Source organism: Dromiciops gliroides, chromosome 4 (genome assembly GCF_019393635.1).
Source record: "Dromiciops gliroides isolate mDroGli1 chromosome 4, mDroGli1.pri, whole genome shotgun sequence".
Taxonomy (NCBI): Eukaryota; Metazoa; Chordata; class Mammalia; order Microbiotheria; family Microbiotheriidae; genus Dromiciops; species Dromiciops gliroides.
The window spans coordinates 348995926-349061133 of NC_057864.1; the positions used below are offsets into that span (position 1 = coordinate 348995926).

Here is a 65208-nt window from a genome sequence, read left to right on the forward strand (position 1 = left end):
ATGTTTCCCTTCTCTGGTACATACCACCAATTAATCAACAAGCATTTATTCAGGGCCTATTGTACTGAAAATGAAATAGTACCTATTCACAATGAATTCACAGTATATAAAGGAAGAAAATATGTCTGCATATAAGCAGATACCAAAAATAATAAAAATAAATACTCTTTTTGGGAGGCACTAGCAGCTGGGGGTTTAGAAAAGTCCTCCTGTAAGTTATTATCTGAGCTGAACTGTGAAGGAAATTAGGGATTCTAATTCTAAATTAGGCAGCTGAGTGGGGGGGGGGAGTGGATAGTGTCAGAATCTGAAGTCAGGAAGACCTACTATTGAATCCTGCCTCAAAAACAATGGGGGGGGGAGGCACATGTGTGGCACACTGGATAAAGCACTGGCCCTGGAGTCAGGAGGACCTGAGTTCAAATCCTGCCTCACACTTGACACTTACTAGCTGTGTGACCCTGGGCAAGTCACTTGACCCTCATTGCCCTGCCCCCCCAACCCAAAAACTTAATAGGTATGACCCTGGGTTAGTTACTTTGTCTCCTCATCTATAAAATGGGGATAATAATAAGCACCCACCTTAGAGAGTTTTTGTGAAGATCAAACGAGTTAACACATGTGACATGCTTTACCAGCCTTAAAGTGCATTGTTATCATCATTGTTAATAGGTAGAGAGCTCAGGAAGGAGTCCAGTCCCGGCCTCTGAGATTTACTAGTTGAGTGACCCTGTCACTTAAACTCTCTAAACTCGTTTCCTTATTGTGATAGAAAATAACACTCACCTCCCAGTGTAATGAGGTTCAAATAAGATAAAATATGTAAAACATTTTTAAAACTGGAAATCAGCTATATAAATGTCAGCAATTTTGAATATCATGAGAGAATCAGAAGATTCTTATTCAGGACTCCTAATAAGATACTAGGATTGGGTTAAAGGTTTGGTTATGGAAAAAAAGAATGCCCTTAAGTAAGAGTTTCAGCCACAATACCCTTAAAAATCCCAGGAGTTAAAAAGATGAAGTCTTGTACAGGCTTCATACTTAATTATTGTTGGCATCTCTAACTCTTCTCTGAGAGGTGCTCATCATGCTAAAAGAAGGGTATTTATGCTGCTGACAGGATGGGCTATATTGACTGAATGAGGGAAGAGTACAAGATTCTGATTAGATCATTCAATAAAGATTAAATGAAAATGGAGATTTGTGTGCTCAGTCCTTAGTCATTTACTTCTATTACAGCTACTATATTCTTGCCTTAAGTGTTTCCTAACTTCCTCTAAAATTGGTTTAAGAGCTAAAAGGCTAATTCATAGACTCTCCCAGAAGATTGTTAAAGGTGTTGAAGCTTTTGTTGGCTGCATAAAGGTATTTATAGCAAAATGGAATTCTGAGGTCACTTTATTAAGCAGAACTGAGTTCTTTTCTTAATGTAAGCTTCACAAACTAATAACATCAGTCATACCATAAGACTGTATAGCATTCCAGTCTTTGCTTTGGGAGGGATCTCAGTGCCTATCAATCTAGTCTGAGCCTTACCCGAACAAGAATCTCCTCTATATTATTCTCAACAAGTGGACATGCAATCTTTACTTGAAGATGTTCAGTAAAAGGTAACTTATCACATCGTGAGGCAGCCAATTCTACTTTTGGAACTCTAATTATTTGAAAGATTTTCCATATAGTAAGTACAAATTTGTTCATTTTTCAACCACGACACTTTCACCCTGTTGTTCCTAGTCTGCCCTCTGTGGCAAAGTAGAAGAAATCTATTATCTCTTCCATGTGACAATTCTGCGATTATTTAAGGGTGCCTACTGTGGCCCCTCCTAAATCTTTTCTCTTTGGGTTCTATATTTTTGGTTCCTTCAAAGAACCTTCACATGGCATGAATTCCAAGGCTTTAACCATCCTGGTTGTCCTATTCCTAAAATGGAGTGCCCAGAACTGAGTATGTATGGACTGACCAGTGGAATTGTTGCTTTCCCAGTCATGGCCACTGTGCCACTCTTTTTTTTTTTTTTTTTGCTGCGGGGCAGTGAGGGTTAAGTGACTTGCTGAGGGTCATACAGCCAGTGTGTCTGAGGTCGGATTTGAACTCAGGTGCTCCTGAATCCAAGGCCGGTGTTTTATCCACTGCACCACTTAATTGCCCCCACTATACCACTCTATTTTGTTTGTTTTGTTTTGTTTTTTTGCAGGGCAATGAGGGTTAAGTGACTTGCTCAGGGTCACACAGCTAGTAAGTGTCAAGTGTCTGAGGCCAGATTTGAACTCAGGTCCTCCTGATTCCAGGGCCAGTGCTTTATCCACTGCGCCACCCAGCTACCTCTCTTAAAGCAATGATGTATAAGTGGATAGACTGCAGAAGCTAGCTAGTCCAATCTCCTCATTTATCAATGAGGAAACTGAGGCATAGGGAGGTTACACAGACAGTAATCATAAGAGGTAGGATTTGAAAGCACATCCCCTAATTCAAGGGTCAATGCTATTTCTTTTTTCTTTCACAATCTATTTTAATTTTCTTATTTAGAATATTATTTTTTCCCAAATTACATATAAAAACAATTTTTAATGTTGATTTTTAGAACTTTGTGTTCCAAATTTTGGAATTTTGTTTGAATCCATTTATAACTTCACCAACAGTGCATTAATATCTCATTTTCCCTGTATCCCCTATAACATTTGTTATTTCCCTCTGCTGTCCTATTATTCAATCCAATAGATATGAGGTAGTACCCCAGAATTGTTTTGACCTGCATCTCTCCAATCAGTAGTGAGTTAGAGCATTTTTTTCATAAGACTATAGGTACTCCCCTTCACCTCTCCCATCTTCCCCTCCATTGTATATGCTTTTTCTATTTTCTTTTATATGAGGTATTTCACCCCATTCCACTTCTCTCTTCCCCTTTCTCCAAGTGCATTCCTCTCACCCCTTAATTTTATTTTTTAGAGCTATCATCCCTTCAAATTCAACTCACACCTGTGCCATCTGTCTAAATATACTCCATCCAGCTGCCCTAATAATGAGAAAGTTCTTATGAATTACAAGTATCAACTTCCCATGTAGGAATGTATGAGAATTGGAATGACACCCCTGCTGGAGAGATACTGTAGGGAAGCTCCACCATGAGGAGAAAGCATGTGATTTAGAGACCATGTAACTTTAGCATCTGGAAGTTACATCTATAGAACCACCTGTGGGACTTGTCAATCAGAGCTACCAGCCAATTAGCTTGGAGCTGTGTGTGTGTGTGGACAGCCCTGCTTCCTGTTTCACAGATGGCTTCTGGGAGAAGCCATTGAGAATCAGCCTCTTTTTGTCCTGGAAATGAGTGTGGCGGCAGATGGAGAACGGGGAGGGGGGGTCGTGGAGGGCGGGGCAGCTCTTAGTCATTCAGACACCAGCTTGGTGGTGTCGAGAGATTTCATATGGGCTGCTAAGAAAGGAAATTGCTTTCTTTCTCTCTGGCTATACTGAATTAAATCTGAGCTAAGATTTCCATGCTATAAGGAATCTGTTCTCAATCTCTCTCTTCACTAACTTATAATATATATATTTTAATAAATCTTTAAAAGTCTAAAATCTTGCTGAATTTATCAGTGATTTTTAGCCAGCTTTCTCCCAAGACTGGGGGTCGGGGCAGACTAGGACCCACAATTTAGATTTTAGACAACACAGTGGTAAACAGTTTAACTTTTTAACATCTCTAATAATTTCTTTTTCCTGTTTACCTTTTTATACTTCTCTAGGGTCTTGTATTCAAAAGTCAAATTTTCTGTTCAGCTCAGGTCTTTTCATTAAGAATACCTGAATGTTCTCTCTTTCATTGAGTTCCCATTTTTTTTACCTTGAAGGATTATAATCAATTTTTCTGGGTAGGTGATTCTTGGCCGTAATCCCAGTTCCTTTACCCTCTGGAATATCATATTCCAAGCCCTCTGATCCTTTAAAGTGGAAACTGCTGGATCTTGTGTTATCCTGATTATGGCTCCACAATACTTGAATTGTTATTTTCTGGCTGCTTGCAATGTTTTCTCCTTGACTTGGGAGCTCTGGAATTTGGCTATGATATTCCAGGGAGTTTTCATTTTGGGATCTCTTTCAGGAGGTGATCAATGGATTCTTTCAATTTCTATTTTACCTTCTGATTCTAGACTATCAGGGCAATTTTCGCTGACAGTTTTTGGGAAGATGATGTCTAGGCTCTTTTTTTATCATGGTTTTCAGGTAGTCCAATAATCTTCAAATTATCTCTCCTGGATCTATTTTCTAGGTTAGTTGTTTTTCCAAAGAGATATTTCACATTGCCTTCTATTTTTTCATTCTTTTTGGTTTTGCTTTATTGTATCTCGATTTCTCATAAAGTCATTAGCTTCCATTTGCTTAATTCTAATTTTTAAGGAGTTATTTTCTTCAGAGATCTTTTGTACCTCCTTTTCCATTTAGCCAATTTGGCTTATCAAGCTGTTGACTTTTTCCCCATGTTTTTCTTGCATCACTCTCATTTCTCTTTCCATTTTTTCCTCTACCTCTCTTACTTTATTTTCAAAGTCCTTTTTTGAGCACTTCTGTGGACTGAGACCAATTCATATTTTTCTTGGAAGCTTGGATGTAGGAACTTTGACTTTGTTATTTTCTTCTGAAGGTGTATTTTGATCTTCCTTGTCACCATAAAAACTTTCTAGAGTCAGTATTTTTTTCCTGTTTGCTCATTTTCCCAGCCCATTTCTTGACTTTTAACTCTTTGTTAAAGTGAAACATTGCTTCCAGGGTGGAGGGTGCACTGTCCCAAGCTTCCAGGGGGTTTGTGCAGTTGTTCTCTGGGATACTTCTAGGAATTTGTAAGTCCTTAGTTCTTCCAAGGTGTTACTATTCAAGGAGAGGTATGTTTACTACTCTCCTGGCCTATGATCTGTTCTTCAAGCAACCACAGGCCTGCTTTTCTTCCCTGGAGCTTTGAAGCCTACTTTACTATGGCTGCAAGCTCTTGTGTGCTTGTGTTCCTCCCCCACCTGGGACCACCACCCAAGACTGTGACTTGGGTTGGAGTATGGGCAAAGCAACAGAGTCCTGCCCCAGTGCCAGCAAAGAGACCCCTGTAATCTCCTTCTGGCCAACTGTTCAACCCCTTACTGTCTGTGGGCTGAGTTCCAGAAGCAGTTATTGCGCCCCTGATTTGAAGGCTCCAGAGGTCTGGTTCACTGTGGCTGGAGCTGGGTCAGTGCTTGGGCTGGATCTGTGCTGGCATGGCTTGTGCTGGGCTGTGCTCCACTCTCACCGTGGTACAACAGACCTTTCCTGCCAACCTTCTAAATTGTCTTTGTTTTGTTTTTGTTTTTGTTTTTTTGAGGGGCAATTGGGGTTAAGTGACTTGCCCAGGGTCACACAGCTAGTAAGTGTTAAGTGTCTGAGGCCGGATTTGAACTCAGGTACTCCTGAATCCAGGGCCGGTGCTCTATCCACTTCGCCATCTAGCTGCCCCCTAAATTGTCTTTGGCAGAATTTCACCCTGATCTTTTGTGGGTTCTGCTGCTTCAGGAATTTTCTTATGGCATTATTTGAAGGTATTTGGAGGGGTCTTTGAGAGAGCTCAGGCAAGTCACTGCCTTTCCTGAGCCATCTTGGCTCTGCTAGTCAATACTATTTCTACTTGTTCATACTGCCTCTATAGCTTAAGAGAATTCACTTTTTTGTCTACCATTGCACACTCTTCCTCCCCAAATACTTTTTGAACCTTTAATACTGACTTTGTAGTTTCATAAATAAGACACTCCATTTCTCAGTCCTGGGCATTTTCTCTGGCTGTCTCTGATGCCTAGATCTTTCCTTCCTAATCTTTGCTTTCTAGCTTCCCTGACTTCCTTCAAGGCCAAACTAAAATCCCACCTTCTAAAGGAAGCCTTTCCCAATCCCTCTAAATTCTACTGCCTTCCTTCTGTTCATTATTTCATATTTATCCTGCATATAATTTGTATATATTTACTTGTTGTTTCCTTCAATAGAGTTCCTTTAGGCCAGGGACTAACTTTTGCCTCTCTTTGAAACTTTTGAATCCTTAGCACAGTGCCTAACATATAGTAAATACTTAATATATGTTAATTGATATTACTTAGTTTTCCCCTTTATGTCTAATATTTTGTATGCAGTAGGTACTATAAAAATGATTGGTAAATGAATATATTGAATGAATAAATAGGTACTTATAAAGTTGTATTAGAATTCCAAGGAGGGAGAGCTCACTATTTTTTTTTTTTGCAGGGCAATGAGGGTTAAGTGACTTGCCCAGGATCACACAGCTAGTAAGTGTCAAGTGTCTGAGGCCAGATTTGAACTCAGGTCCTCCTGAATCAAGGGCTGGTGCTTTATCCACTCCACTACCTAGCTGTCCCCAAGAGCTCACTCTTGATTGATGGTGGGGGTTTGGGGTGTTGAAATTTGAAATTAGGGAGAGCTTTTCATAGAAAGTAGTAATTGAGTTATGTCTTGAATGCTGGCTTGCATTTCAGTAAAAGGGAAGGGGAGGATGGAAGGGAATTCCAGTTGTAGAGAATGGTGTGAGCAAAATCCAAAAAGAGATGAACAAGTTTAATTGAACCATTAGGTATGGGAAAGGGAGATATGAAGGGAAGCTAGAAGGGTAGAAAGTTTGGAATTGTGTTATTTAGCCTTGGATTCCAGATTAAGGATTTTTGACTTAATTCAATAAGCAATGGGAACTAGTAAACATTTTTGAAAAGAAGAATGACATAATTGCCACTCTGCATTGGGAAGCTTAATCTGATGGTGGTGGTTAGTTTGGACTAAAGGAGAAAGATAGGAATTAGGGAGACTTCATTGTAGGCTATAGATAGTTTAATTTGTAGAGAGTATAAAGGATAACTTTATTTTCTCTTGAATTAAGTGTTTCTAATTAATTACTAAAAATTGGACGGGAATATAATGATGATGATGGTGGTGGTGATGATAACTAGCATTTATGGTTGCTAAATTCTTTACATGTGTTTGATCCTCACAACCTAGAATGTAGGTGCTATTATTACCCCATTTTACAGATGAGGAAATTGAAGCATATATAGTTTAAATGACTTTCCCAGGGTCACAGAATCAGGCAGTTTCTCAGGCAGATTTCAAATTCATGTCTTCCTGACTCCAAGAATTATGTTCTATCCACTGTACCACCTAGCTGATAGTTGATATGTTCCTGTTAGCTGGCTGAGAAAATGAAGGTCAGGGAATTATAACTTCCCTGATTCCTTGTAGCCCCCTTCAAAGTCTCTCATGATTTGAATAAGTACAGTTGTAGACTAGGCAGATTCTGGAATGTAGCTGATACCAAGTATGGCATTGGTTAGTGTCATCCAAATACATTGGTTCACTGGACTTGAAGGTGGTCTCCTGTTGAGTTCAATGTCCTTAGCTTCTGAGAAAAATACCTCCTTAAGGGCCAGCCAGGTGTGGTTATCTAATTAACTTTAAGTAGGCTAATCAGCAAAGTCAATCACTCTCACTTAATTCAATCAGTTTAGATTAATCTCCAGGTGGGGCCCTTGAGTATCTGCCAAATCCCATTATTTTCTCACAATCAGGAGGAATTGGGAAAGCATGGGAACTTTTGAGGTAAGTGTTTGTTCTATTTTAGAGTTTTTAATAGGATATGGAGAAGAAAGTTGGGTGTAATCTGGTCTGTATCCTAGATTTGGGGAGAATAAATTTCAGAGTGTTCAGTGAAGGTTAAGTAGCATATTATGCACTCAAATTCTATAAGGGAAGAGCTATAAGGAAGAGCTGGCAAGAACTCAAGATTGAATTTCTAAAGACCAAAAAAAAAAGAATTCTAATCAAAAATAAAAAGGGAAAGTTGTTTAAAGAAAGTAATGTAGATATACAAGGAACTCACCAATGAATTTAGAATTTTCAAAGACATGCTGAAGATGGAAGCAAAGACAGATAACAGATAAGAATATTATTGTCAGGAGTATCAAAGATAAAAATTTCCTAAGGTTGATGAGGAAAACTAAGGACAAAAACAACAACAAAAAGTTTTTACAGCTATACTGGGAAAAGAGAATTATGAAATAAAAGTTAGGACCACCATTTGGGGTAGATGGAATAATGACAAATGACAGCAGAGAGAAGGTCAAGTTGTTCAGCTTTTATTTTGTCTGACAAGGACAATGATCTTTGGACTGGAAAAGGACAGACTAGCCAAGATAAGTAAGGAAATTGTAAGAGATAACCTAGCTCCTTTTGATGAGGTCAAGTCAACTGGTTTAGATAAATTATATCCTATAGCGCTTAAAAAGTGGGTAGATATTATTGATGAACCACTGTCAATAATCTTTGAAAGAGCATGGAAAATGTGAGAAATAGCACAGGACTGGAGGAGGGTAAATACTTAAATTTTCATAAAAAAGGACAAATAATTTAATCTATAAACTATAGACCTATGAGCCTGATAGATTTCTGGCAAAATTCCAGAATATGTTATTAAAGACTGAATATCTAGAAATTGTTATTCCAGAATGTATTATTAAAGACAATACAATTAAAGAAAATGGTGATTACAAAGATTAGCATGGATTAAGATTGGGCAAGTGTGACTAATATTATTTCCTTTTTCAATGGGATTACTAGGCTCATAGATCAGGGGAGTACTATCAATATAATTCCTCTAGATTAAAAAAAACCCAGATTATTGGTCAAGGCCTGAAATGTTATTCTCCTGGTAAAAATGAAGAAAGGTAGACTTGACAATAATATAATTAGGTAGATTTGGAACTGGTTGACTGGCTAGACCCAAAGAGTAGTCATTAATGGTTTGATGGAAACTTAAAAAGAGATATTTAGTCAAGTCAGCCAGAGATATATGCTTGACTCTGTACTATTTAACATTTTGGACAATTGCTTGAATAAAGACCTATATGTAATTCTTATCAAATTTATAGATGACAGAAATTAGAAATGGTAACTAACATACTAAATGACATTGTAAGTATTCAAAAAGATCATGACAAGGTAGAACATTAGGTTTAATTTAATAAGATGAAGTTTAATAGGCTGAGGGACCTTTCTCTAAGAATCAATGTTTTTCCAGTGCTTTGAAGTGAAGGCAGAGAAAGAGGGTCTCAAACTATATCTCCAGCAAAAATGTTCACAGAATCCACAAAATGGTGATTCTTATCCACATAAAATGGTTTAGAAAGTAGATGATGGTGAAATGTAGGTTTTATGTAGGATAACCATCCTGGTTGGAATGCAGAAAGGAGGAAAAGAGAGATAGGAAGAAATGGAAGTCTTGTTACTTCATAAGACTGGTGAGCATGAATGGTGAGATATGAAGTAATTAGAGCACTGGGCAGATAGATGACCCAGTGGATAGAGAACTGGGCCTAGTGTCAGAAAAACTCACGTTCAAATTTGGCCTCAGACACTTACTGGCTGTGTGACCTTGGGCAAGTCACTTAATCTCAGTTTGCCTGGGAGGCAGGTAGGTGGCTCAGTAGATAGAGCCCTGTGTCTCAAGTTAGGAAGATTTAAGTTCAAATTTGGCCTCAGACAATGACTGTGTGACTCTGGGCAAATCACCTAACCTTTGTTTGCCTTAATCCACAGAAGGAAATGTCAAACCACTCCAGTAACTTTGCTAAGAAAACCCCATGAACAGCATGGTCCATGAGGTCACAAAGAGTTGGACATAACTGAATAACAACAATAACAGAGCACTAGGACACTAGAACTAGAGTTCCTAAACTACAGAGTCTACTAGTAGCTAGGACCTATGATTGGAGAGGCACCAATAGCCAAGTGTGAGTGTGTGTGTGAGGCAATGGGGGTTAAGTGACTTGCCCAGGGTCACACAGCTAGTAAGTGTTAAGTGTCTGAGGCTGCATTTGAACTCAGGTCCTCCTGATTCCAGGGCCAGTGCTCTATCCACTGTGCCACCTAGCTGCCCCCAAGTATAAGATTTTATATTTATATAGACAAGCAAAGACTGGATGACCATTTATTGAGTCTGTTGCAGAAATATAGATTGAACTCTGACATCTCTTCTAACTCTGGGTTTCTGTGATTCTATGAACTGCAACACTTCTCCAGCATACATTTGAATACCTCTAGAGAGAGGGAACCCACTACTTCCCAATGCAATGTACTCCACTTTTTAGATAGCTCTAATTGTTGGGAAAAACTTCCCAATATGAAACTGAAATCTGTTTCGCTGCAACTTCCATCTACTGCTCCTCATGTGTAAATCTAATTTCTGTACTTTACGAGAACATTTCAAATACTTGAAGACACGATTATATCTGTTCCACATCCCCCTTTCCTCCCAAGACTTCTTTTTTTTCAAGGTTAAAAATTTCCGCTTTCTTCAACCCACCCTCATATAATTTGATTTCTTTTCTCTTTAACAGCTTGACTGCCCTTCACCAGGCAAGTCCAGTTTATCAATGTCTTTTAAAAAATGTGGCACCCATTACCAAACACGGTACTTCAGATGAGGGAAGAGTAAAACAGAACTGTTAACCTCCCTGGTCCTGGACAGTCCATATTATTGCTAAACCTAAGTTATCATGGATGGTTTTATTAGCATCTTTGGTCATAAATTCTGATTTTTAGATAGTCATTGAAAAGTTAAACTATAATTCACCACTAGATGGCAGTGGCACCCTCAGAATGTTCTGAAAAGTAGTTAAATTAGCAGTTTACCTTGAGTCAGACACAAGATAGCTTTGGCATGTCAAAATCAGTGTGATCATAATCCTTGAGGCTCCAAGTGTACTTTGACCCTTCACCCCTTCTTTTAAAATAACAATTCTCTCAGTGCCTTGAAAAAGCCAGAGCTGGTATTTTACCTATGCAGAAACTCATTGCACAATGGGTTTATACCTTTTTTTAATTAGAGTAACAGAACTCAAGGAGTTAATTGAGGACTGCTTTGTCATCATAAAAGAGTCTTTGATACCCTTTCTAGTAAAATTGTATATGATATCAAGAATAGGATATTTCATTTTTTCTTCCTGTAAGGAGAGACGAGCCATGTAATTAATTTATCAATTAATTATATTATAGAATAGACCATGATAATAAATGTGTAGGAGATCAATCAGTAAGGAATTATTAAGCATCTATTTTTTGTCAGGCATGAAAGGTGCTAGAAATATAAAGACAAAAATGAGATAGTACTTGTCCTGATAGCATTAATATTATAGTCAAAGAAATAACATATACATTCATAAACACATATACATATACCTGCATATATAACAATACAGACAATATGAAATACACACATGCTTGAATATCTATATATGCACACATGAGCAGATACAATGTAATTTTCGTTTGTTTTTGTGGGGGCAATTAGGGTTAAGTGACTTGACCAGGGTCACACAGCTAGTTAGGTGTCAGGTGTCTGAGGCTGGAATTGAACTCAGGTCCTCCTGAATCCAGGGCCGGTGCTTTATCCACTGGGCCACCTAGCTGTCCTCAATACGATGCAATTTTGTAAGGAAGGTATTCGCAATTGAAGAGGTAGAGAGTCAGAAATGGCTTCATGGAGAAAATGTCATTTAAGCTAGACCTTGAAAAAAAGTAGTTATTATAATAAACAGAGGTAAAGAAGGAATGCCTTCCAGACATGAGGGAAAGGATAAAATATAAAGTATACAGTATGAAGAGACAGAATGTTGTGTGTAAGTAACGGTAAGAAGGCCAGTTTGGCTGAATTATAATGCATGTAAAGGGGCATAATGTATGACAGTAAGGTATAATACAAGGCTGGAAAGATAGGATGGGAACAGACTATAAAGGAGTTTAAATACTAAATAGAGGAGGCAATAGGGGGCAATAGGGAATCACTGGAATAAATTAGTAAGGAAATGACAGGATCAGACATGAGCTTTAGAAAGATTGCTTTGGCAGCTATGTGGATGAAAGTGGCAGTTAAGAGGCTATTATAATAGACTAGGTAACAGGTGATGATAGTCTGAATTGGAGTGATGACTGAGTGGAATGAATGGGAGAAATATTATGGGGATAGAAATGACCAGATATGACAACTGATTAAATATATAGGAAAAGAAAGAGGAGTTAAAGATGACACATTTCAATGGCATTTGAGGTGTCTTTCAATGCAGAGATTAGGATCGCAAAGAAGGCTATTTGGGTAGACTTTTTGGAATATAAAGTAAGAAAATAAGAGATCTGATTAGACAATCCGAAGTTTTTCTACAAAGGAGCTTAGATATATTTGAACATGCAGGCAGTCCTTAATAATAAAAATAGCTAACATGTATATAATGCCTAATATGTACCAGACAATAATAATCTCATCTGATCCTCACATCAACCCTGCAAAGTAGGTGCTATTATTATCTCCATTTTTTTTTAGTGAGGTAATGGGGGTTAAGTGACTTGCCCAGGATCACACAGCTAGTAAGTGTTAAGTGTCTGAGGCCGGATTTGAACTCAGGTACTCCTGACTCCAGGGCCGGTGCTCTATCCACTGTGCCACCTAGCTTCCCCCATTATCTCCATTTTATAGATGAGGAAATTGAGGCAAACACAGGTTAAGTGACATACTCAGGGTCACATAAATAGTAAGTATCTGAGGTCTTCCTGATTCCAAGTCTAGTGCTCTATAGACTATATCACCTAGCTGCTCAGACAACTTTTCAAATTCACACTTATACTGACTGGCATTTTAGGAGTTCGGCCAATACCACACACTTCTAGTACCCAAAGCAGCTACATTGCCCATAAACAATTTACATCAGTAGGCATCCCAATGTATTAAAAAAAAACTGTAGGAGATATTGTGGGAAGATGGCAATATATTAGGACCTAGAGGAGCCCAGAGAATTGACCACAAACATCCCAGCAAAACTCTAAAAATATACCTAAAGGAAAGAAAACCAGAGAATAATCTTTAATTCCCCCATTCTGTCCAGGACTACACAAAAAGACTTTCAGAATCCTGTAGAAAGAAGCACTGTATCTTTCCAGCCTTGTACTACATTATTCCACTTTACATACATTATAATTCTGCCGAACTGGCTGCCTTACTGTTCTTTACCCACAACACCATCTCCAATCTTTTTGCCTTTGTACCGGCCACCCCCATGCCTAGAAGCATTCCCTCTTCACTTTTGCTTGTTAGAATAACTCTTTCAAGTCTAGTTCAAGTGCCATCTTCCCCTTGAAGTCTTTCCTGAGTCTGTTTCTTCAGTAGAAACAATAGAAACAACCTGGTATAAGTGTAAAGGGGAAGTGCAAAACCAGCCTAGTCTCACAGCAGGAGATCGGGCCAGAGCAGTACCTAGGATGGGACAACCCAGGGATCCCATTCCTGTGTTTGGCAAGAGGCAGGCTAGGGCAGCATCTTATTTAGCTTTCCCCATGACACTTGCAAACATTAAAACTCCGAGAGAACCCTTATTTCTTTCTTCCTTAATATCAGGTAAAGAATTCATTCTCACATAATCTCTTTGAAATGATCAAATATATGCTTCTCTTGTCTCTTGCATTTCCTTTTCAAAGTGTCTATTTCATTCTGACCTTTTTCATCAGGAATGCTTAAAAATCCTTTCTTTCCTTAAAGTTCTATTTGTTCCCTATAAAATTATTTGTAATTTTGCTTGAGAGGCTTTTGTCCTTTGCCTTTTGGAATATCATATTCTAAGCTCTCCTTTCCATTGAGGTGACTGCTGCCCCATCTTATGCGATCCTAACTCTGGCTCCTTAGTACTTGAATAATTGCTTTTGGGATGCTGGAAGCTCTGGTTTTTGTCTATGACATTCCTGGGAATTTTCATTCTGGAATTTCCTTCAGGTTGGTATTATTAAAGTTTTTCAATTTTTACTTTGACCACAAGTTCCAGGGGAGGTAAATAGTTTTCATTTATGATTTCTTGAATTATACCATACAAGATTTTTATTGGTCATTATTTCTAGGTGCTCTAGTGATTCTTAGATTATCCTAACCTGTTTTCCTCATTAGTTGTTTTTTTTTGTTTTTTTGTTTTTTGTTTTTTGTTTTTTTAAGTGATGCAATTGGGGTTAAGTGACTTGCCCAGGGTCACACAGCTAGTAAGTGTTAAGTGTCTGAGGCCGGATTTGAACTCAGGTCCTCCTGACTCCAGGGCCGGTGCTCTATCCACTGCGCCACCTAGCTGCCCCAGTTGTTTTTGATAATGTATACCTTATATTTACTTCTGTTTTTTTTTTCAGTGTTAAGATTTTAATATTGCATGTTGTCTTATGAAGTGATTTTCTGTTTGGCCTCTTCTAATATTAGGGGAGTTTAATTCCAAATAAAAATTTATATTATATAATTAAAATGATAAAATATGAGATTTATTCTACCCACAATTGTGAAAAACTAAATATAAAATTATAAAATGATTATGAATGTTTTACCTGAGATGTTCTATAAGAATTAAAAGAAGCAATCCAGGGGGCGGCTAGGTGGCGCAGTGGATAAAAGCACCGGCCCTGGATTCAGGAGTACCTGAGTTCAAATTCGCCCTCAGACACTTGACACTTACTAGCTGTGTGACCCTGGGCAAATCACTTAACCCCAGTTGCCTCACTTAAAAAAACAAAAAAAAAAACACAAAAAAAGAAGCAATCCAGCAAGAACTCATATGCTTACTATTATCACTAAAACTTCATATAAATTTTTTTACTTGGCAAATTTCGTTGAATATAAATGGCATTTTTGATGAAATGTTACAACTTAAAAATGTTTAACATAATATGATTATCATATATAAACTTAATTTCAATATTGGACTTTTTATTTGAACTAAGGCTTAAAATATTTGTCTCAACATCAGATATAGCATTAAATCTGGTTCTGCATCATTTATTTCTGTATTTTGATTTAAAACAAGAATAAAGTGAAAGCACTTGCTCAAACAAAATGTGTGGTAGAAAATGATAAGAAAAATGTACAAGCTCTCTTGCTAAGAGATGGTAATTCATTAAATATTTTATCCACCTGACCAAATGTTAAAAACGAATAGCTAGTTGTGATATAAAATATTTACTTTTCTACTGGCTAGTGAAAGTATTTTATTAAAGGATCAATGTACATGATGCAAAATTTTATTTCTTGATTAATTTATAACAATGTTTATATTTTAACTATTTATGGAAAGAATCTCTTCAGATGTGACTTCTTTCTCTTCTCCTCTGATCCGCAGACCATACTCTCACAGACACTGTACTGAAGAACTGGCCTGTGTTGCCAACCAGTTCATCTGAAATTCTTCCAGATGGAAGAATGGTAACATAAGCAGAGAATAAGTTTAAATCAGAAAACAGCAATAAAACTAGAATGAGAGGCAATATAAGGTTTGTGTCTGTAGAACATTTGTAACTGTCCATGAGAATTTTAAGATGACTGACAATGCACATACCCAGCAATCATGTTTTTCAGACAGCCTGACATTTGCACTGCAAGAATGCAAACTATCTTGATCATGTAATTATAAACTGAGGACATGTGATTATAGAATAACAGAGGGGAATGAGGGAACTGCTCTGATGCGGTATACAAAATACAAATGAGAGCACGTGCATGCATATGACCAACCTCTGGGAACTGATTTGCACTTGAATGTTGGACTTTTGTCACAGTTTGGAAGCCATATGATGACAGGTGGAGAAATTGTAAGAACACGTGCTTGGGCAGTCAGAAGCAGTCAGAATCTGATCTAATCACTGCATAAACATGAAAGTTATTATACACATGATAACACAGTGGATGGACCACTGGATTTGGAGTCAGGAAGACCCAAGTTCAAATCCAACATCAGATACTTACTATGTGATTCTAGACAAGTCACTTAGCCTCTGTTTGCCTCAGTTTCTTCATCTATAAAATCGGATTAATAATAGCACCTATCTTTAAGGGATGTTCCGGGGATCAAATGAGCTAATAATTGTACGGAGTTTAGAACAGTGCCTGGCATGTAGTAAGCACTATATAAATATTAGCTAGTATTGTGGTAGTTTTGAATCACTGCAAAAAAGAAACCTATAATGCTTCAAACATGCTCATGCTTGTTGTCATGGAGGGAAACTATATTTGTAACATAATTGGGCAATTATTTACTGCTGAAAGCGCCATTAAATAATCTCCTTGGACCATCACTGCGAACTTTCAAGAGAATTGTGAACCATTAAATGGAACTACTACTGCTTTACCATGGTGCTTAGAATTAATACTTTAAAATCAAGGGGCAGCTGGGTGGTGCAGTGGATAAAGCATCAGCCCTGGAATCAGAAGGACCTGAGTTCAAATTTGGCCTCAGACACTTGACACTTATTAGCTGTGTGACCCCGGGCAAGTCACTTAACCCTCATTGCCCTGCAAAAAACCCCCACCATAAATAAAATAAAATTACTGATCAAAGGAAAAAGCCATGCTTTAATAGAAGTTGCAAACAACTGTTAACAGGCATAATGTTGACCTTATGGCTGGAATGAAAATACTTGCATTTGGGGAAGCTATAATAAATTCATTGCTATTTGCTTGACTTTGGGTGCCAAGGCTATTCAGACTGTGCTTTAGGGCTTTCTGATACTGTTAATGAACTGTATAATAAGGAAATCAAATAATGGCATAGTCAGTAGAAGCAAGGGCTTGTTTGTATATCTGAAAGTAAGATTGCATTGTTTAAAATCAGAGTCCATATAAAAAAGGACAACTCAAGGAGCAGCTGGGTAGAGCAGTGGATAAAGCACCAGCCCTGGATTCAGTTAAAATCTGGCCTCAGACACTTGACACTTATTAGCTGTGTGACCCTGGGCAAGTCTCTTAACCCTCATTGCCCTGCAAAAAAAAAAAAAGGACAACTCAAGAAACAATGAAAAACTGCTTCCCTTAGAGAGTATTTTTAAAAATACAGGTTGGTCAAGTATTTTCTTTTCAATATATATTTTTTGAAACTGTTAATGTTTTTTTTAAAAATGGAGAAGTTTCAATAATTATGACTCTGGCTATGTCTATATAATACTCAAACAGTTGTATAAAAAATATTAAGCATCTGATTGTATGATTCACATGATGCTAAGCAGCCAGTCTGACTGATCTATCAATTAATCAATAGACCAATCATCAAGAGGAATTATTAAGAGGCTACCATATGCCTACACCAGGAATACAAGTCCAAAGAATGAAACAATGCCTACTGTACCTGCCTTGCAGGGTTGCTGTGAAGATCAAATGATATAATATAATATGATGACATAATATGATATGATATGATATGATATGATACGATACAATACAATATAATTTGTAATCCTTAGCACAGAGTCTGGTACACAGTAGGTGCTATATAAATGCACATTCTCTCCTCCATCCAAAAGTAGCTTGCATTTTAATTTTTTCTGAACTCAGTGGATTATCCTGAGTGGGCATTATATAAATTCAGTGTTTCTTGGAAATGTGATTTATGGAAGTTAAATAAGTATGATTTCATTTCTCAGTGTAAGTTAAATTTTCCCACTTTGAATTGGATGTGAAAAGATGTACAGCTGCTAGTATTAAAGTACTAAGCTTTCCCTGGTCCAGGCTGAGCCTGTGCCTCCCAAAGAAGAGGCGTTCAACAAATATTTGTCAAGTGGCGTTGATGGTACAATATTTACCTTATTATCTCGTTGACATAACAGTGCTGTTTGTTGATGTTTTGTATGACCACATCCAAGGGCCTGGAAGCTTTCCCACAGTTTTGCTTCTTGTCAGCAATAGAAACTGTTTTCATGTCAACACAGATATAAGGGACAAGGAAACCAGAAGCAGGATAGTAACATCAACAACTTTTTATTCACTCAAGGTTTAGTTGATTAATTACATAGCTGAAAAGTATCAAGTTTAAAACCAAAAAAGAGAGTCATATATTGCATTAAATTACAGTCATCTAATTTGATTCTCATAACAATCCAAAGAAGTAGGTGCTATTATTATTCCCATTTCACAGATGAGGAAACTAAGGCAAACAGAGGTTAAATGATCAAAAAGCTAGTAAGTGTTGGTGGCAAGATGTGAGCTCATATCTTCCTAACTCTTGGTCTAGCACTTTATCCACACCACCTAGCTGCCCCTAATGATATGACACAATGTCATCAATTAATCCATATTTATTTTGTGTTTATGCACAATAATAATAATAATTAATGTTGAATTAAATTTTAGGACTCTATATTAGCAATTTTGAAGGATACGTGTATAAAATGGAGATAAATATCAACTACCTCTAAAAGATGATTTGAAGAGCAAATGGGATATTTCTAAAGTGCTTAGCATAATGCCTGGGCACAGAGTTGGTGTTTAATCTATGCTTACTTTCTCCCTCCCTTCTCTCTCCCTTTGCTTCCTTCATTTATTCCTCCCCCTTTCCTTCCTTCCTTCCTTCCTTCCTTCCTTCCTTCCTTCCTTCCTTCCTTCCTTCCTTCCTTCCTTCCTTCCTTCCTTCCTTCCTTCCTTCCTTCCTTCCTCCCTCCCTCCCTCCCTCCCTCCCTCCCTTCCTCCCTTCCTTCCTTCCTTCCTTCCTTCCTTCCTTCCTTCCTTCCTTCCTTCCTTCCTTCCTTCCTTCCTTCCTTCCTTCCTTCCTTCCTTCTCTTTACTTCCTTCTTTCCTTCCTTCCTCCCTTCCTCCTTCCCTTTCTTCCTTCCTCCCTCTCTTCATTGCTTCTTTCCTTCTTTACTCAAATGAACAATGCCCACCCCAAAGGTTTGTATAGGCAATATGGTCTTAATTCACATTTAGTTTTTCCATCAATGCCTTTTGATCATGTATCCCTCTTATGTAAATCTTAAATCTATGTATTTAAGAAATAAGAGACTTGGGTTTATTCTTGGCTTATGTCATTTGGCCTGTAAGGATGGGAAAATTTACCTCAGGTAAAATTCAGACAGCAGCAATAGTATTTATTTATATGAGATCTTTTATAAATAAATTCAACAAATATTTTCTTAGTGAATTCATTCATTCACTCAACAAACACTTGCTTGGTGCCTACTTTGTGCAGAACATATGCTAGGCACTGGGAGAGCCAAGACATTTATTTTTTACCCTCATACAATTTACAGTGTGGTTAGTATATATAAAGGACTTTTTAGCTTTTCAGAGAAAGTAATAGAAAAGCAAAAAGCCATTTAATATAACCCAAATCCATCAAGAATTTATTAAGCTTCTACTTTTATTAAAGCATTGGAGATACAACAAAACTTACAATAGTCTCTGACCTCAAGGAGCTTACATTCTATTAACAGAGATACAGCATGTAAACAGATGAGTACATACATGTCAATTGGAGGAGGAGGAGGAGGAGGAGGAGAGTATTAACACCTGAACTGAACCTTACAGAAGGCTAGGGATAGTAAGAGGTGGAGGAAGGAACACATCAGAGTCCCGGTGAGAAATGATTCATTTGGATCCCTACTCTCTTCCAATCAGTATGTCAGTTTGATATTTTACATATATCATATAGGGATAATTAGATAAGATGGGTCTTTATAGTAAGCTTTTATAGTAGGCCTCAGACTTTAATCAAACATTCACCACTTTACCAGTTAGGAAGCTCCCTTGCACAACCACCAGAATGCTGACAAAAATATCTCCATCCAGTTTTGCTCAAACTCCGTGTCCAGACTCAGTGTGGGTGGGATGCCTTGATTCTTTGGAAAGTTCCCCAATTTATTATTATTATTTTTTAAAATTTGAGGCAATTGGGGTTAAGTGACTTGCCCAGAGTCACACAGCTAGTAAGTGTTAAGTGTCTGAGGCCGGATTTGAACTCAGGTCCTCCTGAATCCAGGGCCAGTGCTCTATCCACTATGCCACCTAGCTGTCCTTCCCCAACTTATTTTTGTACCTCCAGATCACCCTCTCTTGCCCAACATGAGGAGGTGACTATCTTATGACCATTTAATCACTGGAGATAACTCTTGCCTTGCCCATCTTATGACTGTTTAGTCAGTGAAGATGTCTAGTGCTTCATCCAACCTGTGACTCCCCTGCTGATATGTCAGTTTTGGTCCTTAAGAGCAAAATATATCAACCTATGAGATTCTGTATTTTACCATGCCTCTTTGATGGGGTTTGGACAAACCCCATAAAAGTAAGGCCCCGGGCAAAGGAGGCATCTCAGATAGTGAGAAAGATCTGAGGTCCTCTTCATTATAGGGACCATAGACCCTTTAAAAAGTGCTATTGGCTTTGAGCTCTGCCTCAGTGGCTTTTCTTGCAGAATGGACAATTTTGGACCCCACACCTGCACAGGGAAGTGAGAGTGGGAGATAGAAGGATGAGTTCAGGAATCAACAAGTGAGGTGCCTTACACGTATTTGTTACAGGGAAAGACTTTTATGGAGCAGGGTAGGTTACTGATGTAAAAAGATCATCAATAAAATATTTTTTTAAAATCTTTTCTTAAATGTACAGAAGAAAACAAAAAAGTACCAAAGCTACAAATAGAATTTTGTTAATAATCATGTTAAATTTGCTACATACATATACGTATGTGTAACATATATGCTTTAAAAAAAGTACATATAATGGTTCAGTTTGTGATACCATTTTTCTTATCCATCTTTATATATTGAAATGTTTTTGTTTGTTGATGATTAATACATTTACAATAAAAAAAGAAAATTTAAGATGTAAAAAAAAGGTATAGAAAGTGGCCAGTTTGCCTGAAACATGAAATTTGTGATATCTTGGAATGATACATTTAAGCCACATATACACACACACACACACACACACACACACACACACACATTTTTCTTTTCTTTTTTTGGTGGGACAATGAGGATTAAGTGATTTGCCCAGGGTCACACAGCTAGTTAAGTGCCAAGTGTCTGAGGCTGGATTTGAACTCAGGTCCTCCTAAATCCAAGGCCGGTGCTTTGTCCACTGTGCCACCTAGATGCCCCCACTTAAGCCATATTTTGAAAGGCTTTAATTGTCAAGCTGAGGAGTTTTCAGGAGGTGATATAAGAAATTTGCCTTTATTCTAGAGGAAACAGGAAGGAACTGAAGTTTCTTAAGGAGGGATATTACTTCAACCAATTTATGTATTGGGTACAATTAAATGTCATTCTTTAGACTGATGATTAAGATGTTGTATCAGTACCTACAGTTTTCATTTAGTTTCTATCTCAATTATTCTGTCCCAGAACCCTTTAACACAGTTACTTCTTGATTGTCTCAACAGATAATTAACACTCAACCTATTCTTTATAAGTTCTGCTAAACAACTCAAAAAGTTGACAGCCTATGGCCTGCTTAGATATGTTTTATAAATGTATTCATTGGTTTTCATCATGGAAGTGTTATGAAATGAACACAAAATGCTTTGCAAAGAGCATAGAAATCCAGAACCATAAATACACAACAGGCTATTTTCTATACAAGTTGTTCTCTGCTAGGTGTGATGGGACACAGCTATAATCCCGGCTATGTGGGGTAATCCATTTTGGTGGATCATGAGCTCTGGACTTTTTTTTTGGCAGGGCAATGAGGGTTAAGTGACTTGCCCAAGGTCACACAGCTAGTATGTGTCAAGTGTCTGAGGCCAGATTTGAACTCTGGTCCTTCTGAATCCAGGGCCGGTGCTTTTATCCACGGTGCCACCTAGCTGCCTCCAGAGCTCTGGACTTCTGAACTGTACTGGACAGAGCCAATCTGGTGTCCATGCTAAGTCTGACACCATTATGGTAAGCTCTGAGGAGCAGAGGGCCACCAGGTTGCCTAAGGAGGGGAAACATAGAAAGTCAAAGCTTCTGTGCAGTGGGGGAATTGGACCATGAGAGGTCACTGCAATTCCAACCTGGAAGATATAGGAAGACCAAGTCTCAAAATGAAAAACAAATATCCAAAACCAAAATAAAATAAAAATTTCACTGTATTTGTGGGAGGAGATAAAAATTATGTTATTTCAGGCAAGTATTAGTAATTTTTATATATATATATATACTTTTTTCTTCTTTGGCTACTTTTGTTGTAGAGTGCATGTCCTATTGACCAACCTATCCTAAAGAGAGCTACAGTGAAGATTCTAGGAAGGTTCATATTGGAGTTCTGAGGAGGAGTAGGCCAAACCTCTAAAGGAGGCCTGGAAGGTATTGGGCCAATACAATGATTCAGAGCTATGAATAGAGTGTGATTTTAATTTATCTTTGATGGCGATTTCAATATAGAAATGCCTAGGGAAAGAAATCTTAGAATATTGTGACTCCTGCCCTCAAGTGGTCCTGTTCTCCCTTCCTGAAAGCAATTCATTCATGTGCTGGGAGTTCTTCATTCATATGCTTGATATTCTTTTTCTTGGGAGAGTCCCAGTTATATTTTTAGCAGTTCCTTTCCTTGCAGATTGTACGTGCTCAGCCATGTGGGATTGGCTGGCTTTGTCTTGCTCAAGGGTAACTGGGGACTTGTAACAGAAGTTGTGGTTGGGAAGAGGGTCTTCACTGGGCTTGGAATCCAGTGAAATATGACTCACATTAAGGCTGCTTGCACTTTGGGAAGAGTACATATACAATGTCTTAAGGAAGGCAGATTTTGTATTGGTTTCCTGCTTACAGAGAATGATGTAGCATTTAGGAAAAAATGTGCAACAAAGAATTCCATAGTTGGATATTAAAATCACAATGATTTCCACAGCTGGTAGGTATTTGCCAAAAGTTGTGGCATAAACGGGGATAAATACTATCCATGCAATGAAATAAATGAGCATGCCAAACGTTATGAACTTAGCCTCATTGTAATTTGCTGGTAACTTTCTGCCTTTAAAGGCAGATATGAAGCAAACAAATGCCAGGATAGCTATGTAGCCTAGCATGGTACCAAAGGCCATGATGGAGCCCTCATCACACTCTAATATGATAACTCGGGGTATGGAGAAATTCTCCTCCACAAAAGGCTCTGCCACCATAAGCCAGATTATACAGATGATCATTTGTACCCCTGTGCAAATGATTATAATGGGTATAGGCTTGTAAAGGCGCTTCAGACATTTTTGTAATCTGGGGTCAAAGCTGAAGGCTAGTAGAATTTTTAGGGACTTTGTCAGGATGCAGGAGATACACAGGGTGAAGCTCAAACCAAAGAGGGTCTGCCTGGTTTTACATTTAAAGTCTTGTGGCTCTCCCACAAAAAAGCTGGTGCTGACGAAGCTGAAGAAGTGGCAAAGGAGGATCACATAGCAGATGATCAAGCCCCCGGATGATTTGACCACAGGGGTGTTCAGGTTTCTGGTAAATATAATTCCAACTGTCAGAGTGCAGACAATCCCCAGTGCTGAGAGCATTAGGAGCAGAATGGCGAACCAGTCGTTCCAATTGAGATACTCAATTTGCTTGTCAAAGCACATGGTACTATTCACTGGGGCCCAGTGGGTCTCATTGTTGCATAAAAGGCAGTTATCCATATCTACAATAGAGAAGAAGGCATTGAAATTGGGAGCATCCAAGTGGGCATTGGTAGGACAGGCCAGGTTACTGTAGTAAAGAATCATGTTGGCAATCCTGACTCTAAAATGAGAAGTGGCTGCTCAGACAGAGACAGTGGTCAAGAGGGTCTAAATATAAAAGTATACAGTGGTCTTACCAAGAGAAGGAAAAAGAGTCAGCTGAGGGGGAGGGGACAAGGAAGGAAATACAGAGATGTGATGATGGTGATTTAGATGGGATTTAGGTCCTCTCTCTCTCTCTGTATGTGTAGGGGGAATACGTACTTTTGTACTCAAAGTAACAGAGTGCCTAAAACCCTGGAAAGAAGATACAAAGAAGGAATCTAGAGAGTTTTCAATGAAGGAAGGAAGGAAGGAAGGAAAGAAGGAAGGAAGAGGGTCTATTTTCTTATGGATCTATAATAATTAAGGATGTAGAGGCAGTTAGAAGTCTCAGTGGATAGAGTGCTAGAATTAAAACCAGGAAAGCCCAAGTTCAAATCCTTCCTTAGAAAATTATTTGTTATGACTAAATGACTAGACAAGTCACTAAATCTCTTCCCACCTTGGTTTCCTCATCTGTAAAATGAGGATTAAAAATAACATCTACCTCAAAGAGTTGTTGAAAGGTTAAAATGAGACAACATGTAATGAACTTTGTAAACCTTAACATATTATATAAATATTAGCTTTTATTATTATTTATTATGTAGTTTTAGAACTAGAGGAAATATGTAAGGCCACCTCTGAAAGCACATGTGGCCCTTCTGTGTCAGTACAGTGGTCATCATTATGCTAGACTATTATGCAGGGGGACCAGACCCATGATTTCATTGTATAGGGAACTCCCAAGTGAAGATATTCTCTCTACTGATAAAGGCTAGCCAGCTTTTTCCCCTGAAACTTATAATCTTTTTTTAAAAAATTTTTTGGTAAGGCAATTGGGGTTAAGTGACTTACCTAGGGTCACACAGCTAGTAAGTGTTAAATGTCTGAGTCTGGATTTGAACTCAGGTCCTCCTGACTCCAGGGCCGGTACTCTATCCACTGAGCCACCTAGCTGCCCCTGAAACTTATAATCTTTGAGAGCTACTAGAACACTGAAAGGTTAATTAAGGATCACAGGTAGTATGTGTCAGAGGTGGGATTTGAACTCAGGTCTTCATGGCCCTGAGGCCAACTCTCTTATCTGCCATATTGCAATGTCTCTTATAGATCCTTCTACAACAGTAAGTTGCTAGAAATAAGGTGTATTCTAAGAACATCAGAGTGCCAGTCATTGGACATAACATTAAAGATTTTATACTTCTGCGGCATCAGAATGATGCAGACTATAACCCCTCTACAACACGGTTGACAGTCTTCTTATGATATAGTAGCTGGAAAATTCTTTACCTAATGGTCAACCTGGTGATGAGTGTCTTTGAATTTGGCTAGAGTAACTCTCTGACAACACCTGCAAGGTCTGTAGACCATATCTGTACTTGAACCCTTTCTTGTTTGATAAGACCTTCAGGAACTTATGTTCCATTGGTATGGCCTTAGAGAGCCCAGTGTCCGACTCCATGCCCCAAGGAGGCTTCCAAGTGGGGCCTTATTGGATACTTACCTATAGCTGCCTTATACCTTACTAGATACTTCAAATTGCTATAGAGCAGTGGTGTCAAAGTTGAATAGAAGCAGGACCCACTGACATGTAGTTGAGTATTGATTTCATTTTAAAGATATATATTATATATATATACATATATATGTATGAGTATATAAATACGTTATTTTTATTTTGTTAAATGTTTCCCAATTACATCTTTTTTTTTTCTAATTTTTTTTTTTGGGTGAGGCAATTGGGGTTAAGTGACTTGCCCAGGGTCACACAGCTAGTAAGTGTTAAGTGTCTGAGGTCGGATTTGAACTCAGGTCCTCCTGACTCCAGGGCCGGTGCTCTATCCACTGCGACACCTAGCTGCCCCCTCCCAATTACATCTTAATTTGGCTTAGGCTACACTAGGGACTGTTATGGGGTCGAAGAGTCAGATTCTGTTTGATTCCTCTGCTGCAGAGGAATTAGACTTGGAGTCTTTTCTGATTAGACAATGGGTGGACACTTCTTAGTGTCTTGCATTTAGTAGTAGCACTTACATATTTATTGAAGTGAATTAGGGGCAGCTAGGTGGCGCAGTGGATAGAGCACTGGCCCTGGGTTCAGGAGGACCTGAGTTCAAATTTGACCTCAGACCCTTGACACTTACTAGCTGTGGGACCCTGGGCAAGTCACTTAACCCCAATTGCCTCACCCCCCCCCCCCCAAAAAAAAAGAAGTGAATTAGAGTGTATTGAAGTGGTGGAATGTGAGAGCTGTTGGAATTTCATACCGTAAAAAAAAGCAAAAGATCATAAAGCCATTGCAATATGTTATTGAAACTGGTATGATAAGAAAAAGTAATAATAGCATTTTAAATAATGTTTTAAGTTTTGCAAGTGCTTTACAGATATTATCTCATTTGATCCTTACAACAACCCTGGGAAGGAAGTGTTATGTCCTAGAGCTCTTCAGGAAAAACAAAATGGAATGATTTTTATGTCCTCCTTGCCTAAAAGTAAGGGTAGCCTGGGTCATTTTATCTCTCCATGTCTAGTTCAGGTCTCAGTTTTGGGGCTCAGTTACCATTACAAACAAGTCACAATGGGCAGCAGGATAATGCTGAGCTCCTCTGCTCAATTCAGCTCCTGGAATCATGGATTGTCTTTTTAGGACTCTGATGGCTGCTGACCTCACGCTAATCCTTTAATTTGCATTCTGGTCTGGTTACCATGATATTATTAAAGATAGGAATGACAAACAATAAGTTACTAGCAACTCTCTGCTATCAGGAGGCAGCCTCCTTGTCCCTGTTGAAAGTTCCTTCTTTCATGTCTTCATTTTTTACCCCTGGTTGGTGAGAATGATAAGATCTCCTACAGACACCTGCCTGCTGCATCCAGGTGCCTCTCCTCCCCTGTGGTGCTCAGCCCTGTCGTTCAGGAGTTGCTAGAGAGACAGTGTGATCTAGAGAATAAGAATAACGATTATAACCATAAGAACAGCTAGCTTTAACATAATGCTTCGAGGTTCTCAAGGCGCTTTACACATAGTATCTCACTGTCTTCAATGACAACCCTGTGTAGGTGCTATTATTATGCCTCTTTTACATCTTGAATTGGCAGTTATATTTCTTCCCAGACTCTCCCCTTAATTGGATATGTCTCCACATTCTAAAAGACAGGCTTGACTGAGGGAAAACAGACCTAGCTGGGGTTTCGGGATAGCTGGAAGGACTCATTAGAAAATGCTGGACTTGAAAGGAATGGTATATGTTGAGGTCTTTGGAAAACAGGCATTTTTCTTACCCGTCTGATTGCTGTAATGATTTTCAGGGCAGCTCACACATTCATAGCAGCATGTGTGTTGACTTTGGGTGGCTTTCTTCATTTGGCCAGGCAGACATTCGCTGGAGCATTTAGATTGAATTTGCTAGGAAAAAAAATGGAAAAAAAATGCTTTCATTGTTTTAACTTAGGATGTCAGGTAGAGATTTAGATTTAGATATGTTTTTCTATCATTTTCATGACAGCTGGAGGTCTAAAAACAGTTAAAAAGCTAAAACGAATAAAATATTAACTGGAGAATATTTTTTAAAGGAGGAATCCAGTTTCTAATGTGTATTGAACTTTCTGTGCATATTTGTATAATTGTTAACTTCTTTAAAAGGCCTTAAATAAGGGTAGCTAGGGGCAGCTAGGGGCAGCTAGGTGGCATAGTGGACAAAGCACCAACCCTGGATTCAGGAGGACCTGAGTTCAAATCTGACCTCAGACACCTGACACTTACTAGCTTTGTGATCCTGGGCATGTCACTTAACCCTCATTGCCCTGAGGGAAAAAAATAAGGGCAGCTAGATGGTGCAGTGGATAGAGAGTTGGGCCTGTAGTCAGGAAGACGTGAGTTCAAATTTTACCTCAGGCACTTACTAGCTATGTGACCCTAGGTAAGTCACTTAACCTTGTTTTCCTCAGTTTCCTCATCTGTAAAATGAGCTGGAGAAGGAAATGGCAAACCACTCCAGTATCTTTGCCAAGGAAACCCTGAAAGGGGTCAGAGAGTCAGACATGTCTGAAAAATGGCGAAAACAAATAGAGAGAAATAGACAGTATTGGAGATGGAAGCGGAGTGCAGGCCTCAGACTCATTCCCCAATCCTACTCACTTACAATGTAGTGGCAGTGAAAGGAACACCAGATGTGGAGCCAAAAAACATGGATTCCTTCCTTTGGTGAAAACTCTCTGTGACTTTGTGGTGAGTCAGTTTACATGCCCTGCCTTTGGTTTCAGCACCTGTAAAATGAGGTGGTTGGACCAGAAAGCCTCCTGGGGCCTTTCTAATTTGTACATTTAATTTTATAGTATAAGGTACCCTCTAGATAAGGGATTTTTAACCCTAAAGACACCTGTGAACAGAATTCAGAGGGCATATGAACTTGGATGGGGAAAAATTCACACCTTTATTTTCATTAATCTCTAACTGAAATCTAGAATTTCATCCAATTATTTGAAAATGGTATTCTGAGAATGGGTCCATGATATTCCATAAAGGTTAAAACCCTCAGAGACTCTTTTCTGGGCTGAAGGGAGGAGGAAAGATGCTGAAGCTATAGGATGTACAAATCTGTTGAATCTTTGAAAATGATCAAGATTAAAGTGGTGAAAGTATCTCATTAAAGGTTCAAGTTAGAGTTATTTTTTTTCTGGGGCAATGAGGGTTAAGTGACTTGCCCAGGGTCACACAGCTAGTAAGTGTCAAATGTCTGAGGCTGGATTTGAACTCAGGTCCTCCTGAATCCAGGGCTGGTGCTTTATCCACTGTGCCACCTAGCTGCCCTCTAGAGCTATTTTTAAAATTGTGTTACCAACCCCAAAGAGTAAATAATATTTAAATATGCATATTGAGCACTCAGGTTTTGGAATTGGAAGATGTGGGTCCATGTCCAAGCTCAGACATAAGTCAGCTCGACTCACATGGTTCCAAGATGTTTAAAATCCCTGAGCCTCAGTTTCCTCTTTTGTAAAATGGATCTAAAATACTTTAACAACTTACCTTACAGGGGTGTTGGGAAAAAAGCACTTTGTGAGCACCAAAGTTATTATTAATTGTTACCATGTTAACCATTATAATAGCTAACATTTATTTAGCTCATTGTGTGTGCCAGGCTGTACAATTATCATCTCATTTTTGTCTTACAACAACCCAGAGAAGTAGGTGCTGTTTTTATCTGATTTTACATGTGAGGAAACTCAGGCAAACAGAGGCAAAGTGACTTGCCCAGGTTGACACAGCTAGTCAATGTTGGAGGCTGGATCTGAACTCAGGCCTTTCTGATTCCAGGCCTGGTGCTCTATCCATTGCGCCATGTAGCTGCCAATTAATTCTATTACAAAATGAATTAAAATAGAATTTTGGGGAGCATAATTTTCTTTTTATGGTATTATCTCTGGCATTGAGAAGTAGAATAGTCCAGAGGATAAAGGTGCAGCTTTGGATTCAGGAAGACATGGGCTTAAGTCTGGCCTCTGACTCATACCACCTATGTGACAATGGACAAGTTACTTGACCACACAGTGTCTCAGGAAACTGTTAAAAGACTATAAGTTAGAGTTGAGTTGTTGATCTGTGTTGGTTTCTATATCAGATCTCCCTAAAACAATGAAGTTACAAATCTGGGAAGGAGAAGGAAGAGAAGGAGAAGAAAAGGAAGAAGAAGGAGGAGAAGGAGTAACTTTTGAATCTGGATATTCCTGGAAGACAGGTCGCATTAACTTCATTTGCTGCCATATCATGTTGCTGACTCATCTTGAACTTTTAGTCCACTTAAATTTCCATATATAGTTTTCAGACAAACTGCTATATAATTATACATCCCCAATCCTATATGTGCAAAACTGACTTTTTTTACCCCAGTGCAAGAATTTATCCGTATTTAATTTACTATAATTAGATTTAACTCAATGCTCTGGCACTGACTCTATTGCTACCAACTCTTTTACTTTTGGAATTATACTGTATTTTATTTCTAAAAAGTCTTTTTGGTGTTTAAATTCAAGTCCTCCTTATGCCAATCTATAAATCTTAATGATACTCACTACAGGAAAAATCATTCTCAGCATACTTATTATAAGTTGAAAGTAGGGTCTGGAGTTTAGAGTTTCTAGAGGGTCTAGAACTTTTTCAAGGCTATCTAGGGATTTTTGTTGCTAAGACCACAATACTACTAGAATAAATCCAAGTCTAAATCCATTTTACTGACCCACCCATCTGTTTTTATGTAGAGAAGAAAGGGACCTGACTATAGGAGAAATATGCTTAGATTTTGGATATCTTCTTAGTTCAGTGCCCTGTGCTGACTGATAATTTCTTTTGTCATTTAAACACAGTTGTGATAAACTCTGGATTATTTATGTACAGGTCATCTGATTTAAGGATTACCCATGAAAAAATTTTAATCTAAAGTGCCATCCAGGTGTTATATTCTTAGGAACCAGAAAATAACTTTCCTATCAGCCAGAGCAAAAAATCATTGAGAAGATAAATCTGGGCCTCTTCCCTCTCCTATCATTGTTTTTGGTTCATTCAGCATATATTGGTGACATTTAGATTGTTTAGATCTTTGAAAGATCATTTTGGCAAAATGACGGAAATTTTAGCTCCCCAAATCATTGATGAAGATTGACAGTTGATCCTGAAGAGAGCCTATTCTGATGCCTCATGGTAGGGTGGAGGTGACCCTAGGTTCTCGAAGGCTATTCCAGAAGAGCACAAGCTCTGATAGATTCTATCATGTTGGAGAAGCTTTGGGTATGTCCGCAGCAATAGACTATATTTATTTTCCAAGCTTCAGCCTAGCTAAATATAGAGGGGCTTCTTCTTCTTCTTCTTCTTCTTCTTCTTCTTCTTCTTCTTCTTAAGCCTGCCTACTTGGTGTCAAATTCTTTGATCATGACAACCCATGGGACAAAAATTCATAGATACTGCTTCATTCCTGCTCATAGTCTGAAGATATGCTTAGTAGGGTGGGGAATGGAAGAAAAGGGTTAAAGTAGGGAGAGAAGATACTGCCATGCCCCTTCCTCAAAGTAGTTACCAACACGAACTAGACCCCTTCCTCCAATGGAGCTGCCCAAGGCACATTCCCCCACTTTCTCCACATAGAATGACATTTCATTCCTGCCTCTCATCCACCCAGTGAATTTAAGACTTCAGGAGAATCAAAGAGAGATTATTGTCTAGAAAGGTTTGGAGAATCTTGCTACACACAGTAAGAAAAGAGGCCAAAGGATTAGTTTACCTGCTGGGTCTTTAGTCATTGAAATAGATCACTATGCACTTGATATAGCTACTATGATCGTCAGAAAACCATAATAAAGACAAGTCACTTGGAAGTATGTAGGCTATTTAACAGAATCTTAGAACTTTTGCATTGGAAGGGACTTCTTAGACCATCTAGTCCAACTTATATATTAAAAACAAGAGTTAGTATTTAAATAATGGTATGAGCTTGGAAAAGTGCTTTACAAGTTCTTTATATTGTCTCAGAGGTTGTCCAGGGTCACATAGCAAACTGTCTGAGACTGGATTCAAACTCAAGCTTCTGTGACTACAGGTCCAGAGTTCTATACACTTCTCTATTTAGCTGCATCAGTAACCTTAGGAAGAATTCACTCCAGAACATACCTGACAAGTAATTATCTGTTCATTCCTTGAAGACCCCTGGGGAATAACTAATAGTTAAGAATTTTTTTCCTTTGAGCAAATCTAATTATGATTCTGTAATTTGAGCCAAATACAATAAATGTTTGGTGAATGAATGAATCAAATATTTCTTCAATGGCAGCTCCTGACCCTCTTCTGAAATTCAAGTCTTGACAAGAAGATACAATATCAACATTATGGTTTATTAATTAATTTTTTAAAAAAAGAGCATAGTGGAAAGAATGCTGGGTTTGGAGTCAGGAAGACCTGGTGTACAAATTATTTAATCTCTCAGAGCCTCAGTTTTCACACATCTAAAATGAGGATGATAACTGTGGAATTTACGTCACAGAGTTGCTATTAGGATTTGAATAAGATGATGGGTGATTGGTGAGTGTATCACATGACCAGCTATATTTAGTTAGCCAAAGCCATGCGTCACCCCAAGCAACTTCTTTTCATCTGCCTGACTCTGCATTGGGAATACCTCTCCCACTCAATCCTCTTTGCTTTCCAGCCTTGGAACTGTAATAAAAAAATCAATACTGCTATTCTTAGTGGGAAGGGATATTAATCAATTCCCTTATGGTTTTACTCATCATCCAAATAACTTTCCAAACCAAAACATCCCTTCCTGGTCAATCCCCTCCTTGCCTTCCCCCAACTACATGTGCTATTTCCCTCCATTAGAATGTGAGCTTCTTGAGAGCAGGGGTTATCTTTTGTATTTGTATTCCCATCACTTAGCACGGTGCTTGTCGCATAAGACAGTGCTTACAAATGCTTTTCATTTTATTCATTTATGAATATAAAGTACCTTGTAAACCCTGAAAAATAACATCATGATCAGTTATTATTAATATTGTTATTATTATTCTTTAAAGAAAATACAATCTTTTTTGTTGCAGTTTCATAATAGGAGCATTAAATCAGTCTTATTAGAAATGGATCCAGGGCAGCTAGGTGGGACAGTGGATAAAGCACTGCCCCTCAGGAGGACCTGAGTTCAAATCCAGCCTCAGACACTTGGCACTTACTAGCTGTGTGACCCTGGTCAAGTCACTTAACCCTCATTTCCCAGAAAAAAAGATCCAATCTAATGGGTGTTGCGGTGCAGGGTAGCATTATAATACCTTTAGATTCCTGAATTCCTTTTCAGTTCCACTGTCTTTAAAAATGAAAACATCTTTTTCTAGATCATATTCAGCCATGTTGATAATGGTCATGTGTCCATTGACTTCCTTCCAAAGCAGAACATCATATCCAGTGTTAATGTCCCCTTGTGAATCAAATTGAAATTTATTCTCTCCATCAGTAAATGTCACATTTTTTAGTGTTTCAAGTAACTATGCAAAAAATCCAAAAAAGAGAAAGCAATTTAATACAGTCATTATCTCAATGTGATACCAGAAATTTTTAATGTGTGTGGCATGGTGTAAGGGAAAGGGTGCTAAAGAAAATGAAGCCCAGAGAGGTGAAGTAACTTGTGTGGGATCACTGATAACAAGTGGTAGAGCTAGAAATAGAATGCAGGATCTCCTGATTGACTTTCACATTGAGCCCTTACCATTAGACTATGCATTAGATACACTATGTATTTCTTGACTTTGTCTTGATGCTGGACTTTGATGGCTCTGGAGGAGATAGCGAGGCTGATGATTTTGTGCAACTTTACCTCATTTAAATCCAATTAACTTTAAAGTCAGGACATCACCTTCATGATGTCATTGGTCCTCTTAGAGAAGGAAAAGAGAGGATGAACCACAACAACTTCACAGGGTGGTGGTCATAAAAGAAGCAGTTTATTAACTTTAAAGCATTGTATAGTTATGAATTATCATTGTAAGTATGTAAATTAAAGTATTTATTTTTATTTTTAATTTTTGCCGGGCAGTGAGGGTTAAGTGACTTGCCTAGGGTCACACAGCTAGTAAGTGTCAAGTGTCTGAGGTCAAATTTGAACTCAGGTCCTCCTGAATCCAAGGCCAGTGCTTTATCCACTGCACCACCTAGCTGCCCTAAATTAAAGTATTTTTAATGTGCTTTCTGGGGTTGCATTGGGGGAAAATACCATTCCTCCTCTATACGTCCCATGTTTGTCAAAGAGCTTTTTATTGTAAGAGAGAAAAATAATTCTAGTTTCCTAGTCAATAACTAATTTGTTTTTTAAAAAACCCTAATCCTATAGAAAGATCTCAAAATCATGTTCTTCTGAAATGAAACATGTGAGGGAATAAAAGAGATGTGAGCAGCATAATTCAATGTGACTATTTTGAGAAACCTCTATCTGTGGTACTATTGATTATAATGTAGCTGTACCTCCAAATATTTTCATATGTAGCCACCTCCAAGTCCACTATCCTGACTGCATCTTTCTCAATATAGCAGTAAACTACTGAGCAGCTGAGATGAGGGCTCATGTGTAAAAGCATAGATTGGACACTTGTCAATGATCTCTGCTAAGAGCTTGGGCAATTTGGGAGCCTCTTTTCTCTGTTAGTTCTGAGCTGTTTCTTCACTGGGTGGATTTGTGATATTATTAGTACTGATCTAAAGGGACAGTAGATCATATCTGAGACTAAGAGTCATAACTACTTAATAGAGGACCCCAAGAAGCCAAATTTAGAGAGCACTGACAGTACTTGTATTCCTTTAGCAGAGTAGAAAGAATGGTGCTATGGGGCAGCTAGGTGGCACAGTGGACAAAGCACAGGCCTTGGATTTAGGAGGACCTGAGTTCAGATTTGACCTCAGACACTTGACACTTACTAGCTGTGTGTCCCTGGGCAAGTCACTTAACCCTCATTACCCCGCAAAAAAGAAAGAAAGAAAAAGAAAGAAAAACAAAGGAAGGAAGAAAGGAAGAAAGAAAAAAAGAAAGAAAGAAACATTGGTGCTTAGCACTAGTTAGGAAGAAAATAATAATTAAACTAGGAAATTATCAGATTGGAAAGTTGGGATGAGGTCTTCCTCCATCCTATTTTGTTCCATCCCCTTTTTCCCTCCCTCCAGTGGAGGGCAGAGTTTGTGGTACTTGTCCCAACATAAAAAAATATTTTTTTCTATTTACAGCTCTGGTGAGTCCTCAGAAGTAGCAGACCAAATCTTATCCAAGCAAATAAAAAAAAGAGGCAAAAGGAAAGGAATAATTCATATTATGCCTACAATACCTGTTAAAATCCGTGCATCAATTTTCTTCCTTTTTCATTCTTAAACTATTAATAGATAGAAGGTCCAATGACTCAGTTCTTTACTAATCATATCCTTTTCCACTCCTGTTTGAATTGTAATTGTTATTTGTTTTTCCTGAATTTAATTAGATTTGAAGGGGTAAAGATATGATTATTGTGTGTTCTATAATTAATGTAACATTTGTGTAATATAAATAAACTAGAGCAATTATGTGCTTGTTTTATTCCATGGAAAAATATTGAGGTGAACAAAGCATATTACTCATCAGCTACAATACAGTATTACTTATGGTAAATCCTGATAATTAATGTTCCAGATATTATAGGTAGTTATTTTCCTTCACATTTATGCTACCACATTTTAACAGTTGGACTCTGTACTTTAAAACCATGAAACCTATACAGATATGCAGGTTTGGAATATGCATTTCTGGCATTATATGATTTACTGTGGCATGTTAACCCCTTGTCTTGACAAATTGCTTTTCTCTGAGAGAGAAGACTTAGAAATAACATCAATAAATGGTTTCATTTGTTACTTTTTCTTTCCAACATTCATAATTGTTTCCTAAAATAAACAGGTAGTTTGTTTCAGTGACTGATTGAATCACCAGATGCAAACAGTTGTGATAATGTAACAATGTTAAAATGGAAGGAGGTCTCCAGTAAAATGTCCTGGGCATTTTGCCTTTAACTTGGGCAGTTCAACAAGTTTACCAATGATTTGGATAAAGAAATGTGTTACACCCAAGTGGAGTGGACATGTACAGTGTAGCACCTCACACCTTTTACCTAGATGTGGAGATAACTTATTCTCTGGGTTGGCTTTCTTACTCTAAATTGCTCTCACAATGGTAGGTCTCTGTTCTCAGAGAAGGACCATCACCTTGTGATTAGATTCAAATTTTCTTAGAGGCAGAATAACCCTATTAATGGGGAATGTCATTCTTCTTCATACCACTTTAGCTCTTGAGCCCCCACTGATGCATTTCTACTTCCATATACTTGCAATAATGACACTTTTAGGTTGTAATCATAACAATTCACATATTAATAAGAGAAAAGAAATAATTATAACATCACAGGCACTCATATTAAGCAATGGCATTAGTAATAAATTACAGCACCATATTTGCATAAAGCCGGGCCACAGTCTCCCATCAATGTATTCAGTATTTATGGGAGTGAGTGGATACACACTTATAGGAATCCATAAGGGAAGCATTTCAAAAGAAAACCTATGTGCTTACAACCCAGAACTTCAGACTTTGATGTCATTGGTTCATTCAGGAACATCTGCACCACTTGGAACCACTTCTCTGGTAGCTTGTCTGTTGGTATTTACCTCCCTCTCTCTTCTATATTTGAACCGGATATAGCATTTACAAGCTCTTTCACTTAAAAGGTATTGAGAAAATATTACCTCCTAATTTTGATAGCAGTTTTTCTTAAGTCAAAGAACTGTTTATCGAGCTGGCTATTTGTGGGCTAAACAAACCAGCCCAACCAGTATGCTGAGTTGTCCAGTTTGAACAGAACTCATAGCAAAGAGCTCAGGATGACTCTCTGAGAACTAAGGAGCTCTTCATTCACCAGGATTATGTATCATTCACTTATATTGTCAGTATCAGCAAAGTGACTGAAAAACCTCTTTTACTCTTCAACCTTTTGTTTTCAAACCAGATGGGGGCAGCAAATAGCAACAAGTTTGTCTGGAGATTTTTCCTCATAAACTTTAAGTGGCAGTGAAATGCAGTCTCTGGAACTGAAGCTGTTGTCCAATGAGACTGTGCTTCACCACTGAAGAAGAATTATATAGCTGAAGCTTTCTATCTGCTGACTTCCTGATGCATTTCCTTAATAAAGATCTTAGAGCTGCTATTGATCCTGTGCTGATATTCACTCTTATAATTCTTCCTTCGGTCTCAGTCTATCTCTGGTCTTTTTCAGTGGCTTAAATCAGAGCCCCCTCATCCTCAATGGCTGACCTTTTGCTTAAATGCTAACAACTCACCAAATACTCCTAAGAAATTAAAACTCTGTTAAAGACCATAATTATTCAGACATATCATCTCTCTCTCTGTCTCTCTGTCTCTGTCTCTCTCTGCGTGTGTCTGTCTCTATGTCTCTCTCTCTCCTTGACTATCTCTTTGATTTTACCCTCCAAAGTGATTAATGCCGCCTTTAGTAAATGTTCTGAGACACCATGATTCCCTGAAGCTCTTAGTTCTTAACTTGACCTTCCATTTCATTTTGTTCTTGAAATTGTGTTTATTTGTACTCATATTTATCCAGTTTATAATAAATAAAAGTTCTTTCTCTTTCCCTTTAAACCATCAAACTGTTCACATACAAAGAAGACATCACCCTACAGCTTTTACAAAGTGATTGTGAGTCATTGTATTTATACCATGGTTCATTTTCTTTTCCAAACTGCTCAAATACCACCTGAAAACTTCTTCCTATACATGTTTTAGGAGTTTTTATTAAACCCACATTCTTTTCCTACTCCCCTCAGATACCGAAATGTTCATCTATGACAGAGACAATAATATCTTATGTCATTTACCACTTGGTATAACTCTTTCTTTTCACCAAGTACTTTTTCTTTTGCCCCCCTCCCAACCCTAAATGATTGCATATAAAAAAGGAAGTAGCTTAGAATGACAATACCTTGTAAGTGTCATGCTTAAAACTTTGTGGATGACACAAATTGGAAGGAGTAGCTACTACATTGGATGACTGAACTGGAATTAAAAAAAACTAGGATAAGACAAGAATGATTAGCTAAATCTAATAAGATGTCATTCAATAGGATAAACTCATTTGAATTTTAAAAAACTAACTGTATAAGTACTGGATTGGGAAGACCTGACTAGATAACAGTTTGCAAGAAAAAAAACAGTTATTTTAATGGACTACAAATTCTTTACTTCTTAGAGATTTCATGTAAGCTCAGAGTTTACATGGACCTAGTTGTCACCTCTATGAGCATGACTCTCAGATCTTCATATTCAGTCATCATCAGATTCTGTAGCTCTAGCTTCACATCTCCAACTGCTAGATATCTTTACCTAGACATCTATCAGGTATCTCCATTCAACAAATGCAAAATAGAGCTTATTTTCCTTTGTCCCTAAACCTACCTCTCTTTGCGACCCAGTGGACCATACTGTCCATGGAGTTTCTTTGGCAAAGATACTGGTGTGTTTGCCATTTCTTCTCCAATGGATTAAAGTGACTTGCCCAGGGTCATTCAGCTAGTGTCTGAGGCTGGATTTGAATTCAGATCTTTCTGACTCCAGGCTCATCACTCTATCCACTGAGCCACCTGGCTGCCTCTCCTCTCACCTTCTTTATTTCTGTCGATTATACCACCATGTTTCCAATCACCTGGTTGGTAACCTAAGAGCCATTCTCAATTCTTTATTCTCACTAACTCCTCTTAGTTGTCAAGTGTCATAGATTCCACTTTCTAACATCTCTCACTTCCAATCTTCTCATTGAGGCCCTAATCACTTCTCTCTTAGATTGTTGCAGTAGACAGACCTATGACAATTGGTTTATAATAGTAGACCAATAATAATTGGTCTCCCTGTTTACAATCTCATTTTTATAAACTATACACAGCTGTCAAGTTAATATTCTTAAAGCATAGGTCTAATTATTATTTCACTCTTTTGCTCAAGAAACTTAAATGCATCCTCATTGCCTGATGGATGAAATACAAACTTTTTGGTTTGAAATTTAAAGTCCTTCATAATCTGACTGTATGTGATCTTTTCAGGTTGCTTAAGCATTTCTCCCTCATATGCTCTGTGCACCAGGTAACCTGGAAAATTTGCTATTCCCTGTACATGACATTCCATTTCTTTCATCCATACCTTTCCACATGTTGCTCCTTATGCTTAAAATACTCTTCCTCCTTACCTCCACTTCTTAGAAACCCTAGCTCAATTGAAGGCTCAGTTCAAATATTTCCTTTCCTGTTTCCTCCAGTTACCAGTCTGCCCAACCCCCTTTACTATGACCACATTCTGTATTTACTTATCTGAGAACATGTTCTCAGATAATGTTGTTCCCTAGTAGAATGTAGGTCCCTTGAGGGCAGAGACTGTCTCAGTTTTATATTTATATTCCCAGCATGTAGTACAGTGCCTGGAAGATAGTAAGTACTTAATGAATACATGTTGGTAGATGAATTATCTAGTATAACGATTGGAGTGAAGCCACCTGCTGGAGAGTTACTGTAGGAAAGCTCTGCCATGAGGAGAAGGCATCTGAGGGCAAGACATATGGTCAAGTTCCTTGGCGTCAGGAAGTGACCTTTGCTCACAGGTACTGTCTATTAAAGTTACCAGCCAATCAACTTGAGGAGCCTCCCATTTCTGGGAGGAGAACACGAAATAGGAAGTGGATGTAGGCGGAGGGCTTCTCCCTCTCTTTGGTTTGAGACATTAGTGTGGTGGCAGGACTTCCTGTGGGTGATTAGGAAGGCTAGGATTTCCATGCTATAAGGAATCTGTTCTCAATCTTTCTCTCTCTTTACTATCTTGTATCTTTTAATAAACCCTTAAAAGCCTAAACTCTTGGTGAATTTATCAGTTTCCCTCAAAACTGGGGGAACAGATTAGAACCCACATTTAGATTTTTAAACAACACACTAATCTGTAGATTATTCTGGACCTCTACCCTACTTTCCTGCAATTGTCAGAGGATATCAATGTTCATTAGCACTTTTACTAAAGAGAGAAGAGAATCTCAAACTATCACATTATGGTAGCTTAATTATACTTTTTGTTTCCAGCAGCACTCTATCAGAAATTCTAGTGTTTCTTTGGGACCCTTTCACTATCACCTACATGTTCTCATAAAATGGTTGTATTCATTAGAGGTAGAGGAAGCTCAGTATTGAAGAAATGGAAAGAGCCAGAGACTGGATACTTGGAGACCTGGAATCTAGCCTCAGTGCTAATACTTACTAATAGGTGTCAATTTCCTTAACTTCTGGGCCTCTGTTTGCTTATCAAATAGGGAACAAAATGACTTGACCTGACTATGTTACAAAACTGTCCCGAGGATACATAGAATTGCTATAACATAAGATGAGATAATAGGTAATTATGCTGTACAAGTGGAAGCTACTACTAAACCAAATTATTAGGCTGGAAGATCTCAGTTAGAGTCTCCCATGGTCACAAATGATTCTTTTCAGCTCCAGGTGCCTTGTTTCTATCATGCACATTGGAGAATTGCAGAATCACACAGTGTACGAGCAATGTGTTTGCCCCCTCTTACATGCATATTAGCTTAGTTTTTCCTTAAAAGGTAAATTTCTTGAGTCTCATTTGGCTCCAGAGATTAATGACAGTCTGTTGACACCACTTTCTTATCCTCAGTATAAGAAAGCCATGAGGAACAGCTGGAGGGGCTCTGAGATGCTTGACTGGTGGATGTGATGAGGGCTTTGCTTAGCTGATTTGACTCCAGGGTTCCCAATGCTTCTCCCTGTGGAATATTCATCTCTTGTTATGGCTAAATGAGTCTCCTTTCATTAACTGTTTAATAATCCATAAGTATCTCATCACCCCCCCCCATGTTTGAACATAAAAACAGGCCCAACACAAAACACACAGAATGGGAAAGAACATCTATGGAGCTCTTTTGACAGTTTAAGAGGCTATAGTCCTGGTGATAAAGTCTTTTAGAGTCAAGAACTTCCATCTAATATCACCAAGTTTTAGCATTACAGTTAGGTCCCACTGAATGCAAATAATGAATTTCCCAGAGTGGTCAAATTATTCAAATTCTCACTACATATTTCCATTGGGCTGGAACTAATAATCATATTTTACATAATTACACATCTGAATGGTGCAAATTTGAATACATGCAACCACTTCAGGGAAAGTAATTAATTGCACTAACCACAGGACCTGCTATATTCTAAAATTAGACCATGATAAAAGTGATCACCACTAAAATGGTAATTTATACCCATGGTCATTTAGGAAATGGAATGGTTTGTGTCCCTTATTCTTTCCAGTCACCCTCCTCCTGATATACATGTTTGTCTATGAACTTTTTAGAATATGACACCTACAAATTTAATATATTACCAAAGATGCTAGATAATGTACAAAGAATACAATAGGACTACCTTTTCAGCCTAATTACAGATTACACTTCTTCACTCTCCCTATAGTCTCATCAAACTACCTATTGCTGTTCCTCAGAAATGGAACTCCATTTCTCATTTCCATGCTTTTGTACTAGCTGTCCCCCATGTCTGGAATACTCCCCCCTCACCTCTGTTTCTCAGAATCCTTCGTCTCCTTGATGACTCAGCTCAAACCCTATCTTCTACATGAGGTCTTTCCTTATTCTCCCACCTGCTACTGCTCTCCCCTTCAAAAAAAATCTCCTTGTTTCAATTTTTTTTGTGGGGCAATGAGGATTAAGTGACTTGCCCAGGGTCACACAGCTAGTAAGTGTTTAATAACTGAGGCTGGATTTGAACTCAGGTACTCCTGACTCCAGGGCAGGTGCTCTATCCACTGCACCACCTAGCTGCCCTGAAGTGCTTTATTTTTGTCTTTGTAACCCCATCACTTAGCATGATTACCAGAACATAGTAGGTGCTTATTAAATACTTATTGTTTACTGGATTGATTATCTATTTCCATGTTCTAAACAAAACATTTCCATTAGTGAAGCACAAGGCTACATTAACTCTTTTGGTTTTCATTTTGTAGTATTCATTCATGTTGAGATTTAGACCACTTAGATCCCTTTGTCTTTTTTCCCCCCACATAAGCTTCTGGCCTTATCTCTCCCATAGATTCTTTTACTAAACTGTAGGGTTTTCCATTTATCATTAGGATATCATTTTATTAGATTTGACATATTGGTTTAGTTATTCAAGATCTTTTTGGGTCATGATTCTGTCAGCCAGAATATTAAGTATTCCTCCTTTGTGTCATCTCCACATTTGATAAAGTTTCATCCAATTCATTGATAGATTATCGAAAAGGTTAAGGTTAAGGACTAGGTCCCACAGTGTGTCACTACATGAGATCAGCTTCTGGAATGACATTAATCCATTAATCAACCTTCTTTAAATCTGTTTGATCAACCAGTTTCTAATTCACTTACCTGTGTCATCATGTGACTCATATCTTTCCATCTTTGTCCATCAGTATATCATGAGTTCACCTATCTGTTGTGGGCTTTATTCTCAAATACTTTGTTAAGTGTTCCTTCCATAATTCTTGATTTTTTTCCAGGTCACTTTGTTGCACTGCTTGGAATCTTGTTGATTAGAGATTCATTTGAGTTAAAGGATCATTGGCATCCTCATTCATTCATTCAATAAATATTTATTAAAGATCTACTGTGCTAGGATTAGGGGCAATTATATAACTATAATATCATTTAGAATATGACAAGCACAGGAGTACAAACAAAATGCAAATATGATTACTGGACAGTTAAGAGGTCTGTTTCTCATTGATGCCTTAGTGTGAAAGAGTAGGTTATTGTGTGCTACTTTCCCCTTCAGTTTTTTGTGTTTTTCTTTAACACATTGGTTTAACACAACTATATTGAACTAGGCAAGTAGAGGACTAAATTTCACTGAAATTGGGGGATTTCAATGATTACATTAGATCATTCACAGTTGATACCACTATCCTTAAAACTTAAATACCCCTAAATATGTTGCTTTGAAGCATTCATCTTTTTACATACTCATATACATACCTACATACAATCAAGGATGCACATGTACATATGAACTTACATATATATACCTTGATGATGCCATCAGAGAGAGAAGATGGATCTACCTGAAAGCAATGCATGCTAATAATAAGTAACATTTGTACTGTGCTTTAAGGTTTGGAAAACACTTTACATACATTATCTTACTTGATACTCATAACCACCCTGTGAAGTAGGTGCTATTATGATGTCCATTTTACAGATAAGGAAACAGGTTGAAAGAAGTTAAATTGCCTAGGGTTGCACAGCTATTGTCTGAAGTGACATTTGAACTCAGATCTTACTAACTCCAAATCGGTCACACTATGCAACCTAACTACATCTGTTGTTTGCTGTAGTATGAACTCTACACACATTACAAATACCGAGGAATAAATGAAGCAACAAGTAAGGACAGAAGTCAGAACCATTTGGGGTCCTATTACTGTATTATAGGAAACTGTTTCTCAAGTTATTTTTCCACTGTAAGTCCACTTCCCCAAGAATGTTGGCAATACAATACTTAAAATAATTATCTTTTACATGTAATTTTACATACATACTACTGTGTTTCATAGCACATTAGTGTGCCCTCAATTTCTCCAGGTGTGTCATTCATCTCCTCCCCATACCTTAAGACTTCCATAATTCCCAACCTTTGCCTCAGTAGCAATTTGCTTCCTGCTCTTCTTCCTTTATTCACAATCAAAAATTGATTTGTAAATTTGCCTCCTCTGTTGGAAATCCAGGGAAAAATAAATGAAGAAGAGGAATCTCAAGGCTCCAATAATGGGTGTAGGGGCCAGATTCTGGGAATTAGTTTGTTGCCAGCTTAAATGTTTAGTGTACCTAGATGTCTCATAGCAGAGAATGTGGTGCCATTAGCAAAAACAAGTTGAGAATTGCTAGTATGCAATCAAGAAATGGTCCTGGCTTCTAGCCTTACTAATTCCTTGTTATTTTTAACTTCATTCTCCTAAAGGCCTTATATTTGTAAGGCGAGAACAAGGAACAAGTTAATTCAAACAAGCGTTATTATTTTAAAATTTCCTTTGACTCTTCCATGTCCTGATTTATGTAAGCTCCTGCTCCAGGGAATTCTGTCTGAGGTTTTGAAAGATGAGTTTAAAAGCTAAAATAAAAGTGGATAGAGAAAAACGGGTGCCTGGACTCTCCAGGTTGAGGTAAAAAACGTTTAAAATATCTTATTTTCATTTTTAAAGTTCTATTATTGCTTAGTACATTTTTTCTAAAAGGGGACATGAGTTGAGTCTTGAGGAAAGCCAGAAATTATTCTAGGATAGGGTGGAGGTAGGATAAGAGGAGTCACATTTCAGGCACAAGGGACAGCCAGTGTTCATAGAAGACAGTATATTCTCCAGAGGAAGGAGATGGAACATAGCTGGTGTAAGAAATAGCAAAGAGACCCAGCATGACTGAATTGTTGCATGGTGCAGAGTAATGTTCAAGGACAGAAAGATAGGAAGGGACATGTCTGTGAAGAGTTTTAAATGTCCAATCAAGGAGTTTATATCTGATCCCAGAGGTAACAGGTAGTCATTGGCATTTGTAGAGTTTTTTTTTTTTGGGGGGGGTAACAGATAGTCATTGGCATTTATAAAATGTTTGGTGGTGGAGGGGAGAGAAAGGAAGCAGAAAGGGGAGTGAGATGATTAGATCTGAACTTTTGTTATGAGAACAAAATGCAGTTATATATATATATATATATATATATATATATATATATATATATATATATATATATATATATATATATATATATATATATATATATATATATATATATATATATATATATATATATATATATATATATATAAAATGGGCTCTGTAAACCTTAAAGCACTATATAAATGAGAGATATTTTTATTCCAAACCTGGCTACTCTTACAAGGTGCCTAGCATATAGTGCTTAATAGAGGCTCATTGACTTGACATCACAGTTGGCAACCATGAACGGATTGCTGAACCCCTCAACCTTCTGATATTCACGTTGGGTAAGAAATTTTATGTTTGTAAGTTTCTCCTATTTTCATTGATTTTATGTGCCTGTCCCTTTAAATTTTCAACAATCAAGATGGCCTTGATTCTATAATACAATATCAAGTCTGGAAGTATTATTCTCCCATATTCTAAATTGTTTTTCCAACTGATTATTTAATCAAATTATAAAACCTGGTATGCTTTAATAAATGCTTAATGCCCAAAGACTGGTGCTAAAGCTTCTAATTTAAGGCAACCACACATTTAGATTAAAAAAAAATTTTTTTGGTGAGGCAATTGGGGTTAAGTGACTTGCCCAGGGTCACACAGCTAGTAAGTGTTAAGTGTCTGAGGCTGGATTTGAACTCAGGTCCTCCTGACTCCAGGACTCTATCCACTATGCCACCTAGCTGCCCCCACACACTTAGATTTTAAACATCACAGTTTGGCTAAACTTTAAAATAGCTCTGTCAATAATCAAAATAAACATTGAGAGTTCTCAAAAACATATCTAAGGAAATTCAGAATCTTAGTTGTTACACATGAAACATATAATAAAAACAAAAATGGAAACATTCTCTAAAACTTAATATCACTATACTCCTTTAAAACTTAATATTACCACACTCTCCCCTGTTGAGGGTAAATTGAGAAGACAATTGGAATATTAATTTAAAAATTAATTTGATTTGACTCAGAATATAGTATACAATATGTAATAATCTATAACAGGATTTAAATTCTGTCATGGACACACTGTCTGGGTGACCCTGAGCAAGCCAATCTCAACTCTCTAGGCAGCACTTAAGTTTGCAGAATAGTTGCTTACTTCCATTGGAAGACGGAGCTTACATACCTGGGAGTTCCCAAATACCAATGAAATTGTAGGTCTAATCCCTATCCTTATTCATGTATCTCAATCAGAACTATGAGATGATTTTAGGTTATTCAACTATGCCTCTTTCTCTGAAGGGGATAGGGAGAAAAGTACCAGACAAACCTAGGCTATAGTGAAATGAGGAAGCAAAACAGAAGCAAGATTAATTGTGACATAATTGAATTGGAGATACAGTAACAGTACCTCCCAGGGTTGAAATGCAGCTGGATTCTGGCAATTTCGGTCTCTGCATTGATCCCGAATAGCATAGGCAAGAGCATATATGGCAAGTTGAACACTGTGGACATGGCCTGGCTCAGTGTTTTCCAATAGGAAGCCATTTCTCAGGGAGAAGTTGCTTTCCACCATCCTGTAGTCCCAATTCCCTTTAGAATAGTTGGCAATACAGTAATTCAAATCACTGTCCTTAACATTTGAACAGGATGACAAGAGCATCATATAGTCACTTAAGAGCTTGTTTTTTTTATTAGGCCAGAGGTGTAAATTTTGGAGGAAGTCATAGAAAGAGGACATATTTCCACCTTTAAAAGCAAATCCCACCACCTTTCCAATGCGTTTGACATTTGGAATTGTGCTAATCTTGACAGCTCCTGACCAGGTATTACTGGCAATCCAGACCTTATTTATATTCCTCTCAATGGCTTTATTAAAGAGGCTGAACACATGAAACTGCCTCAGAAAGACAACAATGACATTGACATGCCTTTCCTTCATGATTTTTTCAAGTGTCTGATTGATCCTGACCTCAATGGTACTATCAGAGAGGAAAGCTGGAAGGACCTCTCTGAATGCAATGCATAGGTTGTTTGCTGAGGCCTGTATTCCAAATGTGCCAAGTGCCAAGCGTCCATAGTCATCATCAGTGGTGATGATGCCAATCCAATTCCACCCAGACTTCTGGATCAAGTGTGCCATGGCCTTGGTTTGGTAGAAGTCACTGGGCACAGTTCGAAAGGAAGAAGGAAAGCGTATCTTATCACTTAGGATTTCCGCTGTGGAGGCATAGCTCACCTGAAAATGGACCAAACAATTCAGTTATAGTGATGGATGGTGATTCCCAACTGACTGTTAAATGGTCTGAAGTCATGTTAAGTCTTTCTGACCTCTTCCTCCTTTTTACCTTGACTAAATCCAACCCTCACTGACCTCTCCTTCTGAATTCCCATCACAGGTATAGCCTAGAGGTCATACCATTCAGCAAGTTATTACTGAATAGAATTTCTTTTTAAAAAATCTATTCTTTCTATGTGACAAGATTCTATGAGCTAAAACATTGTCCTCAATTAAGTTTTAAGTTTCCTGAGGGAAGTGACTTTGTCATTTACTTTTTCAAAATATTCCCTCTAGTACTTACCAATATGTTGAGCAAATGGTAGGTATACAGTAGATGCTTGCTTATTTTCTGATTCTCTCTACCCACACTGTTAAATACCTTTGTTTTTATACATATAATATATGCAAAATCCTTCTGGCTTTAAAATTCTGATTATTTCATTTTATGAAGATATTTTTGCTTTAGTTATCCCAAAGTATGTGTGTGTGTGTGTGTGTGAGTAGGGAACTTTATTTGATGAAAAAAAAGTAAATGTGTATTTGTTGGTGCCTGCTATTTTTAAAAACAGAGATGATTCTTAAGTAGAAACACAGAGAAAACTTTCACTTGGTGGTTCCATAAAACAAAAAGTTAAAAGTATAATAAGGTACCCATCAATTTTTTTTGTCAAGGAAAATATCACAGCAATGTAAAAGAAAAGGTTTAGTGCATAACATATAGCTTTGAGTTTTATATCCAAACAGAGGATATTATGTTTCCAGAAAGTTGTTTACAAATAAAGTATTTTAGGGAAAAAAACTTTGTTATTCTTAAAATGTTTTGAGGAAATGTTTTAAAGTTTCTCTTATCTTTTAATCAGGATATACTTGAAGCCTACAACATACTGTACATTAAAAGACCCAAGTGAACACCATAGCATTTAAGCAGATGCTTCCACAGGGACATTATCTTGCCTTAACCATAATATGTTATGTAATAACACATGTTATGAAATAACAGAAAAACCCAGAACATGCTGAACATGCTCAGACTGAAATGTTCACATCTTGGAACATCTGGTCACATCCTCTCCTTAACAATATATTATTCTACTAGTTATCAACAAAGGATTACTGAAGGACCCTCAGATGGGAATGAGCTGGGTTTTCTTTTGCCCAGATATGCATTTCTGGTGTGAGTTTGTGAGCACAGAATGGAATCATTACAATGGAATGAGCCCTCAGCAGGCCATGGAAACCTGCTTCTCTCAGTACTACCTGGGAGAGGAGGTTTAGCAGCTTTCTTAAAGAAAAACATTGTTGGGGGCAGCTAGGTGGAACAGTGGATAAAGCACTGGCTCTGGATTCAGAGGACCTGAGTTCAAATCCGGGTTCAGACACTTGACACTTAACTAGCTGTGTGACCCTGGACAAGTCACTTAAACCCCATTACCTGGAAAAAAAAAAAGCATGGCCTGGCTTATCACTTTCCAAATAGCTTAGCACCACCCACCAAGTATGCACAAAAAGGTTTCTACTTTCTCCAGTGGCCAAGTCATTCCCTAATTGTAAAAATGGTGAACTAATTTGAACTGTTTTCTTCTTGGTATCATTCTGTCTAGTATATTTTGCCTTGCTTTAGCCCCATAAAACTCCCTTACTTAGAGGCATATTACCCAGAGACTATATGCTTTCATGAGAAAAGAACTGGATTTGGAGTTAGGAGATCTTAGGCAAGTTGCTAAACCTGTCTAGGCCCGAGTTTCTTCAGTTGTGGAATAGAAGGTGAGATCAACCAAATGCTCTAAGAGTTCCTTTCCAGTTCTAAATATTATGATGCTAGATATCTCTGCCTATGTCAAAGATCCTCTTCCTTATTGATCCTGATGTACGGTCTGGCATAAGCAGATGATTATCATGCCTGGCCATAATTTTTAGCTTCTATTATTTTTCATTTCCCTTGTTCTTTACAGAAATTGACAATCACAAAAAATACACATTCATATTCATATATTCCACATATATGTTCAAACAGAAAATAGTTGAATTTCAACTTTTTCTTTATATTAGCCTTTTAATATAAATTCCATTTTAGTTTAATATTCCAATTACTCTCAGACTATAATCATGGGATCATAGATTTAGAGATAGAAAGGACATTATAACTCCCTCATTTTGACAAATGAGGAAACCGAGCCAAGAGAGTCTAAGTTATTTGTCTGAGATCCTATAGGTAGTTTGTGACTGAGTTAGAAAGCAGAATCGAAGACTTTTACTTCCAATTCCTTCTTGTTTCCACTGCACCACACTACTTCCCCTCATCACTGATATGTCATTTGTCAGATCATATTATCACTCTCTCATTCAATTCTGGACTCAGCTCGTTGTCTCTGTACAATGTCTGCTTAAGTTTGTGATAAAATAATGGGATTTGGCAGATGCCCAGGCATCCCACCTGAGGATTAATTTAGCATTGTTTGAATCGGGTGAGACTGAGAAACTAAGTACCTACTTAAGAGTGATTGGATGGAGACCACACCTGGCTGGCCCTGAGTGACATATTGTTTTCAGAGGCATTGTACTACTGACATCAGCAAGAGATCACTCTCAACCAATCAGCTTGAAGGACCTCTCCTTTCAGGGAAGGAGAGAGGAACTAGGAAGTGGAGGTTAGGGCGCTGCTGCTTCCTCTTTTTTGTGGAGGAACCGGCGTGGCGGCAGATGGGAGAAAAAGGAGGGTCCCCCTGGTGATCCAGGACTTTTGGCATGGTGAGGGATTTCACGTGGGCTGCTAAGAAAAGGAAGGTTTCTTTCTCTCTGGCTAAACTGAATAGATCCAAGCTAGGATTTCCATGCTATAAGCAATCTGTTCTCAATCTCACTCTCTCTTCACTAATTTATAATTTATATTTTAATAAATCCTTAAAAGCCTAAACTCTTCCTGAATTTGTCAGTGATTTTAGCCAGCTTCCCCCCCAAAACTGGGGAGGGGCAGATTAGAACCCATATTTAGATTTTAAACAACACAAGTTCTAAGTATTGATTGACCAACCATCTCAATAGATTCTACATCTGACTGGATATCATAGTTTGGATAATAGTAACCTTATTCTCTTGGTTTTTCCTGTGCTGAATGCTTGAGCGTCCCTGTCTTTCATTCAGTAGGCCCTGTCATATTCTAGAACTTTAAGCAATTAACACAAAACAAAGAGAATATAGGTAAATTCATGATTTGTAGGCAGTACCTCATACATTTGGACTTTATGTTAGGCACCCTCCAAGACAATGATGAAGAGCTTTGGTGAGCACACCTTTTTATTTTGTATCTCATGTGATATTGGGTTTTTTTTTTAAGTGAGGCAATTGTTAAGTGACTTGCCCAGAGTCACACAGCTGGTAAGTGTTAAGTGTCTGAGGCCGGATTTGAACTCAGGTCCTCCTGACTCCAGGGCCGGTGCTCTATCCACTGCGCCACTGAGCTGCCCCTCATGTGATATTGTTAACCAGAGAACCACTGAACCAAAAAAGATTCCTTGTTATATCTATCAAAGAATTTTGTATGATTGCAAAACAAGAGTAGGAGAAATCTTATTGGAGGTGAAGTTTTGCAGCTATAGCAAATATTTGATTTTTGTCAAAGGAAGAGATATGGAAAACAAGGACAAAACAAGGTTAGAATATAAGGTTATTTGATAAACTTTACTGAAGAGGAAGGTGGAAAACTATGAGCAGTATCCCTTTATAAACTCAGATGGAAAAACAGTGAAGGAGAAAACAAGTTTACAGAAAACTCAGCATGAGAGTAATTATAGCAGGTAACTATTTATGGTCAATTATGGCCAGAACTACTAAAAGTTGAAATTGCAAGAACAGATGAACAATTGGCTTAGATTTCTCAGCATCTTCCATGTATACTGCATTTTAAATACATGATTTCTAAAATCCTTTCTAGATTAAAGTTTCAAAATCTTATGATCTTCATGCTTCATGCTACTTGGCACTCTTGGGAGTAAGAGAAAGCCTTTGTTATGTGCAGCTTCCATAGAGTAGAAGAGAATTTTAGCATTAGAAGAGAAATTTGAGACCCCAAACCTATGAAGTAACTTGATTAAGACTACATAGCTAGCAAGAGGCCAAAGGTCTTCCAACATTTTATCACATTGTGCAAAGGCAACACAAATACCTTCCTAAACTAATGAGCAATCAGCATTTCCATCAACAAAAATATTACATATTGGCTAACTTATTTCTCCAGGTTCTTCACAGGTCCTCTTGCCCAAAGATCTATACCGTGCATGTTCAAAAGCAAACTGCAAATGAATGAAAGAGTGCTCATTGTTTATTGTGTGCAAAACACTTTACTAACCACTATAGATACAAACAGAAATGCAAGGCAGGTTTCAAGAGAAGACGTACCTGTGGAATGAGCTGTAAATTCAGCATCCTGGACACAGCCATGGTTATTTCTGAGTAGCTGGCTCCTACAACGGCTTTAACTCTTGGTGTGTAGTTGGAATAGTTACAATGGATCTCCAGAACGTCTTGGGAGGAGTTGAATTTAGAGAGGAGCCTTAGTGTGGCTGCTATCGCTATTGTGACTTCAGTGCAAGTGTCATAGATCTCATATCCCAGTTTAACTCCAGGTAACAGTGAGGAATTATTGATTGACTCAATGCTTTGTATCATGGCAAGAGTTTGAAGAAACATTGAGATTTCAAAGCTGCCAGGAAATAAGTATTTTTAAAAAAATAGGACATTATACTTTGATAAGCTCTAGTGATGTTTCATTTCTCTGAGATCTTTGGAGAATGAAATACTCTAAATAAGTAAGTTGTAAAGATAACTGAAGCCTATTTCTTCAAACTTTGTCCATTTGAGTCTTTTTGTGGAAATATTTTTGGGTGCACACTCTGACTTTTGAAGCAGAGAATTGGAAATATAACTTTGGCTTGATGACTTTGGGTCATCTTTATGATTGTCTGCTTTTTAATGTTCCTGTCTCCTCTTCATACTGTCAAGATATTAGGAGACACCTTATTTTCCAGAGCTAATGTCTAGCAAATTAGCTGTGCCTTGAGCTTGGCATATCAACAATCCTTTCTTTCCTCTCACCCTCTCGATGATCTTGCCCTCTGGCAAAATCATATAATTATTGTATTGCTTTGACTAGCACCAGGTTTTCTTTGAGCTCAGACAAGTACCAGATAAGCTTGGACAAATTCCTGTCTTGAAGCCCTGCTATGAATCAAACATCTCATTGTTGCTGTTACCCCTCATTGTCAGGGCTATAGCTCACTATGTAGCCATTGGTATAAGTATTGACATGTTCTCATACTACCTCAGGTCTCCTCAGTAGTGGCGGGGCCCTGGCACATGTGTCTAGTTCCTCTCCTTGCTTGAAAGCTGTTTCCCTCACTCTGAATTTAAGCTTCTGTTTAATTTCTGACTCTCCTGTCTCTAGCCTACTCTGTTCAGCTCCATCCCTTCAAGAGGCCAGTTCAGTCTGATTGACAATAGACACACACCTGTGTTCCAAAGGAAGCTGGCAATAGGCCATCAGATCAAAAACTAGGATGGCTAATAGGCCATCCTTTCTCATAGCTGTCACTCTGTCTACCCCTCAATCCCTACTCCTATTCTGGTTTGCTTCTTCTAATCTCCCTTAAACTGGCAAAATAGTTAATCAAGCTCATTTGGAATTATATACTAGATAATAATAATAAAATTGAGAAAGTGAGAGGCTAAGTCCTCCCGTATTGAGTAAAGTGTCTAGTTTCTGTCTTGATGCTTGTGATAGCTGTCTAGGACTCAGAAATCAATTTTCATTTGTTTTATTATTTCTGACTATGATGAGGAAAATGTCGAGGTTGTTGGTAATCTATAAGGGTGAGTGGGATCTTATATCATATTGTTATTCTGCAGCTTGACTTTTCATTCACTATCAGTGCTTATGTTAAGAAAATGTAGTCAATCAACATTTTTGGTACATCCAGACTTGAGGCATGATGATAACCCACCACTAAACGTTCACTTCAAAACAAGTTACAATGGGGAGAAAAAGGTTTCTTGTATTTAGTCTATCAAGTAAATCCCGTAACAGCTTTTGGTATTTTTCTCAAGACATAGTCCTTCATTCTTGGAGTTTCTAAGAGTTCAAAAATTATATAGAGTTTATAATTCAGAAAACACAGCATAATTATTACACACATACATATACACATGTATACTTATGCATATAAATACTATATGAAATATGCAAAATCAATATATACTCTGTTGTTACAGGATGGGACATTTTATTATAATTTTGATTTAAATTTTTAAGTTTTCTTCCCTTTGTGGTCAGGCATTTTGGCAAAATGCCAACTTCTTTTTCCCTCATTGACTTAGCTAAATATGTCTCAAAAGTTTAGCTATTCTTTAAGTACCATGAAGGCAGTTTGGAAATATGAGTTAATTTTCTATGACCTATAGCTAGAAAGAATTAAGACAGCCTACAGGGTATCTGATTTTTTTTCAGGAGACACACCCATGTTATAAGGGAATATGACTTAGTGTGCTATTAGATAAAAAACCAGAGGGACTTATAAGGAATAATATTTATTGGTACTCAAAAAATCTCTAAGGTTTGCTCCTTATTTAGTAATTTTTTTTTAGTGAGGCAATTGGGGTTAAGTGACTTGCCCAGGGTCACACAGCTAGTTAAGTATTAAGTGTCTGAGGCCAAATTTGAACCCAGGTCCTCCTGACTCCAGGGCCGGTGCTCTATCCACTGTGCCATCCAGCTGCCCCAAGTAATTTTTTTGATGAAGAGAGAAAAAGATAGGAGAATCAGAGACTCATAGAATAGTAGAGTTTATCTAATTCACCCTTCATTTAAGAAATTATTCCACAATATTTCTAGCAGATAAAAATGTCATGATGTGGCAGATATGTCATCCAGCCACAGTTTGAATACCTAAGTGACAGGACAATTACTATAATGTTCCATTCAATTTTTTTTTTTTAGTGAGGCCATTGGGGTTAAATGACTTGCCCAGGGTCATACAGTTAGTAAGTGTTAAGTGTCTGAGGCCGGATTTGAACTCAGGTACTCCTGAATCCAGGGCCAGTGCTTTATCCACTGCGCCACCTAGCCGCCCCTCCATTCAATTTTAAAATAACTCATAGTTGAAGAAGTTCTTTCATATGTTGAGTCAAAATTGAACTGCTTCCCTGAAACTTTTGCCTATCAGTCCTTGATCTGCCTTCTCTTCACCTAAAGAATTCCACAAAAAGCCTTTTTTTTTTCCTATGGAAGAGCATCTCAGGTATTCAAAAGACAGTTATGTTGGAAGTAATACTTGGTTTAAATGATTCTTTAGGTCCATTCCCATCGTAAGATTCTATACTCCTCCTGTCTTCTCTCTTCCCAGGTTAACATCTCCAGCTTGTCGATGTTCTTTAAATGTGGAAGCCAGAGTTGAATACAATCAGCTTGATAGGGTCATACTAGTTTGGAATATGGTAGAACAATCATTTTTAGACACTGTGCTATTATTAGAGTTCATTAGATTTTTTTTTTTAGTCATCCACATTATAATCTTAAAACATATTAAATTTTCAAAAATCTAAAACAGTCTTATTTTGAAAACAAACTTTTATGCCAAATTTTCCACATCATATATGTGTTTAGTTGATTTTTTTTGGACCTATGTAAGACTTTATCTTTGTTCCCATTACATGTCATCTCATTAGAATCAACCCATTATTCAAGATCTTTCCAGTTCTGTTACTCAGTTATTTAGTGACAATGCTTTCTATGTCTTTGTAAAAACAAAATTTGAGCAAAGTAGGACCAAGGACAGTGCTCTGCTTCTAGAGCTCTCTCTTCAGGTCAGGGCATCCACTTGACTAGCTTTTACTTAGTAGTTAACATAAATGCAAAGTGCTGTGCCAGGGTCTGGGAGATCCAAAACCAAAACAGCCTCTATCTTCAAGGAGCTTATGGTCTATTCCTTGGTGGTGGAGTGAGATTGGAATATTGATATATAGACATAGATAAAAATACAGATAGATAACTGCAAAGTGTATGCAAAGTAAATGTAATGTAATTTGGAGGCTAACTAAAGGGTACAGGAAAGGAAGATTATGGCACCTGAGGTGACCCTTGAAGGAAGCTGAGATTATAAGGGGCAGCGGTGAGAAACAGAAGCATTCCAGAGCCTATTTAAAGATATAAAGGTTGGAGATGGAATGACATGTATGCAAAACAAGAAAGGGATCCAATTTAGTGGGAATCAAGGGTGCATTATGGGAAGACACATGAAATCAATTTGGAAAGATAGACTGATGTCAGATTATGAAGAGGTTTAAATGCTCACCAGGGTAATTTACATTTTATTTTCAGGTCATTATGATGTCACTGAAACTTCATGAGCATGAGAATGATTATGACCACACTTGTACTTTTAGTAAGGTTATTTTGACAGTTACATGGAGGGTGAATTGAAGAGTGGAAAAACTGGAAACTGGCAGTTCAGTTATGAGGTTGTGGTCCAGATGAGATGTGATTAGGGCCTGAACTAGGGGGGTAGCTGAGTCAGTGGAGAGAAGGGGAAGATGAAAGAGAGAGAGAGGGAAGGAGGAAAGGAGGGAGGGAGGGGGGGGGAGAGAGAGAGAGAGAGAGAGAGAGAGAGAGAGAGAGAGAGAGAGAGAGAGAGAGAGAGAGAGAGATATTTTGAAAGGATAATAAGTAGAACTTGCAATTGATTGGATGTGGGGCTATGCTAGAGAAAGGAAAGAATCAAAGATGATGTCAAACTTCTTTTCACTTGCCTTCACTGGCTTCTTGTTCTTTTATCATCCTTATCATCTTTCCCTGTTCTCTCTGCATATACATTCTGTATATGCATAGATGATCTCATTCAGTCTCATAGTTTTAACCACCACAATTAAGCAGAAGATTCCAGCCCCCAACATTTCTTCTGGGACCAAACCCACAACATCAATGGGACTTCTCCAACTGTACCTCAACTTCATCATGCTCCAAACTGAGCTTTCTTCTTCTTCTTCTTCTTTGTAAACAGTATTTGATTTTTCCCCAATTACACATAAAGATAGTTTTCAACATTCATTTTTTTATATTTTGAGTTTCAATTTTTTCCTCCTCCTATCTCTCCTTCCCTCCTCCCCAAGACAATAAGCAATTTAATATAGGTTATACATGTGCAATCATGTAAACATTTCCACATTAGTCATGTTGTGAAAGAAGAAGCACAACAAAAGGGAAAAGCCCCCTCCCCTCAAAAACACCCCCAAAACAAAAAAGTGAAAATTGTATGCTTCAAACTGCATTCAGACTCCATAATTCTTTCTCTGGATATGGATATGAGCTTCCTTCTTAATATATTAATTTTTAAGTTCCACCCCCTGATTCTACTCCTTTAGTTAGTGGCATCATCATTCACTCATACCTTCATGTTTGAAACCTTGATGTTATATTTAACTTGTTAATACCTCTAACCTTTCATGTTCAAGTAGTCACCAACTCCGAATTAATTCCTTTCTTTTGGTTCTCAGTGCTTTCCCCCTAATGAGATCCTACTCACCATCTGCCTGTACTACTGCAGTAATTTCCTTTCAGGTCTTCCCATTCTCATTCCTTACTGTCTCCATTTGTTCATACATACTATTGACAGACTAATTATCATTATTCATAGGCTTAGCCATGTCCAAAGACCTTTAGTGGCTCACTATTGTCTACTGACTAACGTTCAAAACCCTCTTTTCAGAAATGATCAAAAACCATGCACTGCTCAACCATCTGTGTTAACACAATAACAGGTTAGGAATCATTGATACACGCAAATCTGTTTTATGTGCTTGTAGTGAGGGATGGGCTATTATATTTTCTCATTCATTTTCTTAGACTTTCAAAAAATTGCTCAATAAAATCCAAAAAATTAATCAATTGAAGTTACAAATTATCCCTAGCTTTGGAGGATACATTGAACTTCTGTAGCAATGAATGTTTTTCACTGATTCATTGGCTATAACTATCCAGCTAGCTAAGCATATGTAACATTAAAATCAAGTTCTTCATGCATTTCAATTTTATGAGAGCTATTTAGATGGTAATAGGAGTAAAAGGGAACAATTTACATGACTGGCTCCCATGGCATAATCTTGACATCTAATATGTGTTCTTTGTGGCATTACTCACCCCTCACAAGTCTGGATTTCTGGTCTTCTGGGATATTCTTCTGAACGGGCCATTTTGTTATGAATTGCAAACAAACCTCCAATCACAACATGTCCTGGAGAACTGGCAGCCACAAAGCCATCAGGAATCTGGCAGGGCTGGGAGAGATTTAAAATGGTCACAAAACAGGGAAACAGTATTCTCAATAATGCCATGTTTCCATTCCATTTGCTCACTTTATGTGAATGCCTGGGAGTTAGTTAAGCTCACTAGAGGGCCAACAACCTGGGTCTTATTTCATCTGTAAACATCAGTGAAGGTATAAGGAACAATCAAAAGGTGGACACACTAAATACCCATGTGCCTGCTGATAGTGGAAACTGAACTTGTTTTTTTTTTTTCTCACAAAGACTGTCTCAAACACCAAAATAAGAAGAAAAACATCCAATGGCCATTGGGTACCTCTTGCTTTGAAAAAGGTATTTTTGCTACATTAAGGAAAAAAGCAAATATTTTGAGAAAAAAATGTGAGTTCTTTTTCAAGATGTATAAAGTAACCTCTCAAAGTTCAATGTTATGTATCTAATTGAATGAAATTAAAATTTAAAAGTATTTAAACACTACTATGTATAAGGCACTGTGCTTGTAAATATTCCCTCTTCCAATCTACCATATGTGATCTATAACCTTTAGCAAAGCACAGAAATATAGAATTACAATCACAAAACACAAAAACAGTCCATAAAGAAATAAAGAATGACAGCTAATTGAAGGGGTATCACTAAAAAGGATAGCACTACATAAATTAACTTACAGATTTACTAATCAAATCATTAAGAAGGTATTTATATTGCTATTATAAATTTTGAAATTTTGAAAAAATACTACTTACTATTAAATTTATTTGGAGGAACCAAGGATTGGAATCTCATAGGAAATAATGGGAATAAAATAGTAATGAAATGGAAATAACACTTCCAGAATTCAAATTATTTTATATGGAAAAGCTGAAATTATTTGGCACTAGTTAAAAATGGGAAAATAGATCAATAGAACAGATGAGGTAAGGAAGAATCAGAAACAATCCATGAAACTAAAAAGCCTCCATATTCTATAAGACCAAGGAAATAAGTTACTTGGATAAATTCCTTATTTTACAAGAACTTTTGGGAAAACTGAAAAATAGTTTGGCAAAAATTAGATATAGACCACCATCTTTTTCCATCGCTCATATCCAGCTAAAAATGAATATGTGGATTGACTATTAAAAATGATACTATAAAATTATAAACAAATAAGGTACCTTCCATAGCTATGACTGGTGACAAATTCTTGACTAGAGACAAGGTGATCAAAAAAGTTTAAGTAGATAATTTTAATCATGTGAAATTGGAAAGCTTTTGCATTAACAAAATCATTGCAGCTACTATAGGAAAGCATTGACTGGCAAGAAAAAAATCTTTCCATCAAATATCTCTGATTGCCCTACAAAAAAAAAAGATGGAAAAATCGAATGTCTGATAGATTATGGGGAAAGAGACACATATACACTGTTGGTGGAACTGTGAATTGATCCAACCATTAAGTAAAACAATTTGAAATCATGCTAAAAAGAGATGAAAATATTCATACTTTTAAACTTGAAAGAGGCCAGAAGGCAGAGATGAGAAAGAAGAGCATGAGGGAGAGAGAAATGCCTGGAGCCAAGAGATGCAGTGTTTTGTTTGTGGAATAGTCAGGAGATAAGAATTATTGTTAAGGAACCTCTCAAGAAGGTCAAAGTCAAAAAGGTCCCATATACCACAAAATATTTAGTCAGTCAATCATTAAGAATCTATTAAGCTCCTACTATGTGCTAGGCACTGTGCTAAGTGTTGGGGATACAAAAAAGGCAGCCAGTTCCTGCCTTTAAGGTGCTCACAGTCTAATAGAGGAGAAAACAAACATATTTACAACTAAATTATATATATATATATATATATATGTATATATACACACATACATATATGTGTATATAACATATATGTATTCACATGATGAATAGGAAATAATTAACAGAGAGAAGAATTGACAGGGGTTAAGGAAGGCTTACTGTAGAAAGTCAGATTTTAGTTGGGATTTGAAGGAACCCAGGAGGCAGAGATCAAAAGGGATAGCATTCCAGGAATGAGGGACAGTCAGAGAAAACGCCTGGAGCCAAGAGATAGAGTATTTTGTTTGTTCAAGGCCAGGAGAGCAGCGTGGCTAGATTGAAGCATATGTGGCAGAGAGTAAAGTGTAAGAAGATTGGAAAGGGAGGAGGAGGTAGATTATGAAAGGCTTTGAATATCCAACAGAATTTTGTGTTTGATTCTGGATGTGATAGGGAGATATGGGGGTTTATTGAGTAGGTGGTGGTGATAACTTGGTTGGGCCTTTTTATAGAAACAAAGAACTGAAATCAAAATAGATGCTCTTAAATTTGAGAATGGCTAAAGAAATTGTGGAATATGAATAGAATAAAATATAATGTAACTTGCACAATGAATTTGAAGAATTCTGAGAAGTATGAGAAGGCTTATGTGAAATGGATAAAGAGTGGAGCTAGCAGGACAAAGCAAATAATATACACAGTAGTTATTCAAAATGAAACAAAAACAACAGAAACAGAAACAACAGCATAAATATAGTGACCAGGTTTGATCATCTAGAAGAGCTGAAAAATTAACCTCTCTTCATTTTTTGCAAGGTTCTGAGTTTCTGGAGACTATGGGCTTGAGATATTACATGTACTGTCAGACACAGATGATATATTGCTTGTTCTTTTCTCTTTCTTTTTATCCTTTATTACAAGAATTGATTCACTGGTCAGGGGATAGGATAAGACTTATTCATCGACATCTACATGTACATATATATATATATATATATATATATATATATATATACATACACACACACATATACACTCACACACACAATATACATCTAAACATAAACCTGCATGTGTGTAATATATATTGTATATAAATTAAGGTGGTGCAAACCCAAAATATATTAATTAAAATTTTAAAATTAAATATGAGAAGAAGTTATCTTTCCAGCAGATTTTTAGAAGTAATGTTATTTCCTTAACTTTTTGGAAAATGTTATTTATAAGATATCCATTAATGTCCTATTCCAGTGCCTCATTGTGGTATGAAGGTGACTCTGTTCTTAAAGGCTATAATAATGGAGCATAAGCTCTGGTGTAACTAAGTTGGGAAGACTTTGATTCTAATCCTTTTGGAATGGAGATCCTTGAGAACTAACTTACCTAGCTAAATGTGGCAAGGCTCATTATCAGAGAGTTGGCTGCTGGAATATTTACTACTACTACTACTACTACTACTACTACTACTACTACTACTACTAACTGGCATTTTCATAGTACTTTAATATTTAGAAAGCATTTGACATATGCTGTCTCATTCAATCCTCATAATAACCCTGTGAGACAAGTTGATTTTATTATGCCCATTTCATGGATGAAGAAACTAAGTCTGAGAAAGATTAAGTGATCACTTATGGGGTCATACAGCTAGTAAGTGGCTGAAGTGGAACTTTAATTCAGTTCTCCCAAACTCCAACTCATACTCTCTAGCCACTATAATTTGCTTCCTCAACCATATCCATTTATGGAAAATGTCTCTTAAAGAATGAAGAAAGCTAAGATCAACTCTTCTGGGGGAATCCAAATACTTATAGGATCATGGATTTTTTTTTTGAAGTACAAGCAAATGTATTTGTGTGTCAAAACATTCAAGTTCAAATGAGTACTAGATTTGCCATGGACTTATTATAAATGAATATGTGCTTATTGTCATGGCCACACAGACCCAAACCAAAATCATGAAGGAAGTTATCTGGGTTAGACCTTTATTACAAAAACCAAAACCAGGCCACAGTCACCAAAAATTTCCTTAAAGTCTGTCCTTTTTAAGTTTTGTAAACTAATTTCCATTCCTGAGCTGCTCAGGAATCAGGGTTAATGAAAGGTTTGAGTGAATTTTTTATTGACTATCATCTGAAAGGAAATGAATCATAAGGTGTTCCTGTTCCTTTCATATAAAATTTCAGGTTTTTTTCAAAATTGTTCCCAAATGGAAACCTGAGCGAGACAAATTTGCATGGTCTCAGTTAAGAGATGCCAGTGTGGAATTCTCCTATGCATGCCATACAAATCCTATTCATCTACTTGCTTCTGAGACAGATGGCAGGATGGTCTTAAAAAAAATCTTCATGAAAGTGGAAAGGAGGATAGAGCAATAAAGAATTCTGGCATTTCCTAGGATCAGAATTGGGATTTTATCCTATAGCACTGGTATGTAATGCCACCCAGAGTGTAGAGAGGTCACAATTTAGCACATGTACTGTGAGAGATTTACTAAAGTGTTACCATATTCATAAGGGTATTTCATATTGCTACTCTTATTGTGATCAAGAGCAATTAGCAACAGTTCCAGGAAGGTTATTCCAGGATCTCTGAGTGTGGGCTTTTTGAAAACACACCATAGCTTTGTGTGAGTGTGTGTGTGTGTGTGTTCCATAGCACTTGTCTTCGGATTCTTTATTTTTCCACCTCTTATAATTGGGTGCACTGCTCATGTACTGTTTGGCAACAGAGTATTTCCCAAAGCATGATACTTCAGTTTGTGTGAGCTTATTTTCCAGAAAAGGATTGATTTAAATGTTAGTGGCACTTTTTTGTTGTAAAAAATATAAACTAGAAACAAAGCTGTTCACTTATTGAGTAATGGCTGAATAAACTGTAGCACACAGATATAATGGGCTGTTATCGCATTGTAAGAAATTACTACAAATTTGGAAAATTTAAAGAAATATAATAAGACATTTATGAATTTATGTGTCATTAAGAAGAAAAAACCAGGAGAAAATATACACAGCGATCATATTAACATATTTAAAACATCACTAAAAAAGACCGAAACAAGCAATTGTAATGTCCAGCTAGATGGCACCATGAATAGATATTTGGGCTTGGAGTCAGGAAGACCCATTTTCCTAATTTGCCCAATTTTTTGTTGTTGTTATGAAGATGGGCTTGATGGGCAAAGGTTTATATCCAGAGATTTCTGTGATGTAAAAACAAAAGACATCAATAAAATGTATATTTTAAAGTCAATGACAAAAGGTTACTGCGATTATTTTCTTTGTGCTGTATTTTGTGTCCTTTTAAAAATAAGCACAAGTATACTTCATATAATTAAAGGGAAACAACTGTAGAAATAACTTTTTTTTTTAAGTGAGGCAATTGGGGTTAAGTGACTTTCCCAGGGTCACACAGCTAGTAAGTGTAAAGTGTCTGAGGCTGGATTTGAACTCAGGTACTCCTGACTCCAGGGCCAGTGCTGTATCCACTGTGCCACCTAGCTGCCCTAGAAATAACTTTTTAAGTCTGGGCCATGTTGATATACTAAAATGCCTCTGCTACTAAAATTAATTTATAGATAATATCATATATTTCAAACTACTAAAGGGTTACTTTATAGATCTAGGAAAATAATTTTAAAGTCCACCTAGAGGAACAAAAGGTTAATGCAGGGATCAGTAATGACTTTGATAAAGCATGCCTGCCATCTCATGGAAGAGCAGAAACATGATAAAGCAGAAGTAACCATGGCTCTGGGATCATAGTAATTTAGTTCAAATCTCTCTACTGATATTTGCCACCTTTTTGACCTTAGGCTACTCACTTAACTTTTGGGGGCCCTATTTTTCTCATCTGTAAAATGAGGTTGGACTGGATGGAATTTGTATGTTATAGATCTAGAACGGAAGGGCCCTAGTTCAGTGGCATCACATGCTTTAGTTAAACATTGCATATCCAACAACACCATTTAAAATATTATGTTAACAGAATACTATTAACCACAAATAATCCTCATCCATCCTAGAAAGGAGCTCAGCCAGATCACTACCCTGATAAGGTCTACTGGTCACAAAGTGAACTGAAGGTTGGTTGTTATCTGGTAGGTTTGAGCTCAACATAGGGTCTATATTTCTGATCACAGAACCTAATCAATAGACTGTGGACACGTCTCTCATAGTTATTTTCTGTTTTTTGATTTTGTGTCCTGGTCCATCATACCAAGTGCTGCTATAATTTTTAGGCTCATTTTTTTTATGGGGCAATAAGGGTTAAGTGACTTGCCCAGGGTCACACAGCTAGTAAGTGTCAAGTGTTTGAGGCTGGATTTGAACTCCGGTCCTCCTGAATACAGGGCCAGTGCTTTATTCACTGCGCCACCTAGCTGCCCCTTTTAGGCTCATTTTTGAAGTGATAGTTATCATGTGTTCTACCTTTCCAGTCTTAACCATTATTTTCCTCCATGTACTCTATAATCTATTGACACTAACCTCAATGATGTTCCTTGAATAAGATACTCCATCTGCCTACTCTGAGCATTTTCATTGACCATTCCCCATGTTTCCCTTCTCATGTCTTCCTCCTGGTTTCTGTGGCTTCTTTTGTTTCAGCTAAAATTTCCACCTTCTTTAAGAAGTCTTTCCTGCCCTTAATCTCATCCTTATGGAATTAGCTCCAAGTTATTATATATGTATATGTGTATGCATACATATTCATATATCTATATCTATATCTATATCTATATCTATATCTATATCTATATCTATATCTATATCTATATCTATATCTATATCTATATCTTCTTGTTGTTCAGTCATATCTGAGTCTTTGTGACAATTTGGCAATGATGCTGGAGTGGTTTGCCATTTCCTTCTCCAGCTTATTTTACAGATGAAGAAACTGAGGCAAACAGGGTTAAGTGACTTGCCCAAGGTCACATAGCTTATAAGTGTTTGAGGTTGGATTTGAACTCAATTCTTCCTAACTCTAGGCCCAGAACTGTATCTACTGCACCACCTATCTGACCTACATATCTTGTTCGTATATAGCTATTTTCATGTTGTCTCCCCCATTAGATTGTGAGTTCCTTTAAGGCAGGGAATGCTAACTATCATATCACTTCAAAAACAGTGAGAAACACTTTTCTAGTCCCTAATGTTTAGCATAGGGGCTGGCACATAGGAAATGCTAAATAAATACTTATTGACTTGACTTATCGTATCCATTTCATTCTGAGCACAGTTTTTGAACTTTAGAGTATGAAATGGGTATGAACATTCATAGCATTCACATGATATAGGGGATGCAAAGCTCCATCAAGATAAGAATAACCTATCTGCTTTTTCACATTTCTCTACACTTTATATAAAAATACTTCTCTTTTCTCCATTCAAACCAATCCTTGGAAGAAATTTACTTCAATTACCCATTTCAGCATTTAACAAAGTTCACCTCAATATTCTTTTTTATTGCCTAACCTAAATCTCTTATACTGCAACTTAAGTTAGTACTTGCAGGAGACTTTAAAAAACCCAACCAAATGTTCATTGGCTTTTGTGTGATAAACTGACTGTACTTAAAAGAGGAAGAAATGGTCAAATCAATGATAAAGTCTGTTAGGCCCATTGTTTGGTATGTGTGGACTAAACAGTTTTTTGAGTGATTGAGATTTCCACTTTTAGTAGAGTTGTTTTATGTATAGACATAGCCCAAATGACTCCTCTAAGCTTTTTCTTGTCCAGTGTACCCAAATAGATCTGAGATCTCATCAACTTTGATATTTTCTCCAGTGATGCTAATTAAAGCCCATCAATGCCTTCCCATACCATACAGCTCTTACTCATGCCCTTCCTCTCATAAGTTCACTCTAAGTAGTTAACAATGTGCTGGATCCCCCTTCCATGCTATCTCCTGACATTGAGAGGATACCAGTGGGACATTTGTGTTGTCCACATCTTATCCCCAACTTTCTTTACAGGACTAGACCATTTTATTTTGTCATATACATTTCCTTGATGCCATACTTTATTCAGATGTTGGAACTTGATCATGCCCATTATGTTTTTCTATTGTCCTCTAAATGATATCCATTCGAAATTCTTCAAATACTTTAATGTTTCACGACTGTCATTTATTGTATGACTATAACTCATTCTTTTGTAAAAACAAACAAATTAGATATAGACAAAACTTTTCCTTGAGGGTAGGCCCTATCCTTTTTATCCCTTTTGTGCATCCTTAGTCTATAATAGATTATAGGATAGGAGTGAGTCTTGTCATTGACAAACCAATTTTTGAAAGGAATTTCCTAATGTGACCATCCTCTCCTGGTGATTAAGACAAAGGAGGATTTGATACAATCTTCAGAGGGGAAAAATTCTCTTTTCTTTTTAGAGACACCATGGATAATTTGGATGCATTTTGTGTTTTGCCACTTTATAAGAATAAGCAGCCCAGGGCAAGAGAGGTTAAGCTATTCTAGCACTTAGCAACCTTGGTATTTGGGTAAAAAATCTTAGTACTGAAAGGTGGTGGTTGTTTTGAAATGTATTTTGATTTTTTTATAGATACCTTCAGTTTTTATACCACTTTCATTTCCAAATATAATTTCTCCTGTTCCCAAGGAGCAATCACCTGCAACAAAGTGTTTTTTCAAAAAAAGAAGGAAAAGGAAAAAATCAGTTTAGCAAAACCAGCTAATACATTAACTATTTTGATAGCATATGTAAGATTCCTTACTAATACTCTTCCACAGCTGCAACAAAGGGAGAGAGGTATATTTTCTAATGCTTTTCCTAGGGCCAAATGTGGTCATTATAATTACATGACATTTAGTTTTATTTGTTGTTTCCTTTTTTTTGCTATTGTAGTCCTTGGGTATAGCGTTTTCTTCATTCTGCTTACTTTATTCTGCCTGTCTTCATGTATTTCCCCCAATTCTCTGAATTCTTCAGAATCACTTTTTATGATATAATACTATTT

General features: G+C 37.4%; 1 protein-coding gene across 1 annotated transcript; it reads right to left on the reverse strand.

Annotated features, from left to right (window-relative positions):
- Nucleotides 1–22323: 22323 nt before the first annotated feature.
- GPRC6A (G protein-coupled receptor class C group 6 member A) lies at nt 22324–56533 on the reverse strand. Its single transcript, XM_043964711.1, has 6 exons — nt 56340–56533; nt 50552–50855; nt 45287–46114; nt 32383–32595; nt 26857–26980; nt 22324–23450 (listed from the first exon to the last, which is right to left on the reverse strand). Exons 1-6 carry the CDS (start codon nt 56531–56533, stop codon nt 22324–22326), a joined length of 2790 nt encoding a protein of 929 aa, XP_043820646.1.
- Between the last annotated feature and the right edge of the window lie 8675 nt (nt 56534–65208).

What these genes read in the sequence shown, in the direction of transcription:
- GPRC6A (XM_043964711.1), bottom strand. Translation starts at nt 56,533, where the DNA reads ATGGCATTATTGAGAATACTGTTTCCCTGTTTTGTGACCATTTTAAAT. An exon ending in ATTTACAGCTCATTCCACAG is followed by an intron (nt 46,115 to 50,551) that starts GTACGTCTTCTC and finishes GTCCATTTTCAG; the next exon opens with GTGAGCTATGCCTCCACAGC. An exon ending in AGGAATTCAGGAATCTAAAG is followed by an intron (nt 26,981 to 32,382) that starts GTATTATAATGC and finishes TTTTTTTCCTAG; the next exon opens with CAAATTCAATCTAAATGCTC.